At 33.5% G+C, this 72,089-nt stretch overlaps 1 protein-coding gene and 2 long non-coding RNA genes across 4 annotated transcripts; 1 reads left to right on the forward strand and 2 right to left on the reverse strand.

Moving 5' to 3' along the window:
* The first annotated feature begins 2,047 nt into the window (after nt 1–2,047).
* Nucleotides 2,048–4,564, forward strand: LOC121174892 (uncharacterized). The gene is made up of 3 exons (XR_005891483.1): nt 2,048–3,807; nt 3,940–4,159; nt 4,303–4,564. It is a non-coding gene; the product is annotated as an uncharacterized lncRNA (long non-coding RNA).
* Nucleotides 4,565–27,568: 23,004 nt separating this feature from the next.
* LOC100793775 (SAYSvFN domain-containing protein) lies at nt 27,569–31,497 on the reverse strand. Of its 2 annotated transcripts, none has more exons than NM_001255661.3 (7): nt 31,341–31,477; nt 30,571–30,703; nt 30,060–30,136; nt 29,886–29,964; nt 29,375–29,484; nt 28,593–28,657; nt 27,569–27,955 (listed from the first exon to the last, which is right to left on the reverse strand). In NM_001255661.3, exons 1-7 carry the CDS (start codon nt 31,455–31,457, stop codon nt 27,862–27,864), a joined length of 675 nt encoding a protein of 224 aa, NP_001242590.2. In that variant the 5' UTR covers nt 31,458–31,477; the 3' UTR covers nt 27,569–27,861. The 2 variants fall into 2 exon arrangements, with proteins under 2 accessions (NP_001242590.2, XP_006579419.1); XM_006579356.4 differs by having other exon boundaries at nt 27,899–27,955; nt 29,379–29,484; nt 31,341–31,497.
* Nucleotides 31,498–32,826: 1,329 nt separating this feature from the next.
* Nucleotides 32,827–36,178, reverse strand: LOC100500280 (uncharacterized). Its single transcript, XR_414368.4, has 2 exons — nt 35,569–36,178; nt 32,827–33,305 (listed from the first exon to the last, which is right to left on the reverse strand). It is a non-coding gene; the product is annotated as an uncharacterized lncRNA (long non-coding RNA).
* Nucleotides 36,179–72,089: the final 35,911 nt, after the last annotated feature.

The raw sequence follows: 72,089 nt of genomic DNA on the forward strand, positions 1-72,089 counted from the left end.
ATTTTGATGAAGTCGTATTCTACTTTATTTACTATAACACAATATCTTAGTTAGGACAATGGCATCTTTTCCTGAATCCGTTTCCAACAAACTTATTCAACTCGTCCAGTTACATTTAATTTCATCCTTGTATTTTGTTCTATTACTTTTTTGTATTGCTTCTTTTCTTCTCATTTTCTCTTTTCTCCATTTCTCCAAGCCTTATTTTAGTCTCTCATTTTTCATCTTTGAAGCTTCTCATTTCTGATTTCTATTTTGTAGTGGGTTTTCTAATCTAACTTGCGATGGTATGTGTAAGAAGTTGTTCCCAGTCCATTTGGTTCTTACCAATATAGATTTATCACTAATTTTATGTGAAAAAGAAAAGTAAAATTTATATATCCTGTTTTAATTTATTTTTTTCATTTTCTTTTTCTTCCTTCCTCAACACTGGTAGTTGCGTTAGTGTTATGTTTTTATCACATTTACTATTAGATAAAACAATATATGTTTGATTATCAAGTACCTAGGATCCAGGGGTGTAGTGTCATTGTCATGGAGGTTTTGGGCCGAATCAAACTCTGGGACTTGACATGGTCACTTCTTGTGCTTCAATTCAAGAAATTTTTTTCTATTATTAATGTTATTCTTAGCTGATCACAATAGGGTATTATTAACATTGTTTTGGCCAAGCATGAAAATTCTAGGCTAGTCATTGTCAATAGGGTAAGCACTCTAAATTGAGTGAAATTACCTGAATGTTATCTTTTCCAAACCAAGAAGACTTGAGTGTTATTTGTACAATACTATGTAGCAATCTACACTACAAGATTTAATTACCAATATCCTCCTTAGGTAATGGTGTCTTGGCACTTCCATTGATTTGCCATACCTAGAAATATCAAATAATATTAACTAAGATTAATTTAATTGAGCCAAGAATCTAATTAAAAAAATTACAAAGTCCCCTCCATTTGTCCACCTTAGTCATGCATAGGTACTTTTTGTCAAGCTTTCCTATCAGTAAAGCTGATAGTAAAAAAAAATACCACACTTTATCAACATGAATGATTAAACAAAAAAACCAAGTCAAATTACAAGTGACAAGAAATAATGTCCACCTACAACTTATTAATGAATGAATTTCATAATGGTTCCACTAATGAAGAATAGACCCAACTTATTAACTATTAATAGTAAAGTAGCTTCATTTGGTTGGTGTGATGACACGGCCGTGATTATATAATTTTTACCCTTAGGAAATTTTTTTTACGTGAGTCTTATCTATTTTCATTTTATTCTTTCACCTTTTTGTGTAATAATTGTTAATTAAATTTAATATTCAAGCAATATTTTCACATTTCATTCAATAGTAATTTATTCTACTATATCTTACAATATAAATGATCACAAATTGAATCTAGAAAAAATTAATTTTGAACATTTTTTTTACAATGACAACAATTGCAAGTATTATTAATTATATTTTATAAACATTAGATGTATATAAAAAGGATTAGTTTTTTAATATACTTTAATGTTTTTAATAAGACATTAATTTTTCTGTCAATATTTCTTTTAAGACATTCAATTTAGGGAGAAAAGTTAAGACCAATAATATCAAATTAATGCTCACAAAAACTTAAATTTAGTTCAAGATAAATATTTCTTTTTCAATTTACTTTCTTTTACAATTCGCAATTATTATAATTCAAATAAAAAGTACAAAGTAATTTTATATTTTACAATAAGAAAAATGTGTAATCTCACCACTCTCATTTTCATCAAAATATACATCATATTCTTTTTATAAAATTGAATCATTATATTCATTTAAATGTGATTTTTAAAAAATTTAAAGTAAATGGAAACTAATTTTTCTATAATTTTCAAATGAATTATAAACTTCTCAAATGATTTATAATATATCTATGTGTAATTAAAATTTTATAATTTTACTAACAAAATAATAATAAATAATACAATAAAATATATTACCTAATAATTTAAATTTAATTTATTTTTTTATAAATATATATAAAATTAAGAGCTTTGTGGGAGGCCTAAGGAAATGGCCTAATTGGCCTTACCATTGCCATGGCACTAAGTGATGTTGACTTGTTATTAACAATCTTTATGGTTCTGCAGGGGTGATCATACTAAGAATGTACCAAATAGTATTGTTGCAATGACATTTACCTCTTATCAATTCTGCATGTTAAAGTTTTGTTAATCATGCATCAAGAAAATTCTTTAATGTAGAATTATGAGTACTAAGAAAGAAAAAGCTTATTGGGACATTAAAGCAACTAAAGGCTTTATCATAACATGCTTGGAACAAGTGTACAAAGGAGAACGACTCAATACAAGTTTTACCAAGAATGAGTGGAATGGAATTGCATCAAGATTTAAGGAGTTGACTAGAAAAATTATGACAAACTAAAGTTTAAGAACAAGTTTGATAACCTCATAAGAGAATGACAAGTATGATATAAACTATTTGGTAAAGAAACTGGTTTTGGATGGGACAATGCCAAAAATATTGTTGATGTAAGTGATAAATGTGTTATGAGAAAATTTTGAATGTGCAGGAAAATCCTTTATATGAAAAATTCAGGATCAAAGGACTTCCATTTGCTCAAAAGTTGATTGAACTTTTTAAGGATGTAGTTGCTAATGGAGAGTTCCAATGGGTTCTCTTGTTTGGGATATTGCTTGCTGGTGTTGAGGTTGATTTGAAGATGGGTATCATTCAAGTCTTGAGGGTATTGGACTAGATTTAGAGGAAGGCTGAGGTGATAGTGAAGATGCAAGTGTTGGTGCAATAGATGCTTTTGAGGGAATTCATTTGAATGATTCACAAGGAACTATTAGCCAAGGAATTGGTAGCCAAAAGATTAGGGAAAAGAGAAAGAGAATCAATCACACGAAAAAGTTAAGCTAGAAGAAGGAAACTACCTCTTCAAGAATAGCTAAATGCAGCTAGTGTGATTGCAAAAGCATGTAAGTCACACAATAAAGGTTTGGCAAATGCATCTATTCAGGAAGTGATGAATGAGCTTAAGACACTACCTAAATTATAAAAGGATTTATTATTTCATACACAATGTTGCAACCGGATGATGTTAAAGCTATCAAGAGAAATGTTTATTGCCATGTGAGGTTTAGATAAGCAAAGGATGCATTGGCTTAGGGACACAATTAAAAACCCCTTACTATTCAAGGTTACTAACTAGATGTGTGTATTAGGGATGCAATTAAAAATCCGTAACTATTATGTACTAGTGCTTAGGTGTTTGCTTGTGGTGGTATGAGTCATGTTCTGTTGAACTCATTATGTTTTTTATTTGGCTTGTAAGGAACAATATTATGTTTGGTAATGAACTTATGTTTTATCATGTGTATCTTGATATATTATGTATTTTGTAATATTGTTTTTATATAGGTAAAAAATCAATGACGTGCTTGAATAATTAGAATCAAATATCGATGAAGATAATGAACTTATGGAGCAAGTATCTTATGTGGCTGTGTTTATTGGTGAATATGCAATAAAACATATATGTAAAGAGTCGTGTAGAACCAACAAACAGACATGCCATGCATGGGTGTAAGAAGTATTGTAAGGTCATCCTATTCATTGTTATGAGATGTTTCATATAGAAAAACATATTTTTTACAAGTTTTTGCTTTGAATTGGTTGATCATGGTTTAAAGCCCACTAATCTCATGTGAGTTGAAGAAATGGTTGCAATGTTTTGAAACATGGTTTCCCACGCGGAAGGAAATATGCACCTTTAAGAGAAGTTTCAACACTCTGGAGAAACTGTAAGTAGACATCTCCATAAGGCATTAATTGTTCTCCTTAAGATATTAGGCCACTAGATCCTTTGTTTTGTGATAGTCATGCCAAAATAGAAAATGATTCACGATATTGACCATTTTTTAAGAATGCCATAGGGACAATTGATGATTCACATGTTCCATGTGTGGTTACTCCTAGTGAGCAAGCTAGATTTATTGGAAGAAAGGGTATTCCAACACAAAATATAATGGCCACATGTGATTAAACATGCGCCTTACTTTTGTATTAACTGGATGAGAAGGTACTGTCCACGATGCTCGAATCTTCAATCATGCTCTCCATCTTCTAACATGAATTTTCTACATCCTCCTCAAGGTATTATTTTTTTTGTATCACTACAATTGAATTCTATTCTCATTTAAATTTTATTTATATAGATTTTTACCTTTCTCAGCAAGTAAATATTATTTGGTAGATGCTGACTATCCAACACTAATGGGATATGTTGGTCCTTACAGATGTTAATGCTACTATGTCATTGATTTTGTTATAGCATCAATATATCTGACAAAATCTGCACTCCATAGTCAGCATATACAAATCACACCCTTCCCCCTGGAAACAACATTTGGCTTCTACTCACTGTAATCAAATGGCACGTAATCTTCCTCCCTTGAGAATATTATCATGACCCATTTGCAATCACATTTCCCATACTAAATACCAACGTACACCTCCAGACCTCTTAGAGTTCCCCTTAGTCTGGTTACAAGACAGTGTTACCTCTATCTTTATTTATTTATATGACTTATTTATCCAATTTATAAGAATTAAAAAAATTGGAAGTTTAGTTCAAAAATTTTATAAGACTTATTTAACTAGTAAGTACTTTTCTCCATGGCATTTGACTACTTACTGCTCCCCCTTGCTTGTGTTGGTAATGTTCAGTTTGGAAAGATATGTGTTGTCCATAAGAATTTTTTTGTCGGATACATAAATACTTTGTTCCCTTCATCACCTAAAACTTCAGTGTTCTTTACCTATGTCTAAGAAGAAGTAAATAACTTTAGGCAAAATTGGAAATTTGGTCCCCCATTTTATCTCGAATTTTGGATTTTGTCTCCTAGTAAAATTATTCACGAATTTTGTCCTCGTATTTAATCAAATCACGCAATGTTGGTCCCCTAGCCCACAATGGACGATGACTGTTACAAAATAATGTTGATTGCCACGTGTCACGTTCTTATTGGATGATGACTATCACATGTTATGTTCTGATTGGTAAATGAAAACAACAATGCATTTCATTTTCCATGGGATTGACATCCAATCAGAACAAGACACGTGATAGTCATTATCCAATAAGAACGTGACACGTGGTAGTCAACATTATTTTGTAACAGTCAACGTCCATTGTGGACTGGGGGACCAACATTGCGTGATTTGATTAAATATGAGGACAAAATTCGTGAATAATTTTACCGGAGAACAAAATCTGAAATTAGAGACAAAATGGAAGACCAAAAATGCAATTTTGTCAAAACTTTATTGTTCTTTACCTATGTCGAAGAAGAAGGCATGACTGATAAGAATGGAAGAGGATGAAAGAAAGATTGAAGATAAAGAATTTTTATATAAAACATGGATGATATTAAAATTTATTGGAGAAAGAAAATTCTTATCCTTTAATATAGATAGTATACTAAACAAAAAAAGTGAAATTTCTCAATTATCTTTTGATATAAATTACAAAAATTATTCTAGGATTTTCTGAAATTACACATATATTTCCTACTTTTTTTTTTTATTCTTACACTATCCTTGATTAATTTTTAATGAATATACATTGATACCCCTAAATATATTTTACTATTTTGTTATCTATTTGAAAAAACATTATAAGGACTGTCCCAGAGGAGGTTATTGTAAATATTAAAAAAATAAGAAGTGTTTGTGTAATTTTACATATTCCAACAGTGGCTAGTGCAATTTATTCTATTTTTTAGTTATTTTCCCCTCAAAATAGGATATAACTTATTAGAATGAGACAAAATAAAACATGAAAGTCTATTTTATATTTGCTATATTATAAAAAAAATAAACTATAAGATTAAAAATATAATATAACTTAGTTTCATAGAAAAGATAAAAGCTGGAATTAGAGACAAAATGGAAGACCAAAATCTGAAATTAGAGACAAAATGGAAGACCAAAAATGCAATTTTGTCAAAACTTTATTGTTCTTTACCTATGTCGAAGAAGAAGGCATGACTGATAAGAATGGAAGAGGATGAAAGAAAGATTGAAGATAAAGAATTTTTATATAAAACATGGATGATATTAAAATTTATTGGAGAAAGAAAATTCTTATCCTTTAATATAGATAGTATACTAAACAAAAAAAGTGAAATTTCTCAATTATCTTTTGATATAAATTACAAAAATTATTCTAGGATTTTCTGAAATTACACATATATTTCCTACTTTTTTTTTTATTCTTACACTATCCTTGATTAATTTTTAATGAATATACATTGATACCCCTAAATATATTTTACTATTTTGTTATCTATTTGAAAAAACATTATAAGGGACTGTCCCAGAGGAGGTTATTGTAAATATTAAAAAAATAAGAAGTGTTTGTGTAATTTTACATATTCCAACAGTGGCTAGTGCAATTTATTCTATTTTTTTAGTTATTTTCCCCTCAAAATAGGATATAACTTATTAGAATGAGACAAAATAAAACATGAAAGTCTATTTTATATTTGCTATATTATAAAAAAAATAAACTATAAGATTAAAAATATAATATAACTTAGTTTCATAGAAAAGATAAAAGCTGGGAGAACAAGATTGTTTTTTTTTTTTTTATATTTATTTTGTTCCATTTTACGCACACATCAAAAACTATTTTTGGTGAAATATAATATAATATAAGGCAATATAAAATATAATTTTGAAATAAAATGCAATAGAAGATAATTTATTCATTTAAAATAATATAAAAATTTCAATTACTTTTTATAAATAACGTTGACTTAGTTATATATTTTTTACTCTTATTCTTGGTAAATCATCCATCCAATCATTGGTGACGTTGATTAAACTTTTAAAAAATAATTTTTTATATAAGTATTTTTTAAGAAATAAATAAGACTTATTTCTTAAAATAAATAAAAAAATATTTTTTAAGCAAAATCTATTTAAACAAACACACTGAAAAAAATAAAAATAAAAATTCTTATTTTATAAAAATAAATGTTTATTTTAATAAATAAGTTTAAATAAGCTTATGCATAATTTTACCTAAAAAAATACTTAATATAGATTGCCAAAAGTATGCTATTTTTTTTCAAACATTTTCACAATGAAAAAAATAATAAAATTTTATGATAAAACTAAAATAACAAAAAGTTGTTTCAATTTTTTTATGATATCATCACAGTTTTATGGAATAGAATTGATCCTGAGTATTTTTTTTTTTATCTGTATTCTGTGCATCATCTAAAGCTAAATACACAAGATGCCTCCATGGAACTTCGTAAAATACTGTAATAACAATATTTGATGTATTCAGAAAAAAAAAACATTCGATGCTATAAAAACAATAAAATGGAAAATACAAAATAGTGTGAAACAGTGAAGTGTATGGGGTGGGGTCCATGAGATAAGAATAGGACTTGACATAAAATATAGATACCTTGGTCAACGACATTAGACAGACTCACTAGGTCCACCGTTTCTCACCATGACCTCATCCCTGTCCCCTCCTTTTATTTTATTTGTTTATTGATATTTCCAATTCTCACCCTCCCACTGTCTTGTACATTTCTTTCGTCGTAGGTACATTTTTACAATAAAAAATTATGATATTTCCATAAAAATAATACCCTTCACATTATATAATCAGATTTTTTTTTATATATAAAAGTTAATTTATGAAAACTCATTCGAAAACAAGTATTACTAGCCCGCTTTAGCTTTTTCTTAACACAAATGGGCGAGAAAAATAGTAAAACAAACACATGGTACTCGAATCAAAGTGTTGTAATTTTAATATTTATTTTAAAAGATTTAATTATAATGAAGAAGACAAATTATGATATTTAAATTCAAGAATTTGAAATTTAAATCTTCTACAATTAAATAATCAATTGTATTTCTTATTAATGTCAATAAAAGTGAAAATCAAGAGGAGAAAAATGACAATTATAGGTTCATAATTGGTGAAAAAAAAGGTTGACTAATGATATTTGAACGTGATTTTAAAAGATGATGGACAAATTATTTTGTTCCTCCTCTTTGCTTTTATTAAGCTTTCTCCATCTTTATTCCTCAGTCAATTATTTTTTTTTTATAAGTTTTGTAACCTTAGATCTGTTAAGAGGTTCCTTTTGTATCTTGTGAGGTTTGCATAGAACACCACGGATAAATCTTTTAGGTTAGTGACTGCCATGCCTTAAGAAGTTCAACCACATTCGTGATTTTCGACTTCAGCAACAACAATCTAAAAGGTTTATATCATGGCTGAAGCAGCAAAACCTGTCAACAATGTCGACGCTTCCAACCCCACGCTACTGATTGCAACCTTTGCCAAGCCGCTGCCTGACGTCTCAAAAATTGAGGTGTTCATTGGCCAAAACTTCCGTCGTTGGCAAGAATGTGTTCATACCTTGCTGGACATGCATGGAGTTGTCTTCGCTCTTTCCACTCCCAAACCTGATGTCGTTGATGATGCTAGTCAACTTCAACAATGGATTCAAGCCAATAAGGTATGTTGTCACACTTTGTTAAGTGCCTTGTCTAATGATCTTTTCGATGTCTACTGCTTCTATAATGAATCCAAAGAGATATGAAACTCTTTCATACTCAAATACATTGTCGAGGACGTGGCTAGATAGAGATTCATCATCGCCAACTACTACCGTTGGACTATGAACGAGGAAAAAGACATCAAGATACAAATCACAAATACCACAAGCTGTTGGAAGATCTAAAGATTGAAAACATCTCTCTGCCTGACGAGTTCATTTCTGAACTCCTGATTGAGAAGCTGTCGGAGTCCTGGACAAATTATAAACAACAGTTAAAGCACTGACACAAATAGATGTCACTGTCAGACCTTATCACCCACATTATCATTGAAGATACAAATAGGAAGGAAAGTGTTGCAATAAGGACCAAAGCAATGTCTACCAAGGCAAACACGGTACAAGACAAACCATTTTATAAAAGGTATGCCAACAAAACTAATCACAATAACAAGAATAAGTACAAATATAATATCACACGTGCTGCTCCTTCTAATCCCATCCCATGTGCTTATGCTTCTAATCCTTCTTTCAAGAAAAAAGGAGCATATTTTGTTTGTGGGAAGCCAAGACATTTTGTTCCTCAGTGCAGGTACAAAGTTGCGAGAAATAACAATCATTCTAAGCCTAGGGCTAACCTGGTGGAAGGAGATGATATTATTGTTGTGATCATTTCTCAAGTGAATGTTGTCACCAATGTGAACAAATGGGTGGTAGACTTTGGGGCTACCAGGCATATTTGTGCTAATAAGAGTATGTTTACCTTCTATACTGTTGTGGGGGATGGAGAAGAACAAGTTTATCTTGGTGATTTGAGAACTACTCCGGTTCAAGGAAATGTGAAAGTTCTTCTCAAGCTCACATATGGGAAAACACTGGCTTTGAATGATGTGCTACATGTTCCCTTTATTAGAGTTAACCTTGTTTCTGTAGCATTGTTGGGAAATGTTGGGGTAAAGATATCCTTTGAGTCTGATAAGACAGTTATGACTAAGAATAATATATTTGTGGGGAAAGGTTATTGTGATCAGGGTCTCTTTGTACTCAATGTTTCTGAAGTGATTAATGAGAATGCATCTTCTTCTGCTTACTTGATTAATTCATATGATATATGGCCTGCTAGATTAGGACATGTTAATCCAACGTATGTTATGAAATTGCAACAACTAGATTTAATTAATATGCATGATAAACAAAGTAAGAAATGTGAAATATGTGTTGAATCAAAATTAACTAAGAAATCATGTCCTTTTGTACAATGTGAAATTGAACTGTTAGGCTTAATTCATTTTGATCTTGCTGATTTAAAACAAACTATGACAAGAAGAGGTAAAAGTTACTTTGTAACCTTTATAAATGATTACTCTAGATATACTAAAGTTTATCTAATTAGACACAAAGATGAAGCATTTGATATGTGCTTATCTTATAAAGCCGAAGTTGAAAATCAATTCAATAGAAAAATCAAGAGGCTAAGATATGATGGAGATAGTGAGACACTTTATTTAATGACTTTTGTGAAAATGAAGGTATAATTCATGAAATAACCCCATATTCACCTGAGTCAAATGGAGTAGCTGAAAGGAAAAATAGAACCCTTAAGGAAATGATGAATGCTTTACTTGTTAGTTCCTCTGCTCCTAACAACCTTTGGGGAGAAACCCTCTTGACTACTTGTTTTTTATAAAATAGAATTCCACATAAGAAAATATGTTTGAGCCGTTATGAGTTATGGAAAGGATATAAACCAAACCTCAAATATCTGAAAGTGTGGGGGTGCCTAGCCAAAGTGATGTTACAGAATCCAAAGAAAAGGAAAATAGGATCTAATACTTTTGATTGCCTATTTATTGGTTATGCTAAACATAGTGCTGTAGATTTCTAGTTCTTAAGAGTGATATGATTGAGTGCGACACCATCATGGAGACAAAGAATGCCAAATTCTTTGAGGATATTTTCCCTTTGATGTCTAGGGCTAGTTCCAGTACCATTTCTAGTCTTGAACAACTAGTTGAAACCTATAGTGAACCTATAAGTGAGGATTTGAGGAGAAGTAAAAGATATAGGATAGAGAAATCTTTTAGAGATGAATTTTATACATATCTTATTAAGGATGATACCTTAAGTTTTCAGAAGCTATTAGTTCTTCAGATGCAAACCTTTGGGAGCAGGCCATTAGTACTGAAATTGACTCTATTAAGAAGAATAATACATGGACTTTAGTAGATCCACCTGAGGGTGCAAATCCTATTGGTTGTAAATGGATCTTTAAAAGGAAGTAGAGCCCTGATGGATCTATAGATAAGTACAAGGCAAGGTTGGTTGCTAAAGGGTTTAATCAGAAATCTAACAGATTTTTTTGATACCTTTGCACCTATTACAAGGATTTCCTCCATTAGGATTTTGATAGCCTTAGCTGCAATTAATAAGTTAGTGATTCATCAGATGGATGTTAAGACAACTTTCTTGAATGGTGATTTAGAGGAAGAGATATATATGACTCAACCTGAGGGGTGTGTAGTGGATGGTCAAGAGAACAAAGTGTGCAAACTTTTGAAATCCCTATATGGTTTAAAACAAGCACCTAAACAATGACATGAAAAATTTAATGAGACTTTACTTGTTGATGGTTTTTCTAGGAGTGATGTTGATAGATGCGTGTATGCAAAGTCTGTGAATAATGATCATGTTATTATATGCTTGTATGTTGATGACATGTTTATTTTTGGTACATGCAGTGATATAGTTTTTAAAATCAAATCTTTTTTAGCATATAAATTTGATGTGAAAGACATGGGTGAAGCAAGTGTTATTTTGGGAGTTAAAATAATAAGGAAGGGAGATAGTATATTACTATCCCAAGAGCATTATGTTGAGAAACTTCTTAAGAAGTATAAATATTATGACTTTAAGTCAATAAGTACCCCTTATGATGCTAACTCTCAATTAAAGAAAAATAGAGGAAAACCAGTTGGTCAAACTCAATATGCGCAAATGATTGGGAACTTACTGCATTTGATGAACTTTTCTAGACCTGATATTGCATATGCAGCTGGAAGATTGAGTAGATATATCCATAATCCTAACCAGGACCATTGGGATGCACTTGCTAGACTCATGAGATATCTGAGAGGTACCATGGATTATGGTATTAAATATAGTGGATTTCCTGTAATACTTGAAGGGTATAGCGATGCTAACTGGATCTCTGATTCAGATGAGATAGAATCCACTAGTGGTTATGTGTTTACTCTTGGTGGTGGTGCGATAGCTTGGAGATTAGCCATAATAAGTATTATTGCTAGATCAACAATGGAGTCAGAGCTTGTTGCTCTAGAAATGGTTGATAGTGAGGATGAGTGGTTGAAAAAATTCTTAGCTAACATTCCTTTGGGAATGAAACTGACCCATCAATATCTATGCATTGTGATTTCTAGTCAGCGATAGCTGTGGCTAAGAATAAAACATTCAATGGGAAAAATAGACATATACAACTGAACATAATGTGGTTAAGCAGTTGCTAAAAGATGAACAATTTCCATAGATCATGTGAAGTTTGAAGGAAACTTAGCAGATTCTTTGACAAAACCCTTAGGGAGGAATATGATATTAGAAACATTAAGGGAAATGAGACTTAAGCCACTTGAAAACAATCAAGTGATGATAACCCAACCTTTGTGATTATTGTAACATCTCATTTTTCGTAAGCTAATTTAAAAAAAGAATTGTTATTTATAAATAAATAGAGTTTTAGAAAAATGATGAGATTTTATAAATAAATAAATAAAGAGATATAATTATTAATTAAAATAATGATTTGAGAAAAAATAAAAAGGGTATTTTATTTATTTGTTTGATAGAAAATAAAATAGAGTTTGTTTTTATAAAATAATAAATAAATAGATTAAACCTAACTATAAATAGCGTTAGGTCAGTTTTCACACTCATGGTGCCTCTTCTTTCTCTCATTTTCATTTTTTCCCTTTTCCTCTCAAAATCATTTCTTTTTCCCGCAGCCCACCAAACCTGTCTCAGAAAAACAACGATCTCGGACTCATTCACCGTTGGATCGTTGTAAAATTTGAGCACCAAGTTCAAAACCTAATTATGAAAATTTTCACCGTTGGGAATTGCAAAAACATGTCATAGATAAGAGAAATACCCTTTGCACCGTAGCTTTCTCTTTTCCCGCAGAAACCCAAAATGGTTTCAGTAAAACTACAATACCAGTTTTGTTAACCGTTGGATTTTCATGAAATTTTGATATGTGGTTCGCGATTCAATTAAGCACACCTTCATCATTGGGATTTGCAAGATAATATTCATGTAGATAGAAAAAGGAATCGCATGAAGACAGTACATATGGAGGCTTCAATCCCTTCTCTGTCTCGCTGATGTTTGGGAACTCTATCGGAGCAGTCGGAGGAAAAACTGGAGAAATCTCAGGAAACCACTAGAGATGCCATTATCGCTGTCGGAAGATACGTGAGTCTGTGAGTCCGCTTAGAGGTAAGGGATGAGTTATTCACAATTGGGGGTTAGTGAGAACATGTGTAGAGATCCTTAGAGGATTAAATTGAGGTTTTATTTTGGGATGTTTATTAAATTGCAATTTTTCCTTTTTGATTATAAATAAAATATTGATGTTCTGATTATAATTGCTTTATAAATTGTGCTCTTGATATTTGTATATTTTGACCTATGATTTTGATATAATTGTGTAATATTATTTGAGGGGTTTTAGTCCCCAGGTTATGATAGTCTTTTGTATAAATTGCTATATTGAGGATATGAAATGATGATTCAAATTGTGAGTATGTGGTGAATTGAACATGTGATGAATGACGGAATACATGTATATTGAGATGTGTATTGTGTTGTGAGCTATGAACTGTGCAATCACACAATTGTAAGACCCTTTAAGAATGACGAATATTATGATGAGATCCACTGTGGGAACCCGACGAGTTAAAATGATTTTTAAAATAATTGAGTAGTTGTGTGTATTGCATAATTCATAGGTAAAGTGAACATGATTCATGAGGTGTGATAACATGTTATTTTGAGAATATACCATTGTAATTGAGATCGAGTGTATATGATAAACTGAGTATGCACATGATTGAGATGTTGTGTGCATTGAGTTATAAACTATGGATTGTACAATCACACGACTATAAGACCTTTTAAGGGCGACATGTTAATGCTAAGTCCCTTTAAGGGCGAAGAGTTAATGCTAAGACCCTTTAAGGGCAACAAGTTAATGCTAAAACCCTTTAAGGACGACGAGTTAATGCTTAGACCCTTAAAGGGCGACGAGTTAAAAATATTTGAGAACAATTGATGAGTCGTGTGTTTTGTACAGTTCATAGATAGAGTCTGTGTGCTAAAATGTTTTTTGGGTTGGACCTGAATCAGGAGGGAGAGGCCCTGACGGACTCTTCGGAGTGTAGGCCTTGGGGATCACCCAGTTTGAGTGCTCCTTTAAGCCTATGTTGATCCCATATGGTTCGAGCATTCTCGCAAAACATTGTGACCCTGACTGGTCTCCCTATGATATTACCTAGTGAAAGTGACTTGGCTTGCTAGTGTGTGGTTTGTCTTGTCATGTACTCCTAGGCGCCCGACGAGGTTTTTCACTGACATGGTACCACATTGCATATAGGATTGAGTCTTAGTGTATCTGCTGCATAACGCTTGTGTATTGTTCTATATTGACTGATTTGATGATATTGTGTTTTGACTATTGAGTACGCGAATGTTGTGAAAATGAATGAGACGAGTGGTGAAATAACGTGAGTTATGCTCAAGTAAATTGTATTTTGTTATATAATATTTATACCTATATGTTGTCTTATTTTTCTCTGTTAGTTAGGAATGTGATAACTCACTCCCTTTGTTGTTTGTGTTTGGATCCTATGATGATCTTAAACTTTGTGTTCGGGGGAGCAGATGACTAGGTGAATTGCTTTAAGGAACCTTGTTCTGAAGGGCATCGGGACACAATGCTCTGATAGGATGTGACATTAGGGCATAAGTTGCTATATTAATTGTATGAGGTCTTGGACAACCTTGTTTTGAGCCGAAATAATTTATTAATTATTTGAACAAGTTTTATTTTGATGTTAGAATGGTGAATGTGAGTCTTCTACCCTCTTGAAAGGCTTGTATTTAAATGTGTTTTAAAAACTTTTAATTAAGTTTGACTTCTTATTTCTTTTATTATTAGTACATATATGTATGGGGTAGAGGGTGTCACAATTAGAGATCCCATGAAGAAGGTTCATATGGGTAAAAATAGTTCTACTAACACTCAAATTGATATATTTGATTTTAGTCCCTTCCTATGTTGTGAGAAAGTGTTAAAGTTGCATTAATGAGAGGATAAACTTTATAGTAAACTTTACATGTTTGAGAAATCTTTACATCTTATAAATTTTTTAATGATATTCATACCCCTTATGGGTGATGTATGATTTGCAACATGCACTTGATGAAATTACCTATATGAGTGTCAAGTGGGACCACTTGCATGAGATCTTAGCAATATCTTTAGAGCACTCATGAATACCGAGCACGCGCATGGCCTAGTAGCACAACACAATGATAACAACAAAGACTGTGGGGGTGTCTTGTGATTGGTAGACCATTGTCACACGCCAAGTGTTTTTGGTTCATATAGCTTGCTACACCAACTACACTGTGTGTTAAGTCCCATCAGCCTAGGTCTAGTTCATATAGTTTGCTATACCAGGTCCAATGCATTACACCTCATGTTGACCCAAGAATTTTCTTTTATTTATTAAATGTAATTTATTCTTTTGAAATATGTTGGGGATTGTTGTAATTTTAATATTTATTTCAAAAGAATTTTTTTAAAAGATTTAATTAAATGGACAAGGAAAGTTATAACATTTAAATTCAAGAATTTGAAATTCAAATCTCCTACAATTAAGCAATTAGTTACATTTCCTATTAATGCCAATAAAAGTTGGAATCAAGAAGGGGACAATGGCAATTATAGACTCATAATTGGTGGGAAAAAAAGGTTGGCTGATGGTATTTGAACATGATTGTAAAAGGTGATGGGCCAATTGTTTTGTTCCTTCTCTTTACTTTTATTAAGCTTTCTCCCTCTTTACTCCTAGGTCAATTATTTTTCTTTGCGAATTCTATAACCTAAGCTCTGCTAAGACATTCCTATTGTATCCTAGAATTGAGGTTTATGTGGGACACCGCGGATAAACATTTTAAGTCAGTAACTGCCATGCCTCAGGAAGTTCAATCGCGTTCGTAATTTTCGACTTCAGCAACAACAATCTAAAAGGTTTCATTTCCAAGGAAGTGGAATTGATGTTGATAAACCTTTTAAATGTTTTGGATTGTAAATTAGTATTTTATTTTAGATTGTAAAGTATGTTTACAACGAAAAAAAATTCAAGAATTTCTAAAACTAACAAAGTATAAGAAAATGTGTCAAAAAGTAAAAAAAAAAAAGGTGACAAAGTAAAATAACGTAGAAGTTGTACTTCAAACAAATTAAGAAAGTTCGTACACAAAACATGACTTTTATAAAATAAAAAAAATGTTAAAATCAGAGTCATGTTTTAAAACATGATTTGTCCATACTCCCTTAATATTTTTAAAAAATACCCATTTTTGTATTTTTTTTAAATTACCCACTAACAGTACAAAAAAAGTCATTTTTAAACCATATATATGAGAAATAATTGCAATTGATATGTGAAATAAATATATATTACTTTTTAGATATTTAACTTATGAATTATATGTATAATTTTTTGTGCACAAAATACCAATGTAATAAAACCATGGGATTGATACGGTGTAAAGTTTTGTTGCATTCATATGTGAATGAATAGTCTATTTAGTGGGATAATTCCATTTGATTTTCTTCATGTGTAAAATATCATTAGATTAACAACAGTCATACATTATAAGTGAGATTAATTTTTCATTCAATGAATTGAGAGATACTCTGTACTCACTTGAAAAATAAAACAGTGTAAGAAATACACTCGTTTATGTTATAAACTATATCCAACGAATCCAAGAACAAGATACTCACTCCAAGTGATAAGGAGATAAATTAATTTGTTTAGCATTACTAAAGGTAACACATCGTAAATTATTTACATGGTCGGAAAACGAAAAAATGTTTGCATAAAATAATCATTCACTGTATAAATAATGTAAAATATTTTTTTAATAGGCCACAATTATTATTTAGATACTTGAATCGAGTAACTATGTTATAAATGACGTTTTTTTTAAGTCAAGACTACGTAAGAATAATCTTATATTAAATGACCATAAAATGTTAACAATTTGATAATCCTTCCTCACCTTGGTAATGCCAACAAGATCAATTTATAAGCACCTCAAAACAACAAAACCAATAGAAAGATGGTGGCCGGTTTCCATTTCAAATTTAAAAGTAGTGATTACTATTGGAATTTGAAAGTCTTGAAAGCAACATCATTTTCTTAAAATAAAAAAAGTTGTATTGTGTTAACTATATTATTTATAAAAATAAAAAGCACTTCCCCAAACTAAAAATAATATTTGAAAAGCTCTGATAAATTGAACATGTGAACGTGCAAGGAATTGGTGACTGCTTTGGTCCCTGGTGTGTCTCATCAGCTGAGAAAAAGTGAAGAGTATATAGAGTATATGCACCTTGGTTCTTTAATTCTTAACTCTTAACTATAACATTCACATGGTTGACTTAGCTCCCCTATGTCAAGTTACGTGTCGTCAAGGATTGGGGCTACAAACTGATAATTATCTGCCATTGGTTTTGCTCCAAGCCTCGGAGATATTCTTTTAATTAAGAGTCATATTCATATTATTGACACGACTTTAATTTCATAAAGATACAAACGAAGATTTGTTTAGCTAGTTCTGCCTCAACCCCATTTGCGCCTCTCCATAAAGTGACTTTGAATCTGTGGTCGAAGGGAGTTTACTTGACAATTTATACAAATGACTATTAGGGTACTAGTATGAATAAGTGTTATTATTTCACTACTAATTTATACTAAAATCAATATTTTGCCCCCAAACCAACATGACGTTCCAAAGTAGAAAAGATGTGATTACCCCCAAAAATAAAGTAGACAAGATGAATCATGTTGTATGACATAGCTTTGAAAATAGACTTACAATGCACCAGATCCAATGACAACCATTAAAGAAAGAAAGAAAAAAATACTAGTATTGAAAATTGAAACTAATATTCCTTCCATATTATTTTTAAGGTATGTTTAAACTTTTATCCTTATATTTTAAGTTTTAGTTCATATAAAAAAAACTGTAAGTTTTAGTTTCTACACATATATAAAAGATACTTTTGATCTTCGATCCTAAGACCATACAGATTTTTTTTACAGCGTAAAATGGCTTCAAATATTTTTTTATGAGTGTTGATACAGGTACCGCTCTGTAGTAAAATCCACCCAATAACCACCTACCTATGTAGTATTTTTTAATCAATCAATTTCTTTTTTAAAAATTTAAAAAACATCATTTGTTGTTTTTTAAAAACATTAGAAAACATAAAATAGAGGAACAAGGTGGAAAATTCGTTAGGTTTTGAATTTGAAAAAGGAAGACCTTCTTTCTCCCCTAGTATCATTTTTTCCCAAGTCATTATCAACATTCTCCCAAATCATCATTGTCTTTCTTGAAAATCGTTGGAGGAGGTTTTCATCACCATCACATTTCCTCGATGGCATAGCAGGTAGTGATTACCTCTCCGACATGCCTGTTCATAATGAAGTTCGTCTCACTCGCACACTCACATTGATACGTTTCTCTTTATCACAGGAGTTGCAGTTCTTATACGTTTATGTCTATCACTGATTGAGGTTTATCTCTCTCAGGTTAGGTTTGTCTATCTCTCATATGTGCATTTCTTCTCTAATTTGATATAGGATTTCTCATATGAATTTGTGTTTTGATTTTATATAAGAACCTTAACAATTATGGTTTGTTCCTTTTGATTCTCATGGGATTTGTTCTTTCAGATGGGATTAAGTCACATATCAAATAAAACTATTAACCAATTAGTAAACAAAGTTAACCATTTTCACTACCAATATTAACTAGCTAACAATAATATTGTATTAAGTAAGAGAAAGAGAGAGAGAGAGAGAGGGACAAATATTTAAGAGAGAGAGAGAGATGGCGTACTAGCCTTGAGGGATTGCTTGAAACCTAGATAGAACAACATTTTGTACCTCCTTTATTCTTTGTTTTGCCTTTGACCATGTATGTAGTATACTAACACTTTTCCTTCTGATTTCTTGTACTAGGTGTTGGGGATAAATATGTATGTCTAAGATCCAATCCATCATGTTATCAATTTTAGTAAAGAATTGTTCTTTATTTTATTGTCATAATTATTGTTTTATTAAATTGTTTATTTGACAAGTCCTTGATTAAAATTAGATGTTTGTTATCATGATAGAAATTATGATAATGAGAAACAAGTCCTTTATAATTTTAATCTAAATTATTCTTGATCGTAAGATTATTGTGAGTAGGACATTGATAATCCGAATACATCAATATATATGTAATGATCTTTATTGGATAAAAATGAATAGATCTCATTAATTAAATTACAATATATAGATTATGTATATGTGAATGTCATAATTGAACTGATTTAATTGAGAATTCTTATTTGTTAATATTACCTTGATATGTCAATAGGAAGTTCTCAAGAAGAAATATAATAGTTTCCTTTGACCTGAGATGATCATAGTAATTAATAAGTTATTTGTTATATTTTAATTTCGGACACCTAATGTCTTAGGACACTAGTTGAATGAATATTGGATATAATTAAATACTTGTAGAATTAATGATTAATCAAGAAGGATTTCATCAATTCTAGGTAATGAGTTTGAGCTCTATGATAAAATTAAGACCTTGGTGAGGACAATTGAATGAAAGAAGAAAAGAATTTCTTAAGTCATTCATTGATTAAATGTATTAGCTTATTAGAGTTTGACAATAATGCTATCTGGATGTTAAGGAGTGTTGTTAGACACCTACCTTGATTAGTAAATTAATTATAATTAATTTACTACCGATTTAGTATTGAACCTCCGGGATCACACATAAACTAGTGTTTCAATCTTTGCAAAAGAAAATAATTTATTTGATAATTAAATTAGAGAATTTAATTTAATCAAACAAATATTTTAGTGGAATATTATTATATTTTTTGCTAGCACCAAGAATATAATTAATATAAAAAGAGGTGTATTATTTTATAAATGTGGAAGTTGTCAATAAAAATAAGAATAATATTTTATTATTACATATCAAGATTAAATCATGCGATTAATTATGGTAATTATGATTAATTGTGAATTTTCTTTGTCTTATATTAGGAAACTTCTTAGAATAAAAGATATGAGGTAATTTTATTTTTACAAAGATAAAGAGATATGAAATTATTTTAAATAAAATCTTTCCTTTTTTTCTTTGAAAAAAGACTCAAATTCATATCTCTTTAACATTATAAATAGAAGCATTTGCCTGAGGTAAAATGCACCCGACATAAACTAAAAAAGTTTAATCTAGTTTTAGACCTGAAAAGTAAAAAGAAGATTTGTTCTTTAAAGTTTCCCTCAATAAATAGATGAGAGATTGGTCTCGGTGTATCAGAGTTTTCACACTATTAAAGAAAAATTTTATTGTTTCAAGAACGCACATTTGGGTACACAAATCTATTTCTATTTCTCTCTGTTTATTATTAGTATATTTTTTTATATAAAATAGATCATAATTTCTCATTATAAGTGTTGGGACCACTTTTATGTAGCGATCACTAGTCATTTGTAAAAAAATATCAATGCATAAGTTGATGCTTCTTTTTGCTTGTAGTTATATTGTTTTCATTTCATGAAGGCTTGAGGTTTGATATGTTTGTTCCTAGGCACTCAATTTAGTTTTTTTTTTTTTGTAGAACTTTATTTCATTTTCGTAGAACACTTTAGCTTTCTTAATATGTTTGGAATTACATTAATATATTGACATTTGATTTATTAAATTTATTTTTTAAATTGAAATTAAAATTTTAAAATTTAAAGTGAAAATTATTTAATGATGTCATAATGTTTTAAATTTTTTTAAAAAAATTTAAATTTATTGAATGGTGTATTCTTGAAACTTAAAATTTAAATTAAGAAAAATAAAAAGAGATAAAAAAGTAAAGTTCCTAAAATCAAACTTTTATAAATGTGCCAAAAGGAGAATCTCTACATTATAAGGCATTTTTTTCTTAATAATAATTAAAAATGTAAAAGTAGATCATTTATGTTCAATTGATTGTTATCGGATGAGAACTATATGCATTTCCTAAATTTTATATTTAAATGCAGGGAATTGCTATATTGAAAGAGGCAGAATGATATGTTGCAAAATTTGATTTCTATGGACAGCTAATGAAGGTCAAGCACAACAGGTTTATTCCTAATTAAATTTTTGCTTTCTTGAGTGGTTAAAACGTCTCTATGTTATGGAGTTGTTACAAAATTTGTATCTTGTGTTTATTAGAATGTTTTTCTCTAGTTTTTTTTTTTGCTGAATTATACTTTGTTGTAATTTATCATAATATATAATTATATATAATTACTTCCCGAACTACATTTTCTTAAAGAGTTCAATAATTATCGTTAAATTTTCAGGTTTTTAATCATATTTTTCTACAAGTAAATGATAGGTTTTTATATAAAACAAACATTATGTAAAGTTTAGTTTTGCATGACATAAAAAATTCAGTTTCAAATTTTAGTGGTTAGTTGTTTGTTTTGAAATGGTTAAATTCTTATAAGAATGGGTTAATTATGTTATTTTCATAATTTTTTCATTATTAACTTAGTGTAAATATGTGGTCAATCATCAATTTAGTGTGGCTGATCACATTTTTTTTTCAAAGATAAAATTTATTAAATGTTGTTAAATTTTTTAGTTCTTGAAGCATGATTGTTCTATAACTAAATGATTTTTATATATATATAGAAAACATTCACCAAATAAAATTCGGTTTCAAAACTTAGTTCCAAATTTCATTGGTTAACGGATTATTGTGAAACGGTTAAATCCTTGTATAAATCGGTTAGGTGTTATTTTCAAAAATTTATCTCATGGTTAACTTGGTGTAAATATGTTGTCAATAATTAGTTTAGTGTGGTTAACCAAATGTTTTTGAAAGACTAAATTTATTAAATGTTGTTAAATTTTCATGTTTTTAAGGATAATTTTTTTGGCATGTTATCTAAGGAAATAATTCCACATGTATTAAGAAAATCACGTAAGCTGGAACAACTGATGAGTTATACATAAAGTTAAGGTTACATTAACATCTTAAGTGGTTATATTCTATTGGATTTCATTATACATTCATTGATGATCCTAACTAAATTTGTTAAGTATATAATACACATGTTAACTATAACTATTGTTTTAATTTTAGGCATATCATATAATAAAATTTTATATTCGTGCTATGAATTAAGGTGGTTAAGTCTATCATAATAATAGATAACCTTTTATCATTTTTGGTTAACTCTAACCCTTCTAATATTATTATTCAAAATTCTCATGTGAACAAGATTGTCTTTGGCTCATGCCTAAGAGACTATACTTGTGTGACCAAAATTTGTGTTATGTTATTTGAGTAAATAATTTTATCTATACTAAGGGAATCACACAAATTGTATTTATTGGTTAATTATTCGTAACATTAAGGTTACATTAGTAACTAAGTGGTTACATTTGATTAAATTTCATTATACATCCAAACTTTCATTAAAAATTAAAAACTACAAAAAATAATAATAACAAATGATTTGATAAGTGTATGATGCACATGTTAACTTTTACTATTGTTTTAAATTTAGACACACCATATAATAAAAATTTGTATTCATGCTATGAATAAGGTAGTTGAATCTATCATATATGTTAGTTAACCTCTTATCATTTGTGTTTAACTCTAACTCTTCTAATAATATTACTCAAAAGTTGCATGAGAATAGGATTTTCTTTGACTCGTGCCTAAAAGATTGAACATGTATGAACTAAGCTTGTGTCATGTCATCTAAGAAAATAATTCTACTTGTTACAAGGAAATCATGCAAAAGTTAAGGTTACATTAGTAACTTAAATGGTTACATTTGATAGGATTTCATTTCACATCTAAACTTTCATTAGAAACTATAAAAAATGATTATATTAAATTATTTAATAAGTGTATAGTGCACATGTTAACTCTTATTATTGTTTTAAATTTAGGCATACCATATGATAAAAAATTGTACTCATATTATAAATAAGGTGGTTAAATCTATCATAAATGTTGGTTAACCTTTTATCATTTGCGGTTAACTCTAACCTTATGATATTATTATTCAAAAATCACATGTTAACAAGATTTTCTTTGTCTCATGCTTGAAAGGCTAAACTTTTATGAGTAAAGCGTGTGTCATGTTTTTTGAGGGAATAATTCTACATGTACTAAGAGAATCACACAAGTTACATTTACTAGTTAATTATGCCCAAAGCTAAGGTTACGTTAATAACTTAATAGTTACATTCGATTGGATTTCATTTTACATCCAAGTTTTATTAGAAACTACCAAAAATGACGATCCTAAATGATTTTATAAGTTTATAATACACATGATAACTTTTACTTTTGTTTTAAATTTAGGCTAACCATATAAAGGAAATTTATATTCATGCTATGAATAAGGTGGTTAAGTCAATAATAAATTATTATTAACTTTGTTCATTAGTGGTTATATTTAGTCTTTTTTATCCTATTCCTCAAATGTCAGATGAGAAGAATGATTTTTTGTCCTAAGCCTTACAGATTGGACTTTTGTCTACAGATTGGACTCGTTTGACAAAAGTGTGTCAACATGTACATCACCAAAATACAATATCAATAATTGTACTAATGTTTATAGGTTTTTCTCCAAATAGTGATTTTGTGAATAAGATAATGTTGTGCTCTGCAAACATTGAGAATTCAAATAGCTTATACATTGAAAGAAACTAAGTTGTTTCTTGTTTTTAGTATGAGAAAGGAATAACTCCATACAAGCAAGCAATGCTACTCTAAGCTTTCTCATTTTCAAGAGCAAGTTAAGCACGAGTAAACACATTCAACTTTCTCTATGTATCTTTTGTCTGTAAAATTTTCCTAGTTAGCTTGTAACATTAAAGAAAGCAAATTTGAGAAATACAACACACAAAGATTTTCAAAGTGACAAAGATAAGAACCTCAACTGATGATCACTATAAGCAAAAAATGACAAAGATTTTCAAAACAACTCAGTAAGAGTTTGACACCTAACATATTTGCTAGCCTAATCATATTACCTTTGATAGCTACATTTCAATTTGATGCATTGAATATCCCAAAATCACCATCTCTAAAAATGGTTAAAAAGAAACTACTTATTTACACTACAAAAAAACACACCAAGTGCAAAGTGGATTTCTGGATGTTATAATCAGCAAAGGCCTTCCATCTTCAAGAACATCCTTGCAAACATAAGCCTTTGTTGTCAAGTGGGATACTCTCCTTGTACTTGTAGACATGCAAGAAAAAACTAAACAAAAAAAAAAAGAAGCAGAATCAAGGATAAAAGATATGTTTGTGTTTGTCTTCTAGACCTACAACAAGATAATTCACATCATATAAGTCAAGTGAGAAAAATGGAATAACATAAAACTTCACAAGAAGAAAACATTCATATGTAAAATCATAAACATATTAGAGAGGAAATAATCCAAAGTCCATCATGCACTACAAATCAGTTCCACCTCATCATCTCTGGCAATAATCCTCAAAACAATCTCATCTAAAAGTTAAATTTATACAATCATCCTAATTTAAAAGAAAAAAAAGAGAGTAAACAAAAACAAAACAACACATCAAACGACTAGTAAATCAAAAGGTACTAGTCCCAACAAGGACAAAGTTCTAATGTAACTTTAGAAAAAAAAAATGCATATGCATTATAATTGGAGGTGAAACAGAATTTTATATCTAATGCAGAGGAAAACCCCAATTATACATTTTAAAATCAATTAGTTTATATACTTGATGTTTTTACACATTTTCCAAACTAATTTTTGACTTCTTGACACTTTCATACTCCAAAGATGTCCCTAAACCCATATGCACCATAATTCCTTCCTAATTAACAACCAAGCTAACTCCCACATTTGAGGTTATAATTTCCTCTTTATATGAACTACCTATCATATAACTAAAGGATAACCCAAGTTGTATGTTACAAAAAGCTTAAATCCTCCCATAAAGTAAATCACAACTTGTACCCACCAAAGTGAACAATCCCAAATCTGCATAAATAGTTGAATTTCTTCAATTGTCCCCATAACAAACAATACCAAAAGTCATGATACCAAAAGTCATGAGTGATCCCCCTTCAACACTCTCATGCTTCACACATCGTCACCTAGAAAAAAACTAATAAACAATTAAATATCTCAAACTTTACAAGGGAAAGTGTTCAAGGTTAGACCAATGATATTTTCATATAAAAGAATAATAATACCTTCAGGTGAAGAGATTAACATAACTGCAACAACAACTCAAGCTGAACCACCTTTAGAAGTGGTGCATCAAAGCTTCACAACAGAAGCAATTGGGAACAACTTTCACAACAAATGCGTGGGAGCAACATCGGAAGGGGGTCGTATTGCGCAAGAGGGGTTTGTTGGTGCAAAGGTCGGGTTGGAGGAACAAAGGGAGAAAGGTGACCGTGCAAAGTTGAAGGGAGTTCCAATTTAGGTCTTTTTTTAACTACAAGCATTTTTTTTATTTCATTTTTTTTCTTTTAAGAGATAAAATATTATAAATTAATAACTTTTTAAGCCACCTCATGGGTGGCTCTGAAACCATTTGGTTTAGTTGACTCAACTTATTATATCTATCATCTTCGTATATCCGTTATACTTTCCCGAGTCACACCTTTGGGCATTAAGCATCTTTAAATAACTTTGACTCAAGATTTCTACAGACCATAGAGATAACTTCTCATTGATATCAATATTCAGCGTTCTAATACACAAGATCCTCAAAGAGGCGAGTGTAAAACATAGTAGCTAGTGAGAGTTTCAAATGATAAACATTATATAACTCAGAGTTTCATAGAAGGGGAAGTTTAGAGAAGAGACATTTTAGTAAAAATAGAGTGTTATTGAATTCAGTATGCCTAAACATACAAACTAGTCCTCTTTATATAGAAAGAGAACGAACACCAATATACAAGGTCTTATCCTGGAAGGATAAGATTATTACAAAAGAAGATAACAAAGAATTTACTTTCTAAAAGCAAGATAAGGCTAAGTCATAAAGCAGACTCAAGATAAACTTGAGACATAAAGCAGATTCTGACAGTAGACATGTGACACACGTTGAGAAGGATAGGATTTTGGCCATCCTTATCCTGAAGAAGTCACTCTCTTACTGCACACCTTTATACAAGATTTCTTTAGCAGATCATTAGTCTTATCTGGTGGATAATGACAAGTTGTAATGTTATACTTTTGATCAAGTGAGACTTCCATACACTGGATAATAATAAGGATATCACTTTTTGTGTAATAATTTCTCAATCAATTGAGCATTGTAATCCTCCAAGTGATTTGTGTAACATTTTCCAAAATTTAAAATGGAAATCACCTATAGGGACTAAGTGAATAGAGTAGGGTAATGAATACTTTTATAAATATAATATTAGTTACGTAAATAAAACATTTAAATATTTAAGTGAGATATTAATAAATAAAAGCGTTATTAAAAATAATTTTAATACAAACAAAACGTGTAAAATAATAACATATAACATGAAACAGTGAAAGTGAAAGTGCACGCCAACACGGTCCATATCGTCTTTCATAAAATGTGCTCTAATCTGGTGTTTGAGTTTGACTTTGCAGAGGAAAGGAAAGTAAAGCATAATCCACATCATTTGGGAACGGAACGGAAACAAATTTTTCTTTTACAAAAACATTCTAACATGTTTCTCAACGCAATCTTTTAATTATTTTTAATTTTCATCATTAAATAAATTTCATATAAATCCTACTGAACCCAAACTTCTTTTTTTTTTTTTATCCGTGAAAAAACAAATAGTATCAGATAATTTACAACAACTCATATACTATTATTCAACCAATTGAGTTAGACCTCTTTAGTACTGAACCTAAACTAATTTCAAATTCAATGAAACTAACATAAAATTTATCTAATAACAGCTGATGTAATAAAAAGAAATTGTCAAAGAGTGTTTGTAACATTCTTTCTCTCAAAAATCACTAATGTTATTCATTAAGGTTTATAGGAACTATCTAGCTAAGTGGCATACTCTCCTCGGTCATATTTGTAAGACTTAGTTTAAAAAAAATTTCCTTTTATAAAACTTTATTTCAATTGTCTATGCATTAATTATTTTGACTAAAATATCTTAATTCATCTCTTTATCTCCTATGGAGATTTAAGAAGATAAAAAGGTTTCCAATAAAATTAATGTTCAATTTGAAAAATATTATAATTATGAACAAATTAAATACTAATAACTAAATTAACTAATTTTCTTCATGACATAAATTAGTCAACTATATCTTATACTACCTACATTACTAAATATTTGTAGTAATTAGAGACAGGGAGTATTATATGTTTCTGGCTTTTAACATAAAATCAATCTATGACTTTTTCAAATCAGTAGCTTTTTTTTAAAAAAATTTATACTTTTTCAGTTAAAAATTATAATAAATAAAAGAAATTATAAATAATAATTTAACGAAAAAATTTACTACCTACATTACAATGGCTGTCAGGTTTTGATTCCTGACAAGTCACTGCATATATGGCCCAAAGCTTCCCGCTGCACCGAAAGTGTAAACTCTGAAATTCATAAACAGGAACCTCGGTACAAGAGACATAGACAGAGTAATCCACAATGAAATATGTTCATCTCAATCATGTCAATACATCTTAGTACAGAGATATATACACAGAAGGGGGCATAGCTTCTCATAGAAAACTTGTCATTTTCATTGACACTGTACTTGTTAACTCTTTGGCTAGTCAATTATCTCCTTGTGATTGTGCAGATATATAGCATGTGACTTGACATCAGTAGTGTTGGGATGATTGGAAAGAGTGCAGTGAAGTAGGGCTCAAAACTGTCCTGCTCTTATATCTCTATCAAGTCGATCTGCATTCAGCGTCCCTGGAAGCTCTCTGAAGTCTTCATTAAAGATGGAATATGCACTGCAAGATTTTGTTGTAGAGTAGAAAATATATCAAAATAGTTTCCAACTAAATTTGATAATCACGATCAGTAATAATTGGTAAAAAATGCATGCATTCAGAATGCTTCCCGTAAATATATTGTGAATACATGTAACCATGAAAAGTTGAGCATGTAAATGATGTCAGAGACGAGACATGAAATACATATCATTAGCCAAATTGTCAATAATCAATATACTCCTTTTTGTCTTTCTATTTGAGAATAAGCAGTAATACTTCCATGTTTCGAAATAGAAAACTGGATTACTAAGCCTATGACATCATTCTCATGGATTGAGCAATCTGAGAAGGTTAACACATGAAGCTGGTTGAGATATTACACATTATAGTAGGATTTTTCCTAAGGGACAAAAAAAAGGCTTTAACATCCTGATATACTTACTATTACTTAGATATGTTCAATTTTCAATCCAGGATTTTACCATATTTACAGTTCATTCTCAAACTTTTGTACTTCATTTTGTTTTGCTGCTTTTGATAATAATGAAGGTCACTAACATAAACAAGTCTTGCTTGAATTTTCAGATTTGGCTTTCACATTGTACAACATTTTGAACAATATAGTAGTATTACAACAAATAATGTCCAGTCATACCTTATGTCACCAGCTTGGCGCTTTCCAAGATTGAAAAGAATGAGACAAAAGCCAGTTGCAAGTATCTGCAGGAAAGTTGTGACAAACGATAAAGACACGCAAATTCTATCGTATACAATGACCAGAAAGTACCCTTGTAAGACATCTTAGTTTAATCTCTACAATGTCAAATCAAAATTATGGGTTTGGGGAGACCATGGATCAGGGACATTCGCAGCATAAACTAGCATACCACAGTGCCTGGAAGTTCCTTGATATGCGAAGGTATGGGGGAGGGTTATTGTACACAACCTTATCCTTACATATGCAAAGACGTTGTTTCCGGATTCTAACCCATGACCAACCAGTCACCAAGGCACAACTTTACCGCTATGCCAGGGTTCGCCCTTCAACATTTTCAGCATATCAGACGAATATCTAACCATACGATTTATAAAAGAAAGGAGTGAAATTTGCCAAAAAATATACGCTCATAATTGTTTTTTTCCAAAAAGACAGCATAGTTTGTTTTTTTTCCGAAAGTCGTTCCATGGGGGAAATTTCAAATTCAAGATAAGTTCAAATGACCAGGCCAGAGTGTTATTAGCTGAATTGACTTGTCGACCAAAAAAAGTCAGAAATAATTACAGTCATTTGTTAACTGAATTTTATAGTCCAGCATCCCAAGTCCCAGCTATACATGGGGAAGATAGATAGGAATAGGATAGTGGACTTGGACCCAAAAAAACAGATAGACTCGTGGACTAAAAGCCCAAAAAAAGAAAGGAAGAAAGGAGACATACATACAAAGGTCCGAGATCCCATCTATGGGCAACAGGAGCCAGGATAAACCACAAAATTATGAGAAGCCATGCCTTCAGACTCAGAGTGAAAATTACCATCAAAAGAATATCTGTCAATGGGGGATGAGCATATTTAGAAGATTGTTAATCTCAAAGGGAACTATGATCATCATCATCATCATCATTATTGCCCATAAAAGATCCACACATCTAAAGTGATTCCTGGAAGAATGCAACACTTACTGAATGATTCCAGTTTTTATTTTGTCCCCTTGCAAGCAGATTATGGTCATGCATATAATATTCCAAAAGAAACACTGAAGATGCTTTAAGGGCCAAATTGAAGTAACTAGAAGATTTTGAAAAAGGAATATTCAAATGATATCATCGAGAAAAAAAGTCAAACGGTGATTTGAACATTATGAATTCAACAGTTAACGAATACATATTTCAAGGATCAAAATAGTAATTTACTAGTGTCTAAACAAATACCATTTATGCAACTTATTACCTGGAAGCTTCAAATTATCATGTAGAAAAGAGTACAGCCTCTTCTTCCACCAACTTGATGAGTGAGGAAGCCGAAACTTCTGCAGAAGCAGAAATCAAGGAGATAGCATTGAGTCAAATGAGTACCAAATTGACATTAAGGCCACTTTGCTAGACATTAATGAATTGATTTTACCAGATCTTCATCCTCATCATCATTGTCATATCCATCTTTCACTGGTGGCATTGGTTTGACAGCAACAATCAAGCAATCTAGTAAATAAATAGCAATTAATCACATCTTTGTAAGAAAAGTTAACATCCCATGCATAAAAAATTGTAAAATACTATTGCCCCAAACAGAAAAAAAAAGTAATCAATATGATCAACAAGTAATCAAGTATGTTAATTTTTTAAAAGGCCAAGAATAAATTTATGGAGAGAATGATCTAAACTGATGGTTATACAATTATACTTATGCTGAACAAGGAAGAAAAGTGTTTATGAAAGGTAAACTCATTAAGACCAATATCCAAGTTGAAAGAATGAATACTAATAATGTGCCATAGTATAGACTATAGAAGGACACACCAGAGGCAGCTGCAACTTTGAGGTGGAAATGACATAGGTGATTCTTCTTTCTTTGTTTAAAAAAAATGATAATATAGTGCATTGGTCAAATAAAAAAATCAAGACTATAACTATACCTCCATCATTGAGTTGTATGTATACATCATCTCCATTTTTCGTGTCATACAGTGCACTTCCGCGTAAAATAAGACTCAAGTTGTAAATTTGCAAATTTTCATTCCTAGCAATTAATCTCCTCAAATCACACACCTATATGCGGATTTAGAAGAAACAAAAGTGACAAAAAAGATGTAATACAGTATTAACAAGATGGATCATCAAACTAACTAATTTAAAATAAATCAAAATGAACCATCACCATTCTTGCCAAAAGAAAATTAAGGCCAAAATAAACATGGCTTGGTACTTGGTAGCTTCAATTTCCCCCTTCCCAAATAACATAGTTTTCAGAAAAACATAACACTAACGAATTTAAAGTAAAATTGTTGGCAATTTGAGCTATGAAGGCACACTTTGGCTGAGGCTTTCTAGTTTGTGAAGCTTTAATTAAACACACTGATGCAGAAACAAATTCCAATGGCATGATTCATGTTGTCACATGCACAAATATAGATATCATAAAACCCACAATCAATGATCCAATTGCAACTAACCCTAACTAAGTATCATTGTCAAGTGAAAATTTTGTCATCTGTGAAATGGTATTCATTCTCTCACTAACTTGGGATGCTTTTTTAATTTTTCATTTGCCAAAGCCCCAGAAAAGAGGGGAGAAAAATTGTCAATTGAAATCGTGTGTATTGGGATGCTGGAATCGAAAATTAAAAATTAAAAAAGAAGAAGAAAAAACCCCTAGAAATTGGGAATTGAAGGGAAAAGGAGAAACCTTGATAGAAGAAGGAACGAGGAGGCGAGAGGGTCGTGCAGGACCAATGGTTTTGAGGACGATCTCCACCTTCTCCGAGTCGTGTTCCTCCATGACCATCCCCGACTCAAACGACATACGACTCAGACACGATCAATACCAATTAATTAAAAATGAAGTATTTTTAAATCTAATTCAATTAATTCCATTAAAAGTAATTAAGACCTATTTTTTTAAAAATAGATTAAAAGGGGTAAATAAATCTTATTTGATCATTTTTTTTAAAATGACCAATTTAATTTATGAAATTATGAACCGTTGCCAATTTACTTCTTAGATTTAATAAAATTTATAAAAAAAATACTTGGATTATAAATATATTTTTTAAAAAAAAGCATTAAATGTTATTTTAGACTTTAAAATATACATTACTATTATTACTTAAGTCATATTTTTCATATAGGCAAATATTAGTAATTAATAAAATCTTGTTGAATTCATTGTGTGGGTTTCATAATAAATTAAAAGTTGCTCTTCCTACTTGGTCTAGAACCTTGAAAATTATAAGAGGGCGTGCCGTAAGAGTAACACATTAAATTCTAGGTGAAATTGTCAGATGCAATTCTTCTTAACAATAATTATTACAATTGGGTAAAAGTTAGGAGGATTTAAAAATCATTATGTCATTAAGATTTTGCAAGGTTTAGACAAGACTTAGCTTGGGAAAATTCAAAATTATACTTCTTTATTACTCTAACACTTAAGTCAAACATTACATGCATTTTTTGGAAGTGATGACTATAATGTGTGTTTGCGTTTAATTGAGAGACTTTTTTTAGTTTTGTTAATTCTATAATTAAAGTAACATCAAAATATAATTTCAAACGATAAATTTGATGATTTATTTTTATGAATAAATTTTTAGTATTTCTATAAACATGTTTTCTTCTCATTTTCTTTTACAATAATTACAGTGAGAATCAAATTTAATTTTTTTTGTATATGTGTCAACCTTATTATTAGGCAGAAGTTAGTGGATAAACAATTTTTTTTCTTGTTAACTTTCTTTCTTCGTTTTACAGTAAAAAACATCTTGTAAATTTCAATGCACACTAATGAATTCTAATATATCATGTATGTTTAGATGCCACCAAAATCATAGTGGATCCAAAAATTCACAAAAAAAAAACATGATTTTTTAGAAGCAACAAAGAATTACTCCAAGACATTGTGATTTTAACCTCGATTTTGTGTGACCGCACCGTCATTCCAAACAAACCATAAATGAAGGAAAAACAATATTGCTTCCAAACTAAAATTACTTTTGGACTTTCTCAACTTTAATCCAAATAACATGCACATAATCTGCAGTAGAAAAAAAGTTATTCATAGGGGTAGGGCATAAAAAAATGGAGCTTCTTCGCTTGAAAAGGAGGATGACAAATTTAATAACAGTAAAGAGGAGGCCAAAACACTGCGTTATTTAACATATGAAAATGTACTACGCTTTGAACTTTCAAGTATCTCACATGAATTAACATAGTACTTAGACAACACACTTGTCAGTTGTCACGGTCGTTACAACATATGACCCAAGCATGTAGCCGGTGAAAGTATTTACATAGAGTTGCACGATAGCTGAGACAGTATATAAACAGTCAAGTCACAACATTGACATAGAGAAAGATCAACCAAACGATAATCCAGGAGTTACACATGAACTAGTTTACCATTGAAACTGATCAAATTTTTTCATCAGGGGATTCAGCATAAGAAATTGAAATCAGTTCAGACCTAAACTTGTCATCTTGATCACGGTTTTGCATCGCAACCCCATCTGATTTCTTGCTCTCCAAGGCAGACTTTGATTCCAGAGTTTTATCAGGTAAAGAGTTAGAGATAGCGATAAGCGACTCACGTGTCTCCTCCTTGGACTCCTTGCTTGGTGATTTGTTATCCATATAACTAAATGCCTTTTCTTTTTTCCTACAATTCAAAACCAAAATTCTCTGAGATCATCCAAATCCAAGGGATCAGATATTTTAAATTTATGTTGTGAAAAAAGGTGAACTGGATCCTTGACTGGGCTGGTTAGACATGCTGATCAGTTTTCAGTCAAACTCGATCAACCCATTCAACCTGGTTGGTTAGTTGACCTCAAACCAGCCGCCAGACCAGGTCTACTGTCCAGATTTTACAATTACATTTAAAATACAAACACCTATTAGCATGTAGTTAACTTCTTCCACAGCATTACTACTACCATGCATAGGTCTGTAAATGCCTTCACATAGTAAAGGAGTTTCATTAGCTTAGCAAAGTAAAACATCAATGAGCACTGAAGAGAACTGAAGCTGTCAAACATGATCAGTATCACAAGCAGGCTCAAAGGTGTGAGGTCACTAAGTGATATCACAATAAAATTAACAAAAATTCAAAAATATTAAAAATGTTGAATAGCATATGGCTGGCTACTTCCATATGTGCCTTTACTTTAAAATATTTTCAGAAGACCAAAAGAGTCAAAAGCAACTAGCTGTGCAGGAAAAATTAAGAGAGAAACATGTTTTATAAATCCAGCATTTCAAAAGTAGTTGTAATGATTTCACCAGTAAGAGATTAACCCCTTCACCTTCAGTAATGAACATCGTATCGGCCCTTTCTTTTTCCTAATCTAATTAATCTATTGAATGCTACAGACAGTACTCGGATCATGACTTTCAACCAGGCACAAAAATGCATGTATTCTTATCTAACTGTCAACAACATCTCAGATCAAACATGGTTCAGTAAAAAATGTCCTGTTCCTTCTATTTCTCATTTTTAGAAATCTCATAACAGTAAAGTATGCATCTCCAAACCAAATTAGAATATCTTATCCCACTACACAGATTCACTAAGGCACTAACATTTTGCTTCTACTATTCTTCAATCAGGTCTTTTTCACTTTTTGCCTAGTCCCAATTCATGACATAAAGATGAATCTCCTTTTTACTTCTATTCCTTCAATCAGGTCTTTTTCACCTTTTGCCTAGCCTCAATCCATGACATAAAGATGAATTTCCTTTTTACTAGAGTATATTTATTTCTCTATTTAAGGGTAACCTTTCTTGCCACCAGTCTTCTTGAATCAAATAGGCTCTAAAATCCAAGAGTCAAACACTACCCAATTATGTTTTACTACCAAAAAAGAGAGACAGAAAAAGAAGCTAAAGAAATAAGATATTCTTCCAATTACAACCATATCTAACAGCTCTCAGCTTCTTCTTCAAATTCACCCGTGCAAGAACAGATTCCAACATGTATTGTAATACTACCTTAATATTTAGAATTATTGCAAGTTTCCTTTGGTACCTTTGTTTTTGTGAGGCCACAGATACCACTGACAATTAGTAAATAGTGATCAATATTTAATCATGTATCCCATTTAATTTCCTTAAATTAATATATATATATATATATATATATATATATATATATATACACAAAAATAAGTCGGGTTGATGTATTTATACGAGGTTATTTTTAGAGGCACATGATTTTTTATATTTTCATTTACATTGAAATCGTTGACATATAAGTTTTTCTTAACCAAAAAACCATTTGAGGTGAAAGAATGATTCAATCACATCACAAATCAAGAAGATATTTCCTGTCAGATTGACAGCTTGTGATGTGAAACAATGAAACATGCAAAAACAAAACAACATGAACAATAAATCCTTTTTACTCTTCATACACCTAGCACCATATATCTATTTTTGTTAATAAAAAGGCTGGGAAGTAATATCCACATCATCAAATTAAACTTTGATTATCAAATTATTCTTATCAAAGCAAATCTCGAAATAACATAAGTTATACTTTCAAATTGTCAAGACAAATCATCAAAAACAATTTTCAGCTCTTAAATTGAACCATCATCACCCTGAAACCGAACCAACCAGACAGGTTGCATTCGATTTCTGCAACGGTTCATAAACCCCCGAATTCAAAGTAAGAAATCAACAACAAATGTTCATTTCGCATCCATGCAAATGGTTTTTCCAATTCGTTCATCGCCAATCACAAAAAAAAATGTTTTTTATATAAAAAAATCCCCAATTGCAGAGGAAGCGTGATGAAGAAAACGAGAAGAAAAGAATCTATGAGCAACCAACAACAAAGGAATCCATAACAACAACAATTTGGAGTGCGAAGAGAGTTTGAAAGACGAATTTATCAGGTGGGGACATAAACGTATTCGTACCTTTGAGGTTGAGAGTTTTACGAGAAATACGAAGAAGAAACCTTCCAAGTAGGAAAGAAAAAGACCCTTTCCAACTAAACTACGGCTTTGTTTGTAAGAATGGATCGCATGCGATTAGGATTCGGGATATGCAATTTAAGGGACAATTACGCGTTTTTCGGGTTTTGTCACAAACTTGAATGTCTTAATTTATCCCAAAATCACCATTTCAGTTTTTACTATAAAATGAAAAAAGGGCATTTTATTTAGAAGCTATCTATCTAGATAGTTAAGTATAACTTGTTTTGAAAGATATAACTATTGTTAGAAGTTAAAATAAAATGTTGTAGTGATTTATAATAATTGAAGGTAAAAAAGTATTAAAAAAAGATATAACACAATATGAGATTATTTCCTTTATAATAATTATAAATAATCATTAACAAATGACAAATCCATTATCTAAGGATGTTAAACAAACCCCTCCCCCCGGCTTTCGGTTTTGCAATCTAGCTCGGAAACATGCCACATAAAGCCCGTACCACAAGTTGGACGTTTAGCGATTCTGATGTCAATCTGATGATATAAGAAAGGATAACTTCTTTACTATGAAGATAGTCCCTTTTAGAGAGATTTGTATACCACAAGGATGCGAGTTTGAATGTCAATGTCATGTAAGAATGGTTAGTGAACGTATACACACACATAGGCCAAATAACCTATTTGATTATTTATCTTTGAAAAAGCAGAATTATTCCTTTATTTTTTTTTTTTTAGTTCGATTTAGTCTTTCGATCCATTTAAAATTGACGTCGTTAATTATTTAATAATGAATTTTTTTAAAAAATGAAGTGGGAGGGAAAGGGAAAAAAGTGAACAAAATGTTCATTTTTAAATGATTAATAAAATCAATTTTAAATAGATTAAAGAAACAAAATGAACAAAAAAATAAGATAAAAAACTCAATAAGTCATTTAGTCATATATATATATATATATATATATATGATGAATCAAATTATATCAGGGCGTAACTTTGACAACAACTACTACACCATTTTTATAACTTGATATAGAGTTTGATTTTTATTGATCCAACTGTTGAATTATATCTACATATTTAACAAGATCATTTTGTCAAATTATGTCTCAAAATTAAACAAGAACAAGAAAATAATCAAAAGATTCATATTTTAGTATATTTTGAAATATTTATATTACGTTGGTTTTAATCTGTACGAACAAAGTAGCAAATGATTTTGGATTAATATGAAATTTTGCATATGTGATCTATGTGAAAGGAACTTTCAATCAAACTGTGAGTTTTGTAATCGTTGTCAAAATTATACCAGTGTAATTTGATTTCTCTTCATATATATATATATATATATATATATATATATATATATATATATATATATATATATATATATATATATTTATAACCCTTGAGGTTCGCACTTGCGCATTTGAGAAGAAAACTCATTTGACCAGGAGCTCGTGGAAGATGCCCAAAGACAATTGTGATAGTAGGGTATATCTGATGTTAGTCTCTCATGCAAACTCTTTGGGATTCCTTTCGAATCCAAGGATAGCTTCGTTATATAAATTCTTTCGTGATTAGCCCATGTTATATAAATTCTTTTGTGAGAGACCCTTGACATCACTCTATGACCTTAAATTAGGAAATTTTCACTTGGTCACATACCAAAGTGTGACAATCCATTGCCATCCTTCAATGGGGCGCACGATCGATCCCAAAGCCTTATGTGATGCAATCCTATTCCCCAAGGGTATTGGATAGAAGACTCCAAGAGGATTGGACTAGAGCTGTTAAAGAAGGCCCTAAGGTTCTCATGAACCTAAGGGTAGATTTTTTGAGCACATGGGCCAAGGTTAGATCCACTCTTCTTTGTAAATATTAGAATAGGTTTTTCCTTTTTTTTGGGCTTGTATTTTGGCCATTCTAGTAATATAGGATTTTAGCCTTGTATTTCAGGGCATTTTGAGTAGTCTTTGTAGTAGGGACATTTTTGTATTTTCATGTATTTTGGCATGGGGTGAGCTTAGCTATTATAAGAGGTGTGTAGCTAAGCTCTAGCTTCTCATCTTAAAGAGGTAAGCTTAGTTATTAGAGAGGTGCGTGTAGCTAAGCTCTAGCTTCTTTAGGAATCTTCTCAAGGAGATGAGCTTAGTTATTAGAGGGGTGTGTGTAGCTAAGCTCTAGCTTCTCAAGGAAGTTTTCTCAAAGAAGCTTCTCAAGGAAGTTTTCTCAAGAAAAATTCTCAAGGAAGCTACCTAGTCTATAAATAGAAGCATGTGTAACACTTGTTGTAACTTTGATGAATGAGAGTTTTATGAGACAAACTTCAAAGTTCAACTTCTCTTCCTCTTTTCTTCCTTCAATTTCGTGCTCCCCCCTCTCTTTTTCTTTTCCTCCATTAAAGCATCCTCTTCAAGCTTCTTATCCAAGGCACATTCTTGGTGGTGAAGCTCCTTCTTCCATGGCTTATTCCCTAGTGGATGGTACCTCCCCTCTTCTCTTCTCCTTTGCCTTCCGTTGCATCTCCATGGTGAAAAATCACCGTTGAAGGACCTCATTGAAACTCAAAGATCCATCCTCCATAGAAGCTCCACAAGCAAGCTTCCATCAAGTGGTATCAGAGCACAAGAGCTTCAAGTAGGTGCTCCTTAAACCTCCATTAATTTTTTGCTTTACCTTCTCTTCCATTGTTGTTTCTTCATTTTTCTCCATGTATCTCCTCACATGTCTTGTGCTAAATGTTTTTAACATGATTCTTTAGAGTTTCCACTGATTAAGCTTGCTATAGAAACTAGATTTGATTTTCTATGGTTCAAATTTCTTGTTCTTGTTCTTGAACCATGAATTGTGTTGAGTTTAGGTTCCTTTGAGTTGTCTTGTTATTTTTTGTGGCTAAAACCTAAACCATAAAATTCTTACAAAAACATTAAAGTATAATAAAACCTCAAAAATCTAGAGTGACTTGTTCACGTATTGTAGTTTTGTCATAGAAGTCATGTCTAGTCATGAAACTTGTCACATAAGATTTCTTATGTTGCACTGAATTTTATTTTTCTTGTTTCTTTGTCTAACTCATTTGTTCATGAGTGTATGAAATTATTTTAGCCTATTATTTGATTTGAGTCAAATCTTTGCTGTTAATTAGTCCTTAACATGCTCATGCAAAATTCTTAGAGAGTTTTTGATTGTGATCCTTTTCTTGAACTTTTAGGTTTCCTTATGATTGTGTCTATTGTGAATTTGAGTTTTGGTGAATGAATTGCTGGCTGAAATTTTGATTCTAAGTGAATATTGAACTCCTAAAACTGTGGTAAACAAGCCTATTGAGTTAAACATACATAGGAAGGTTGAAAGTAAGCCCAAGGCAATCAATATTCCATGCTAAAAAAATAATTCGAAGTCTGAAATTGCTGGTGCTGGCAGTTTGGACATACAAACTTGTAAAAATTACTAAGAATTGGTTACTTAGAATTTTGAGCTGAAAGTTTTACTGAATTTTCTACACATATGGAAAAAATTATAAAAAAAGAACCAAGTGATTTGGATAAAAGTAAAAAATAATAAAAATCACACAAGTTTGCAGAAAAATCAGTATCCAGGAAAAAAAGTGAAAGGGAAGTGTGCTTGTTGTTTTGGCTCAAAATTTATTCTATAATTGGTGCCTATTTTATACCAATCTTAGTTACTAAATTTCTATTGAAAATTAGTGTGAAAAAAAGTGCCAAAGCTAGAGGTTTGTTGAGTCTTTTTTTTCCAGTTTTTTTTTACTCTACTCTAGAGCCATTCTAAGTTTCTCTTTGAGTCCTAGCTTGCTTCTATGTCCTTTTCATTGCTTTAATTGTTGAATAATCCTTGAAAAATTATCTTGTTAAAACTCCATTGGTTTAGCTTTCATTTCATTTTTTTTGTCTTTGGTTATTGCTTGCCTCTTTGTTTCCTTGTTTGTGAGTTGCCATATAGGGAATTGGAAAGGAGGATTGGTACCATCCCTTGAAGAATTTGAGTCAAGAAGCAAGGGGCCAACCACCTTAAGAGCTATTGGACTAAGAAGCACTCTAATTTGAGTGAATCACCAAATAGAGAACAACCACCAAAACTTGAGGACCTTTTTGTAATTTTAAAATTGACAATTTACTTACTTTCATTGCTTTCAAATTTTGTAACAAAAAGGCCTTTCATTGGAAGTAAGTTGGGAGCCTCCAATAGGTCACCCTACTTCCATTTGTGTGTAACAATTTTAGGCAATTTTCCCTTAGGATTGTGAGTGTTTTGTTGGGAACCTTAAATGTGGTCATCCAAACACTTTTAGGATTCGCCTAGTTTACATTTCTTGCTTACTTTCATAGCTTATTTCCTTTACCTTCCATTGTCAAACCGCCTAGATAGTTTACCTTTTACCAATTAGTTTTTGCCTTATCTTTCACACCTCTTTTAGTGTTTATTTTGGCTAGTTTCAACCATAGTTTCTTTTACCTTTTGTTTTCAAACCCCCAACAAGAAAGAACCACAACTTAGAAACCAACATGAGTCTTCATTCTTCATCTAGTGTTAATGGTGAGGGTTCTACTCCTAAGGACCCCTTGTATAAGATATTAGATGAGTTGAGATCCCTTAAGTTGTGGAAAGAAAAACAAGAGAGAAAAGAAAAAGGAAAAAAAGAGTGGATGAAATAAGTCAAGATGAAAAAGAGAAAATAAGGGAAGGAGAAAGAAGGAAAATACTAAAAAAGTTAAGAAAATAAAAACATGTCTCTTATAGTAGTCATAACTCTTGCAAGAGCCTAAGTAAAGAACTTCGTGACTATTATGAAGGAAGGCATAGGGCACATCTTAGACCTCACTCCTATTGGAGAGAAAAGGAAAAAAAGCCTTAAGAGGCTAACATTAACCTCCCATACTTCCATGGGAAGGACAATGTAGAGGCTAACTTAGATTGGGAAATAAGGATAGAGTAACAACTTAAAAGGAAGTCTACTTCAAAATCTTATGGCTCTCACTCTTATCCAAAGAAAGAACAAGGTCAAGGCATCTTAGGGGTGACACCTTCTAAGCCCAAAGATGATAAGGGGAAGACAATAGAAAAGTAACCCCTTAAGGCTAGTATGCAAGAGAAGACTAGCTCCATAAAGTGCTTTAAATGTCTTGAAAGAGGGCATATTACTTCTCAATGCCCCACCAAGAAAACCATGATTATGAGGGGCCAAGACATTTATAGTAGTCAAGATGAGGCTACTACTTCACCTTCCTCTAGTGAAAGTGAAGAAGCAAAAAGGGAAGAATCTAGTGAAGAAATTTACCCCCAAGAAGGACAACCTTTAATGGTTAAGGAGAAATGTGTTGGATCATGTGGCCTCGGAATAATTAAGAAAGAGGGGTTGAATTAATTATGAACGTGTTTTGACTAATTAAAATTCTATCCTTCTTAATGTTACAAGGTTCAATTAGGCTTTTACTACAAAGTTAAGAAAGTAAAGAACAGAAATAGAAACTTAACCAAAAGTAAAAGCGATAATTAAAAGTACACAGCGGAAATTAAAGAGTGTAGGGAAGAAGAAGACAAACACAAGATTTATACTGGTTCGGCCACAAACCGTGCCTACATCTAGTCCCCAAAAAACTTACGGTTCTTGAGATTTCTTTCAACCTTGTAAAATCCTTTACAAGCCAAAGATCCACAAGGGATGTACCCTCCCTTGTTCTCTTTGAAAAACCAAGTGGATGTACCCTCCACTTGAACTGATCCACAAGAGATGTACTCTCTCTTGTTCTAAGTATAACAATCCCCAAGTAGATGTACCCTCTACTTCTACCACAAAGGATGTACCCTCCAATGTGTTGGGACAAAGAATTCTCAGGCGGTTAGTCCTTTGAATCTTTGTAAAGGGGAAACAAAAGATATCTCAGGCGATTAGTCCTTTGAAATCTTTTGCTTAAGGGGAAGGGAAGAGTCAAAAGAATTCTCAGGCGGTTAGTCCTTTGAATCTTTTGTAAGGGAGAAGAGAGACACAAAAGAATTCAGGCGGTTAGTCCTTCTGTTCTTTTGGCAAAGGGAGAAGAGAATGAAAAATATGAATATCACAAGCTTTTGATCAAAAAACTTTTCTTGGAAGAGAAAGTGTTGAACAAAAACTTTTTTAAAAGATGAAGAGAAATGAATCAGAAAAATTCTTTAGAAAGATATTGAAAGATTGATTGAAAGATGTTGAGAGATGATGATGAAAAACGATTGAAAGATAGATTATAGATGATTGATGATTATAAAGATGTTGAAGGATGATTCAAAGAATCATTGCCATGGTCACATATTTATAATCTTTTGATGACTCAAGTCAAAGTTTGTGACTCTTGGAAATTTCTTTAAAACTAGTCACTTAAAAAAGTTGTGACTTTTGAAAAAATCTTCAGAAACAAGTCACTTGAAGAATTGTGACTTTTGGAAATATATTTTTCGAAATTAGTCATTGGTAATCGATTACACATCAACAGATGTGACTCTTCATTTTGAATTTTGAAAATTAAAACATTTAGAAGCTCTGGTAATTGATTACAAGTATTGTGTAATCGATTACACAAGTTTAAAATGATTTAAAACTGTTTAAACATAAGTTATAACTCCTGAAATTTGAAATCTTAACGTTTTAAAACACTGGTAATCGATTACTACCTTCTGTTAATCGATTACCAGAGAGTAAAACTCTTTGGTAATGATTTTATGAAAACTTCTTGTGTTACTCAATGCTTTGGAAATTTTTTTTTTAATACTTATCTTAATTGAGTCTTCTCTTGATTCTTGAATCTTGAGTCTTGAATCTTGATCTTGATTGTTCTTGAATCTTGATTCTTGAAACTTGATTCTTGAAACTTGATTCTTGAATCTTTGGAATTTTCTTAACTCTTGATTCTTTGGCATCATCAAAATAACCTTGGAAGACATTGCTTCCATAGAGTGTAAGGAGGTAAGTGTCTCCTCCAAGAGGTTAGTTAAGAAAGAAAGTCATTTTGAAATAAAGACAAATATTAAAGAAACTTCCCCTCTTAGACAACCTCCACATCTTCTCCTTTGTAAAAAGACACTTGTTAGCACTGCCACACCTCTTGGGCTTGAGGTTATTCCTCAAGTAAAGGAGTTATTGGATGAGGGTTTAGTTTGTAAGAGCTTAAATCTTTGTGCTTTGTTGGTGCCCAAAATAGGTATTAATAGGCATCAAATCCCTAAAATAAGTGATATGATGAATGTTTTGAGTGTTGCAACCCTTTTTTGAAAAATTAGTCATGCACCCAACATCTTCATGGTTCATGTACATAGGAACTTATTAGGTAGGTTTGTTCTTATTTTTGGTTTTAATACAAACCTAGGTGCTGATATGAGACACCTTAGGTTTGTCGTATTTTTTTGTAGGAATAATCAACATGAAAATACAGAAAAAGTCTTGGACCTTGTGGCCTCAATAATCTTAAGAGGGATAGGCTTAGAATGCAGAAGAAGCAACAACAATCAATTTAATAATGTTCTATAAACATGCAAGGCAAAATTGATTGCAATAACATAAACAAGATAAGGGAAGAGAGAATGCAAACACAGTTTTATACTGGTTCGGCCACAACCCGTGCCTACATCCAGTACTCAAGCAACCCACTTGAGATTTCCACTATCTTTGTAAAATCCATTACAAAGTCTGAACCACACAGGGACAACCCATCCCTTGTGTTCAGGAATCCTTTACAACAAGAGACTCACAGTCTCTTAACCAATCTCATTGAATAAGAAGAATGGAAGAAGAATTCTCTCTTCAAGAGAAGAATATTACAATAAAGATCATGTAGGAATCCTTATAGATTTTGCAAGTGTTTGGCCAAGGATTTCTTTTGAGAGAGCATTTGATAATGAAGTTCTTTTGGAATCTCTCTCATTGTCTTTTGAGAGGATAAGACACTTTTGCCAAGCAAAACTCTATTTCTAAAATTCGTGCCCAAGTCACCTATTTATAGGCCTTTGATGACCATTCACAAATCTAATGAAAAGATGTGACTGTTGGCAGATTTTCTGAAAACTTTCCACTGGTAATCGATTACAATGTTTGTGTAATCGATTACACAGTTATAATTTGAAGGGTTATGACTTTTGAATTTGAATTTCCAAAGTTTCGTTGCTGGTAATCGATTACAGACATATGGTAATCGATTACATGTTGAAAATTCAAATTCAAAACCTTTTTCAACAGCTATTTCTCAACCCTGTCTTCTGGTAATCGATTACACTTCCTGGTAATCGATTACCAGAGCCTTGCATGTCTTGAAAGCACTTTGTTTTAAGGCAAGGCTTGGTCTTTAGTGAATCTTGAAACAAGGCTTTGTTTGTTGAAGCAATCTTGAATTATTCTTGAAGCAAATGCTTATCATTTGAAGTAGCCTTGTTAGATTCTTCTTTGACATCATCAAAATCATGTATACATACATTCACATTCTCCCCCTTTTTGATGATGACAAACATGTGATTTCTTCTCGACACCATCAAAGCTTGCATGATTTACATCTCCCTCTTTCTCAAGCAAATTCTTCTTGATATCATCAAAATCTTCATGATTTACAAAAAGGTACGTTTTATTGCATTACTTTCCTTAATTTTTTAAATAGTGATCAAGGGGTTCCCATGGACCCTAAGAGAATAAAGGACATTCCTGATTGGCCCACTCCACCAAGTATAAGGGAAATCTGGGGCTGCCATGACTTAACAAACTTTTGCAAAAGGTTTGTCCCATATTTTTCTATACTTGTAGCACCACTCATTGAGTTGGTGAGGAACCATGTTCCCTCATGGGAAGATGTCCATGAAAAGGGTTTTCAGACCTTACCCTACTCTAACATATCCAACACCACTAATACATATGTTTTTATTCTTTTTATAGGTGTCGAGGGAAGGAGCCCAAAGTATGAAGAACCTCGGGATTTGAGGTCAAATCCTTTCCAAGGTGGAAGGGATAATGCAATCATACCCCCCAAAGGTATTGGATAGAAGACTCCAAGAGGATTGGGCTAGAGCTGCTAAAGAAGGCCCTAGGGTTCACAAGAACCTAAGGGTAGATTTTTTGAGCCCATGGGCCAAGGTTGGGTCCACTCTTCTTTGTAAATATTAGAATAGTTTTTTCCTTCTTTTTGGGCTTGTATTTTGGCCATTCTAGTAATATAGGATTTTAGCCTTGTATTTCAGGGTATTTTGAGTAGTCTTTGTAGTAGGGACTTTTTTTGTATTTTCATGCATTTTGGCATGGGGGTGAGCTTAGCTATTATAAGGGGTGTGTAGCTAAGCTCTAGCTTCTTATCTTAAAGAGGTGAGTTTAGTTATTAGAGAGGTGTGTGTTGCTAAGCTCTAGCTTCTTTAAGAATCTTCTCAAGGAAGCTTCTCAAGGAGGTGAGCTTAGTTATTAGAGGGGTGCGTGTAGCTAAGCTCTAGCTTCTCAAGGAAGTTTTCTCAAAGAAGCTTCTCAAGGAAGTTTTCTCAAAGAAGCTTCTCAAGGAAGTTTTCTCAAGAAAGCTTCTCAAGGAAGCTACCTAGTCTATAAATAGAAGCATGTGTAACACTTGTTGTAACTTTGATGAATGAGAGTCTTATGAGACAAACTTCAAAGTTCAACTTCTCTTCCTCTTTTCTTCCTTTAATTTCATGCTCTCCCTCTCTCTTTCTCTCTTTCTTTCTTTTCCTCCATTAAAGCATCCTCTTCAAGCTTCTTATCCAAGGCACATTCTTGGTGGTGAAACTCCTTCTTCCATGGTTTATTCCCTAGTGGATGGTGCCTCCCCTCTCCTCTTCTCCTTTGCCTTCCGCTGCATCTCCATGGTGGAAAATCACCATTGAAGGACCTCATTGAAGCTCAAAGATCCATCCTCCATAGAAGCTCCACAAGCAAGCTTCCATCAAGCCACTGGAGAAGCTAGAGCTTAGCTACACACACCCCTCTAATAACTAAGCTCAACTCCTTGAGAAGATTCTTAAAGAAGCTAGAGCTTAGCTACACACACCTCTCTAATAACTAAACTCACCTCTTTAAGATGAGAAGCTAGATCTTAGCTACACACCCCCTATAATAGCTAAGCTCAACCCCATGCCAAAATACATGAAAATACAAAAAAATCCCTACTACAAAGACTACTCAAAATGCCTTGAAATACAAGGCTAAAATCTTATATTACTAGAATGGCCAAAATACAAGCCCAAAAAGAAGGAAAAACCTATTCTAATATTTATAAAGAAGAGTGGACCCAACCTTGGCCCATGGGCTCAAAAAATCTACCCTTAGGTTCATGAGAACCCCAGGGCCTTCTTTAGCAGCTCTAGCCTAATCCTCTTGGAGTCTTCTATCCAATACCCTTGGAGGGTAGGATTGCATCATTATGTTTCCTTGATGTGCAGAATAATAGAAGGTTTTAAACAAAAAAAAGAAAGGGACAAACCCTAGGATCAATATTTCGGTTGATTAATTAAATGTCAAACGACTCCATTGCCGTCACTCCAAAATTGTCAAGTGACTAAATCAAACAAAACATACACTCAGAGGGAGTCCCCGAAGAGATTTCCAAGAAGATAGGATGAGGTCTCATGAGTTATCACGTCTTTCAGAAAAAGACAGTCAATTTGTGTTTTCCACAAAAAGAAAAAAAAAGCAAAAAAATCAAATCAAAATCACAAAAATAGGAAATAATGTCATGAGCATTACACAATTTTCATGATTTAAAACCTTTTACATTTTGCTATATTTTAAGATGAAGGTTGCATGCATCTGCATCCCAAAAATCATGTTAGGTTATAAGTGCATAGATTTCTCTTTATATACCCAATTCCCAAATCTAATGTCCTATCTTTTGAGTTTGGGATGTGAGACCCTCTTAAAGAGGCAACCTCTTGCTTTCTCATAAGGTTAAGCCTTTTGGTAGTAGTACCTATTGGCTTGTTTCGTAGGACTCAACGTCCTTTCCTTTATCTTTTATTGGACCCAGTCCTTGCTTTTATCTTTCTTAGGACTCAAAGTCCTTGCTTTATCTTTCATAGGACTCAAAGTCCTCTCTTTATCTTTCATAGAACTCAAAGTCCTCACTTTTATCTTTCATAGGACTCAAAGTTCTTGCTTTTATCTTTCACAGGACTCAAAGTCCTCGCCTTTATCTTTCACAGGACTCAAAGTCCTCATATTTATCTTTCATAGGACTCAAAGTCCTCATATTTATCTTTCATAGGACTTAAACTCTTCGCTTTTATCTTTCATAGGACTCAAAGTCCTAGCCTTTATCTTTCATAGGACTCAAAGTCCTCACTTTTATCTTTCATAGGACTCAAAGTCCTCGCCTTTATCTTTCATGGGACTCAAAGTCCTCTATCTTTATGCTTTCATAGGACTCAAAGTACTCTGTCATTTACATTTCAAAGACTTCAATGTCTTCGGTCATTTATGCTTTCAAAGACTACAATGCCTTCATTTACATTTCAAAGACTTCAATGTCTTCTGTCTTTTACATTTACAAGACTTCAATGTCTTCTGTCTTTTACACTTTATAAGACTTCAGCATCTTCTGTCTTTTATAAGACTCAATGTCCTTGTCTTTGTACTTCTTAGGACTCAACATCCTCTATTTCTATGCTTTGGAAAAAATAATAATAATAAAAAAGAACTTCAAATGTCTTCGGCTTTATAGGATTTCAATGCCCTCCATTTTACGTTTGATAAAACTTCAATGTCGTCATGCTTTTTCGGTTTCACTTCCTTGGATTTCGCCAATTACCCGGTCGAATAGCAAGATCGCTCGAACGAAATTAGTGTCCTTATCATGACTTCCCCTTTATTTCCAATAAAAGGTAAGTAAAGAGGGGCAACTATCATACCCTAATTTCATCTAGGGACTATCATTCGTTGATATTTTGATCCTTGCTAGTCGACTTACGGTGTTGAACGTCAGTTACAGTGCAAAGCAAGGAACCATTTAGTGTTTTGACCAAGAGTGCAAAAAATACCAAAAATGGAGGGGCAAAAAGGTCTTTTCATTGACTTTCCTAGACCCTAGCTCGCCCAGGCTAGCCTCTGGCTCGCCTTGGCCCCCAAATTACTTTAGGATGAAGGAACCAGCTCGCCTAGGCGAGCCAATTACTTTAGGAGTAAGCATCAGCTTGCTTGGGCGAGCTGCCGTTGCCCAACTACCCAATTACTTTAAGAGATTCATTTTTTAAGATTGAATGTGATCTATGTACCCTTAGGGCCCCCCCTTGTTGTTTTGTGCACATTCATCTTCTCCATCTATCATTGTCAATCTCTTTGTCTTTGTAAAGTTCAATCTTAACCGATCACTAAGTGTTGTTGTCGCAACCTACCCTTCGGCGGGAGGGCGACGCGAGGCTCACGGGTGCGTCTTCCAAGAAAGGAAAATGCACGGAGTCGCCACCAAAGTTTATTTGAGGAAAACGTCGGAAAAACCGGAAAGGTGTAGTCTACGAACTTTAATTTGTGAAAGGTCTGGGAGTTGTTTTTATGCACGGGGAAGGTATTAGCACCCCATGCATCCATCACAAGGGACGACAGCCTTTAACCAAGTGTGCGATATCATGTCTTCGATTTGTTTTATTTTCCCTTTTTTACGTTTTAATGTCTTTTTATGCCTTTTGTATTTTTTATCTTTTTGTGATCGACAAGGGTATTACCCTTGCTCCTACATATTCCTCAATTGCAATGAGGAAATCAAACCTACGTAGTTTTTTTAGAACTAAACGTTGGTTAAGTTGTTTTGATCTTTCTTCGCAAGATCGATTTTAACCGCACAAAAGTCGTTTAAGGCATTGGACCATCAAACGATCTTTTGATTCTTTTGAAAGGAGAGAAATGTTAAGGCGTTGGACCATTAACGATCTCTTGGTTATGAAAGGAGAGAAATGTTAAGGCGTTGGACCATTAACAATTTCTTGATTTTTGAAAGGAGATGAACGTTAAGGCATTGGACCATTAACGATCTCTTAGGGTGGTCGACAAAAGCGGAGCTTTTGCTCCTACGTATTCTCAATTGCGATGAGGAAATCAGACCTACATAGTTCTTGCAAAAGCAGTAAAGTTACGTCTTGATTTTATGCTTTTGAACGGTCCATGTTAACCGATAAAAGCAAAGAAGATCGTTTAAGGTGTTGGACCTTAAAACAGTTTTTAGTGATTTTTGCGGACAAAGCTTGATTTATGAGTTGATTTTAGCCTTAACTTCACTTTGGTTATTAGTCAATTCATTCAAGGAAACTTTCAAAGAAAAATGTCCGATTGATTTTTTTGATTTATTTTATTATTATTTTTTCCAAGATATTTTGATTGTTTTATTATTATTTTGATTTTTTTGGTTTAACCGAGGTTAGAGTGTGAACAGATCGGTTATATTTTGCTTAAACAATGATTAAATGAGATTACAACGCAAATGATCGATTGAAATTCATATTATCATTTATTAGGCGAGATAATGGTTTAAATAAACGGTTAAAGCACGTTAAAAACGGAAGAAAAGAAAATCAAAAGTGAACGAGATGAAGATGAAAGCAAACAAAACAAGAAATGAATTGAAAGTCTCGGATTCGAACACTTACCGGTTGAAGAACGAAAAACGAATGAAGAACGATAAAAAACGAAGGAAAATCTTCACAAATTTACTCACGGAAACGTCTCGGAAGCGTTACGAAAGCACTTTGACTCGATTTTTCTTCGCTGAAACGTGTTTTTTTTTCCAAAATAGCCGAAATGCATAGCCTAGGGGTCATGAACATTTTGAAACAACCCCCCTCCCCTATTTATAGGGAAAAAGGGAGGTGCTTGCCGCCCAGAGGCTTCTTGAGGAAGATTTCTAAGCGCACCCCAATTACTAAGTTCACCCCCATTTTCGTACTTTACATAAAAGTTACGGAAGCCTTATGAAAGTGTTTTGGATTTGATTTTCATCATTTTTTCTCTTCCCTTTCACCAATGTTAAGTGAAATATTGTTATCCAAGGTTTTCGGAAATTTTACGGAAGCATTATGGAAGCCACAGAAGCCCCAAAAACCATTTTTCAACAACGTGGAAGAGCTTGCCGCCCAGTTTCTTCCTCCTTAAGCAACCCAACTTCCAAAATGTTTCAGAAGGGCCTAGATTCGAATTTCTATTTACACCCCTATCTTGATAAGTTCACCCCCTGTTTTTGTGTTTTTGACTGTTTTCTTTCTGAAGTCTCACGAAACTTTATGGATTCCACCGCGATGAGTGTTAAGCCTTCCGAAGCGATCATCAATGGTCCTCAGATGAAATTAGAGTGTAACAGTTTATTTACACACACCCCACTTTGCTAAATACACTCTCGTTTTCGTGTTTTTGACCGGTTTCTTCCCGAAACATCTCGGAACTTTACGGATTCCACAATGATGGGTGTTAAACATTTTGAGGTGGTCAAACGAAGGTTGCATGCTGACAAACAATGGTACCCGGACGAAATTAGGGTATGACAGTTGTAAAGTTGTCTTTAAAGAGATTGAAAGTTAATAAACAAAACCAAGATAAAACCAACTCATGACTAACTTATTTTTATCAAATATCACTTGAGATCGTTTTGAGGTCCAAAGCCTTAATGATTCTCTTCGATTTTCAAAATTTAAAAAATCGTTTCAAGGTTCAATGCCTTAACGATTTTCTCCGCTTTTCAAAATTTAAAACATTGTTTCAAGGTCCAACGCCTTAAACGACTTTTTGTTCGGAATTAAAATGAATCTTTCAAAAACATAAAAAATCAATTTAACACATAAACATTCAGACTTAAAGAACTACATAGGTTTGAATTTCTCATCGCACTTGAGGATACGTAGCAGCAAGGGCAACACCCTTGTCGACCCCAAAAAAATAAAAGGGAAAATAAATAATATTGAAGTCACGTTTTTGCACACTCAATTAAAGGCTGTCATCCTTTGTGACGGGCGCGCGGGGTGCTAATACCTTCCCTATGTGTAAACAACTCTCGAATCATTCTTTAAAAATTCGCAGACCTCTTTTTGGTTTTTCTAACGTTTTCCCTTAAATGAACATTGATGGTGACTCTGCTCGTTTTCTCCCTAGGAGACGAATGCACTTTGGCTTATTTATCTTGCTTTTGTCGTCCCGTCGTGAGGTAGGTTGCGACAGATGTCGACTCCATTGGGGACTTGTTGGAGAGTTAAGTCATTCGATCAGTGTGCAATTTTTTATCGTGACTTCTTTGTTATTTATGTTCCCTTTTCTCTTTCATTTTGTCCATATTTGTATATAACCTTTGCTATGTTATTGTGTTTGGTGTGTGTCTTCTTATCTATTACATTCGTAGTTAGAAATATTTTTTCTCTATGCACACATGGCACTTACACTTTTGGCACACACGTTGAGATGTTAGGCCCTATACCCGGGTGTGTGTGGGCCATAGGGAGTGGAGGTTGATCTATGGTCATGCTGGGTCTCTGACTCGCTTGATAACAGTGAAGCCTCATTTAGAGTTTTCCTCTATTGGTGATGCGTTGTCGCTGATAGTCCCTATCGCCATAATGTATTATCTAAAGAGGATGATATCTCTAGAAGCCAGTGAAGTTATGTGTAACCACCCTTAGGAGTTGTCACTAGAAGTGGACTTTTGGATCCTTTCCATTAGGTTCCTGAATTAGGGGGCACATAGAAAACTCACTCTGGCTTGTTCTATGCATCTCTTCATGGCATCGTAATGAACATATCATTCCTGCATTTGTCATTTATCATATTCATGCATTGCATTTGCATAAATCATTGCATTATCGTACATCTTCATTTAGCATGCTTTTGTTTTGCCAAATGCATACATTCTATTTTCATCGTTCGCATGTTATGTTCACTCGTGCATGATCCTTGCATTTTCCTCTACAAAAAAAAAAACAAAAAGAACAAAAAGAAAGTCACAATGAGGCATGAAAGTTTGCATCACATTCTTAGTTACATGTGTTGGGTACCATGATGATAGTATAAACAAACCATGTTGGGATTATACACTCATTTCTCTTGAAAAATGATTGAAAATCACATGAACACGGTACCTAATGCCTTGTTAACTAGGAAAAGGATGGTTCTTTGGGCGTCTCATGTCGATCTCATAATTATATTTGTCATGCATAACATAAGTGTGCCATAATCATTCATCTCTATGACAGGTTGTTGAAGTATTGGCAATCAAAATTTCTATTCTTGCGAACATAGGGTCGAACCAAGTACATGCTTTAAAGAAAAGGTTTTCATCAAGTCAAGGTCAAGTATAGAAGCAACCAACTTGCAAAAGTTGGGGCAGAAGATGGATTGAGTTTACATAGCTTCTTTGGCTACTGCTAACACATGAGGATACGTAGGAGCAAGGGCAACACCCTTGTCGACCCCAAAAAAATAAAAAAATATAAAAAGGGAAAATAAATAATATTGAAGTCACATGTTTTCTCCCTTGAGACGAACACGCTTTGGCTTATTTATCTTGCTTTCACTGTCCCATCGTGAGGTAGGTTGCAACAATCACATGTTTACGTGTATCTCATAAATTAACACATGTTCAACTTTGCACTTATACTCAATCTCAATAACAATGTTATGATCTCAAAGCAACATGTTATGTCACAATTCACCACATATTCAATTTATCACTTACACATGATTTCATGATCCCAAAATAACAATCTCGCAATTATAATCATACATGAAGAATTACAATACAATAAACATCTCAAAATAAACTCCAATTTGATCCCTTAAGGATCCCTACACATGTTCATTGTGATAAACTCATCCCTTACCTTTAAACGGGCTCTCATGTGTAGGTTGACAACAATAGCGGCATCTCTAGCAGTTGTCTAAGATTCCTCAAGATTTTCCTCTGGTTGCTCTACTAGGGTTTCCAAGCGTTAGAGAGAAAGAGAAGGGATTGAAGTCTGCATTCCACTATCCACGTGCAAGGGGAATTGTTCTCACCATAAATATTATTTCGCAAATCCCAATGGTGTGGATGTGCAGAAATACGTTCTTAACCTGGTGTTCAAATTTCACGATGATCCAATGGTTAACAAGTCTCAGATCATAGTTTTACCAGGAGAGATTTGGGTGTATGTGGGAAAAACAAAGAGTTACACGCGAGGGACCTTTCCCTTATCACAAACATTATTTCATAAATCCCAACGGTAGGTATGTGTTAAATGAGTTCCAAACTTAGTGTTCCAATTTCACGATGATCCAATGGTTAACGTGTCCAGGATCGTCATTTTACCAAGACAGGTTTTGGGAGAGGAAAAAGGAAAAATGAAATTGAGAGAAAGAATGTATCCTAAATGTAAAAACTGACCTAATATGTCTATTTATAGCTAGAGTACTCTGAGCCTATTATCTACTTTATTTTTCTTTATTTTCATTATTTTATAAACATGAACTCTATTTTATTCCCTATCAAACGAATAAATAGAATATCATTTTTATTTTCCTTCAAACCATTATTTTAATTAATAAAGTTATTTCTCCTTATTTATTTAATTATAAAAATCTCATCATTATTTCTAAAACTATTTATTTTTAAATAAAATCATTTTTAATTTATTTTACAAAAAATGAGGTGTTACATATAGCTTTGAGTATATGTATAGAAAAAAGAACATGAGGGATAATGGAATAGGAAAACATTAGAGTGGAAACAAATTGTGCAAGGAACTTACTAATTTTCAACACCTGTTATTCTCAAGAGCATAATTCAGTATCATACAGATTACTAGGAAAAAAACTCTAAAGAAATTTACATCTAAGTTAAAGAAAAAATAGACAATTCAAAATCAAGAGCAAGAAGTTTAAAGTACCAGTAGTTTTTTGAATGATTTGATAGCCAAAATTTCAGCTGAATACCTTGCAACTAGAGCTTTCCTGTAGCCATGGTTAAGCGGATAAATATCAACTTACTTATAAGGATATAGCAATGGAAGAAACAAATTATTCTACTAGATCACTTTATATTAGTTCATACGATGATAAAAAAGTCTTTTGCTAACCACTTGTTCAGATGTGTTCTAACTTGCATAGCTAAAGATAATTGTACTATACAAGGTCCACAAAATAAACATGGCACCCTACATGGCACTCCGAGACACATGTCAACCCTCCATGTCGGCCCTAGCATAGGAGCACGAACATCCGGCCCTTAGTAGCGGAGCTCCCTAACTGACTGGTTATTTCTAACCACTTAATATTTGAATATATTTGAATCTCCTTATCTCTTGGTAGGTATTCAGTTTTCTACAAACTACACATTATCTGTAAGGTACAATTATCTACTAGCTTTTATCTTTACGCTACATATCTCTAACGTTGTCCATAAGCTATCAGCTCTTATCTATATGCCGAGAATTATCTGCAAAGGCTATAATAGCCCCTACAAACAAGGACTCGTGTTAGTCGTTTTACATGACTAACTCTTGTAAAGAAAACATTCTCCAAAACTTGTATAGTTTCCCAAATTTATAGTTATTTTGTAGGGATTTGTAAATAAATCTTGTTTTCTTGTTATAGATGTCTCTAGAATATTTTCCATTGGATTTAATGATGAAATCTGTTCAATTTCAGGTTAAATGAGGCTAAGTCTTGAAGTGCTAAAAAGAGCAGTTACACTCAGCTCACCATTTGGGTCAGTGTGCATCCAACGCTAAGCACAGCTTCAGCGCACTTAGCACGGTAGAGGAATCTGGCAGAGCATCAATATCAAGGTTGCACGCTAAGTGCGACGTTTGTCTCTTGCCAGGCTCAGCGCACGACTGGCGCCAAGCCCAAATCCACTAAGTCGCGCTAAGCGTGAGGGTGGCGCTAAGCGTGACGTCGCGAATTCAAAGCATATTTAAGGCCTGCCTTGTGCAAAATTAGGGTACACAATTTTTGAGAATTCCAGAGCAAGGACACCATAGTGTTAATTTTGAGATAGAGGCTCTGGAGGCGGCAAGAGGAGCATCTTTGCAGAGAAGCCTAGGGTTCTTAAATTAGAGAGAGATTAGTGAGCTGCAAAGTGATTGTGAGGTGCTGAGAAAAGGAGGAGGGATCCCCCTTCTTGTGTAAGGAACAATTATTCTGTACTCTCAATCTCATTTGTGTTAGGGTTTTTCTGTAATGGCTGGCTAAACACCCTTGTTGGGGATTTTTAAGGAACAACTAATATAAATACTTTAATATCTAATTAATTGTGTTTTATGTGTTCAATGCTTCTTTCAATGCTTAATTTCTGCATGCTCTTGGTCTGATCACCCATTTGTGTGTACAGTTAGGTGACTTTAGCATTGGAAAATGTACAGTTGCCTTAGAACTTGATAAAAGCAGGACTGAATAACCACATTACCAAGGATGGATTGTTGGGGTTTTGGTTTTCTGAATATGTTGTTACGATAATGCTGTTTAAGTTAAGCCTAGTCTTACAAGAGGGATCTGCGGACGAAGCTTAGGTTAAATTAGTATAAACTTACGAGGGACCGAGGTTTAGTATTTTAGACTACAACATAGGACACAAAAGCATGATTGATTAGAGAAATATCTTCATATGCATAAGCTTGTTTGTTAGAAAGACCCAATGTTTTTTACTTATTGCAGTCAACTTTACTTGCACTTACTGTTTTTACCATAGAAGTAGTTTATTTCTGTTTTAACCATCCATTATCAATGTTATTCCAACAATGCCTTATTTCTGAATAAAACTCTATCTAATAAGCAAGTTCCCTGAGTTCGATACTCGGATCATTCCGTTTTAATTTTAAATACTTGACGACCCGACGAATCGGATTTTCCTTGAAAATATTTGTATAAAGGAAAATAGGACCAAAAAGTAACTGCAGGGGAAATTCAACAAAGTATTTATGGCGCCGTTGCCGGGGAATTTAATGCCTTATATTTTTCTCTTTGATTCATTGATTCTTTTTGTTCATATTTTAGTTATTGCACATTTTATTATTCTTTTGAAATGGATAATTGTTGTTTTGTTTCTCTTGTATGCAAAGAAGATCTACTGCAAGTGATTTGATCCCCATCGATTTGGAGATTAACGCTACTTGCAAAAGGCGCAATGCAGAGAGAATTAGAAATTTTTTGCAGGACTTAGAAGCAGTAACAACTCCAGAAGAAGAACCTCGATCTTCCGAGGCATCTTCTAGCTTTCCTATTCCAGGGCAATCTCATATAGATTTGATTGAAGAAGTTATCATGGCTGAAGAGCCAAGGAGAGTGACCTTAGAAGATTACTCAAGTTCAAGTGTGCTGCAATTTTTCACCAGCATTGCACAACCAGAGGTTCAGGCACAAACAATCACATATCTTCCTTCTTTGATACAACTGATTCAAAATAATCTGTTTCATGGTCTACCAAATAAGACCCATACGCACACCTGGCCACTTACATTGAAATATGCAATACTATTCGATTGGCTGGTGTGCCTGAAGATGCAATTCGATTGAGCTTGTTTTCATTCTCATTGTCTGGAGAAGCTAAGAGGTGGCTTCACTCGTTCAAAGGCAACAGTCTTAAGACTTGGGATGAAGTGGTTGAGAAATTTCTGAAGAAGTATTTTTTAGAGTCTAAGACTGCAGAAGGAAAAACAACCAACTCTTCTTTTCACCAATTTCCAGATGAATCCCTGAGTGAGGCCTTAGAAAGATTTTGTGGTCTATTGAGAAAGACACTTATTCACAGATTCTCAGAACCAATTCAGCTCAATATTTTTATTGATGGGTTAAGGCCACAGTCCAAGCAGCTATTAGACGCTTCTGATGGGGGAAAGATAAAGTTGAAAACCCCTGAAGAAGCCATGGATCTTATTGAAAATATGGCTGCAAGTGACATTGCTATTCTCAGAGATAGAGCCCACATACCAACAAAGAAAAGTCTTCTGGAACTTACATGACAAGATGCGTTGTTGGCACAGAACAAGTTGTTGTCCAAGCAATTGGAAGCATTGATCGAAACACTAAGTAAGTTGCCAACTCAAATACATTCTGCGCAATCTTTACTATCTATTATTTTATAGGTTGCAGGGTGTGCCATCTGTGGTGGAGCTCATAATTCCGGCTGCTGTATTCCCAATGAAGAACCAGCTCATGAAGTCAACTATATGGGGAACTAGCCAAGACAAAATTTCAATGTAGGTGGATATTCCGGATTTCAGCATGGCCAACCATATAATTCACAGCAGAGACAATGGCAAAATCACCCTGGTAACCACTTCAACAAAGACTAGGGTGGTCCATTTACAAGGCCACAACAGCAAGGGCCTAGTCTCTATGATCGAACAACGAAGCTGGAAGAGACTCTAGCTCAATTTATGCAGGTATCTATGTCAAACCAGAAGAGCACGGAGTCTGCCATAAAGAATTTGGAAGTCCAAGTGGGACAGTTGTCAAAATAGTTGGCGGATAGGCTGTCAAGCAGCTTTAGTGCTAACACTGAGAAAAATCCAAAGGAAGAATGTAAAACTGTAATGACAAGGAGCAGAATGGCAATTCAGGATGATGAAAGTAGAGCTGATGAGAAGGTAGAGGGATATAAATAACAGCTGGCAGCTGAGCCGGTACTGGAACCAGTTTCTGATTCTGTTGAACTTGAGGAAGTTGTGGAAGATGAAGATGACCAACAAGAGAGAGAGACACCAATAAAAGAAAGTGAAATAGGAATAAAGAGGAAGGAAGAAAAAGAAAAAGAAAAAGAAAAAGAAGAAATAGAAAAAGAAAAAAATTAGAAAAATAGAAAAGAAAAAGAGAAGGTTGATGAGGAGAAAAAGAAGAGCAAGAGTGAGGTTTCAAGAGAGAAAAAGAGAGAGATTACTCCTACTGAAGGCAAGAAGTTACCTTATCCATTGGTACCCTCTCGGAAAGACAAAGAGAGACATTTGGCCAGATTTCTTGATATTTTCAAGAAACTGGAAATTACTTTGCCTTTTGGAGAAGCTCTCCAGAAAATGCCCCTCTATGCCAAGTTCATGAAAAATATGCTAACCAAGTAGAACCGATACATTCATAATGACACAATTGTTGTGGAGGGAAACTGTAGCACGGTCATTCAACGCATCCTTCCACTCAAGCATAAGGATTCCGAAAGTGTCATGATCCTGTGTTCTATTGGCGAGATTATTGTGGGTAAAGCTCTCATTGATTTAGGAGCTAGTATCAATTTAATGCCTCTCTCCATATGCCGGCGACTTGGAGAGTTAGAGATAATGCCCACACGCATGACCCACCAATTGGCTGATCGCTTCATCACAAAGCCATATGGAGTGATTGAAGATGTCTTGGTGAAGGTTAAGCATCTAATTTTTCCTGCTGATTTCATTGTGATGGATATAGAAGAGGACTCTGTCATTCCTCTTATTCTTGGACGCCCATTCATGTCCACTGCAAGCTGCATGGTAGACATGGGAAAGAAGATGCTACAAATGGGCATAGAAGATCTGAAAATTAGCTTTGATTTATTCCATGAGGATAAAGATCCGCCTGACCGAAATTTCTGTTTGAAGGTTCATGTGATGGAGGAAAAGAGACAAGAGAAAAAGGTTCTGGAAATTGGAACCTTGTTGGAACCAAGATAATAGGATGATGCGCCAAGCTAGTGACGTTAAAAGAGTGCTTACTGGGAGGCAACCCAACTTTTCTTTCCCTTTTCTCTTTTTCATTCTTGTCTTTTGCATTTAGTTTAGGATAATTGCTTGTGATTTTATGTGATTTAAGCTTGTTTAGTATTGAAAAAAAAGGGGTTTTTAAGCTCATGTGAAGAGATGGACATAAAAAACTTAGAAATTTTTTTTCAGTTGTCCATCCGCTAAGTGCAACCCTTGCACTAAGTGCCCTGTCTTCATGCGCTAAGCCTGAGCTTGCTCACGCTAAGCGCTTAGAACCCTGACTAGTTGGCTGAATAGTTTAGCTAAGTGCACATAACTGCGCTAAGCCCAACATCTTCACTGGAAGTAAACTTCAAGCAGCAAGCTTAGCGAAGATGATGCGCTAAGCGCCACTTCTTCTCTAGAAAAATTTATTGTAGCTGCACTAAGCGAGCTGTCCTGAGCTAAGCCCTAGATCCATTCTGTAATTGAACTTCATGACTTGGGCTTAGTGGGGCAGGATGCACTAAGCGCCAATCTCTTACTGTTTTTGAATTCTTGGAAGTGCGCTTTGCGCTCTTGTTGCGCTAAGCCTGAGCTACACTCTGTAAGTTGAAGCTTGGTTGCGTGCTAAGCCTCACCTCTAAGGCTAAGCGCATTTTGCAGAAAAATTTTGTGTTGCAGAAAGCGCTAAGCGCCACCTACTGTGCTAAACCCTAGATGCTCATTGGAATTTGAAACTTCAAGTTAGGCTTAGCGCGAGGTTAGGCTAAGCGCTTGGACTTTAAACTCAAACGTCACGTGGGAACGCTAAGTGCAGCTACGCCTTAAGTGCGCCAATCGAAAATGCCAAAATAAAATAGAATTGCCTTAGGCAGTTCCCTCCTCACAAAAACTCTTGCTTCCTTCTTATTGTGCTTACCTTCTGCGTGTGTGATTTTCTTATGTGCTTCAAATCCTCCCTGCATCATTCTTGCTTTCATCTTACATTCTTCACTACAATCCAAGTAAGTAGTGCTTCATTTTCACTTTCATTTTCATGCTTTGAACCTTAGGATATACGATTTCTTGCTTTGTTAGCTTGCATTGCTGTTTAGTTTAGGGTTTCTAGCTTTAGGGTTAGTCATTTTAGGATTTTAGGTAACATAGAAGCCCATTAGGGGCAATGTGGATGAAAGGGGTGAAGACCCCTGTGTTTTTGTTTGGAAATCCCGATGAACGCGCTAAGCATGACTGCTGCGCTTAGCCTATTCATCGCAACTGTTAAAATTTTGGATTTCCAGATGATCGCGCTAAGCGGACCATGTCGCGCTAAGCGCATTCATCCCTACTGATGAACGAAAGTGATGAATCTACTAAGTGTGTCTGTGGGCTAAGTAGGACTAATGTTTCAGACATTAGGATTTTTGAAATTTTTGTTCAGCGCTAAGCCTAACTTGTTAGGCTAAGTGCCAATATGCTTCTATTAGTCAATCCTTTGAATAAGGCTAAGCGCAACTGCTGTGCTAAGCTCTTGTTGTGTGTTGAGGAGGTTGAGCTAAGCGCGCCCTGTTGCGCTAAGCTAAACTCTCTCATTGTTTTTGAGTTTTTGTAGTTATGCTAAGTGTGCACTGTGCACTAAGCCTAAGTGTCATTCTGGTGAGGCTGAGCTAAGCACGCTATGCTGCGCTAAGCCTAAACCCTCTTTTTTTTTGAAAATTGTAGACTTAGGCTAAGCCTAGCATGCTACGCTAAGCCTAATCTACAGAAAAATATTTTGTGTCTTTAGGCTAAGCGCGAGTCTGCTGCGCTTAGCCCATGAGTAAAATTTTATAAGGCGCGCTAAGCCCAGCCTTCTGCGCTAAGTGCTCAGTTCAATTTTTAGTTTTATTTTTCTATTTTGTTGAAAAATAACCATGATTAATCTTCTTGTTTGATCTTATATTTTTAGATGGCATCAAAGAAGAGAAATGTGGTAATCTAGGTTCACTTCTCCTGAGGCCTGGGAAAAGTACAAGGACATTATTGTTCCTAGGAAGCTGCTGCCATAGTGAAATGTGGTAATCTACCACATTGAATTTGATGAATTTAAGGAAGAATTGGAGAGAAGAAGATGGGATGAAGAATTGACCAACTTTGAGGAAGGCAAAATTGATGTTGCCATAGTAAAAGAATTCTATGCTAACCTCTATGATCCAGAGGACAAATCACCAAAGCAGGTGAGGGTCAAAGGTCATTTGATAAAATTTGATGAAGACGCCCTCAACACATTTCTGAAGATCCCTGTGATCATTGAGGAGGGGGAGACATTATAAGCTTATTCTAGGTTTTCACTCTTGAGGCCTGATCCTCAAGAGTTAGTTGCTAAGCTCTGCATCCCAAGGAGGGGATTTGAGCTGAATGCTGATGGTCAGCCTCTGAAGATCTTAAGGAAGAACATGACCACACTCGCTCAGACATAAAGTGTTCTTTCTTACTCCAACTTGATCCCCACCTCCCACACTTCTGACATCACACTATATCGGACCAAGTTGATCTACGACATTATTTAGAAGATGGACATGAACATGGGACATATCATCTCGAGTCAGATTTTTGTGATAGCTCAGCATGACTCCTCGAGGCTGGGTTTCCCTGCCCTCATCACTTCTTTATGTAAAGCCCGAGGAGTCACTTCTAATTCACTTACTTTCGAGAGCCCCAGTCCAGCCATTAATGTGGCATATGTGAAGAAAAACTGCTGGAACCTCGACGACCCCTCAGTTACTTTCAGAGGGCCACGTAAGGCAAATAGGAAGAGGTCTGAGGCTCCTCCATCTTCTGACATTCCTCCTTCTACAAATCCTTCCACTACTGTTCCATCTTCTTCTACTATAGCTCCATCTGTTCCAGCTCCAATTCCTACTCCAGCTCCTCCTACAGGACCATCTTCTTTTACTTGAAAGACTTTATTTGCCATGTTGCAGAGTCTCCACAAAGGGTAGGTCATTATCATGCAGAGTCTCCAAAGCTCAGGCCTACCATCTATTATGAGCACATATGAGTTCCTGACTCAGGTGGCTTGGCCAGGAGTCCAACCTTCTCCTTCTGGAGGGGGTGGGACCTCCGCAGCCCAAGAGCCTGAGCAGGCAATAGAGGAGCTAGTTTTAGCAGAGGATGAGCTCACTCCTCTTGAGCCCTTTTTAGTTGCTGTGGATACATCTATAGCTCAAGAGGGGGTATCTTCACCAGATTCCATGCCAGAGCCATCCCCTACACCTATATCTGAGGACACTATGCCATCAGTACCAGCCATGGAGCCAGAGCAACCCATTCTTCAGGATGCACCAGCTGCTCCAGTTTTGGATTTAAATGAAGATCAACCACAGGATGAGCAGGATGTTTAAATTTTGTTTTGTTTTAATTTCTGTAAATCATGAACAATTTAGTTATTAGTTATTTAGTCTGCTTTATGTTTCAGTTATTTAAATTTCAGTCATTTAAATTCCTGTTATTTTAGTGTTGATTGCTTGTACAAAAAGCTTGTTTGAACAGTGAACTGATTGATTTGATATTCAGTGGTGTGTTTTGTATGAAATGAATGGTTGTGTTTGAAATGAATGAGAGTTGTATGAATTGAGTGGATTGGAATGTATAGACTTTGTTTTGATCAAGTTTGCATCCACTAGAAGAGAAAAAACATGTGATTAGAACTTTGACTGAAAATTTTAGTCAGTTTGTCAGATTGATTGTGAAGGAATGCATAGACCGTATCTCGGTGAGAGTGTGATCCTTAAATTTTGAGAGAAATGACTATCATTTAGTACTAATTTTTGCATGAATCTCTGAAGTATGGACTGAATGCATGAATTGAGGATGATGAAGGCCATGTTTGATTGTGATAGACACTTAGCCAAAAAGCTGACCATGTGCTTGATTGATTTATCCTTTGCACCCAGTTTGAGCTGAATTAATTATTGATTGATTGAACCTTGAGCCTATACAGTGCTATCTCCTGCTACCTTGTCTTAGGTTGTAGGAGAGCATCATCCATAGAAAGCTTGGTTCAAAACAAATTTATCCCAAATTTGGGGGAGTTAGGGGGAGACATTGGGTAAAGAAATAAAATGGTCAAAGAAGAGCAACATATACACACTGTTAAAAAAAACTGTAAGTATAAATGAATTTAATAAGTGTGTATGTTGCAAAGTAATGAAATGAAGCTAAGTGCTTAAATAAAAGGAAAGTATGGGGTAGGAATGAATGAAAAAGTAAAGGTTTATCTATGAATGAATGCTCTCCTAGAACCTAAGCTTTTGAATCCTAGAAAAACCATGATTTGTTGGCCACCTAACCTCATTACAAGCCTAGAAAGTCCTTCGGATTCATTTTGTGTGTTTATTTTTGCATGGTATGAGATAAAATGCAAAGGTTAGAACTTGTGTTAGTTGTTTATAATAGAATGAGCCTAAACACTTGAGCTTGAGTGAAACAATGACTGTGAGGCTTTGGTTGATGATCCTTCCTTGATATCTGTCATCCTCACTAGCTTATTTCAGTTGTGACTCTAATGCATATGTTCCTATCTTTGAAAAGTTGCATGTTTGTGAAAAGCAATTGATTGAAGCATTCCATGATATTCATTTCATATGATTGAATTTTTCTGTGAAACAAACACCATTTTGATTTACCACTGTATTCTGTCAGTTGAGGACAAGTGAACTATTCTTTCTTTGCTTGAGGACAAGCAAAACTATAAATTTGGGAGAGTTTGTTAGTCGTCTTACACAACTAACTCTCTTATAGAAAACATTCTCCAAAACTTGTATAGTTTCCCCAATTTATAGTTATTATGTAGGGATTTGTAAATAAATCTTGTTTTCTTGTTATAGCTGTCTCTAGAATATTTTCCATTGGATTTAATGATGAAATCTGTTTAATTTCAGGTTAAATGAGGGTAAGTCTTGAAGTGCTAAAAGGAGTAGTTGCGCTCAGTTCACCATTTGGACTCAGTGCGCATGCAATGCTAAGCGCAACTTCAGCGCGCTTAGCACGACAGAAGAATCTGGCAGAGCATCAATATTAAGGCCGCGCGCTAAGCGCGACGTTTGTCTCTTGCCAAGCTCAGCACACGAATGACACCAAGCCCAAATCCACTAACTCGTGCTAAGCGCGAGGGTGACGCTAAGCGCGACATCACGGATTCAGAGCCTATTTAAAGCCTGTTGATCGAGGTCGTACCCGAATCAAATAAATATTAAAATGTAGTAACTAGGAAGTGATCCTAGGTCGTTTCCCGACGAGCAATGATACACCAAATGCTCATAACAGATAGTAGGAAATAGTAACAAATTGGGGAAGGGTTGTTTGCTTTTGTAAATTAAACAGTGAGTAAAATTGAATTAGAAATTATCAGAATTAAAATACGTTGCTTCCCCTTGATTCACAAGCAAGTCTCTTATCCTAGGTTGCGAGAATTTATCCTTTATCAGTTCAACCACTTAATCCAACCCTAAATTAAATTACTAAGCGAAATTTAACATAAAGCATTCACACACACCAATTACTCATAAACGATCATTAAGCATGAACGTAAATTAAGCGCAGAGACAATTAATCAAGCACTAAGCATGCATGAATTAATAACAACAAATTCAGAGTAATTAGTGAAGAGGAAAAACTGAACAGAATTTAACAGTAATAATAGAACCTCAAAGAGAACTGTGCTTGATCCTCAAGAGAAAACAACACTGCGAACTTAGCCTTCCATTAATCAAATAGAGAACAAAATTTTATTGATAAAACTTAAAGTCTGAACTGGAATTGTAAAAAACGAAAATAAAAGAGAAAGAGAAGAGAGACTAAAACTAAAAACGAAAAATAGAAGAGAGAGAGAGAGAGAGAGAAGAGAGGGCCTAAACTAGAACCTTGGTGCTGTTATATAGTTTTCCAACCCCAAAGCTTACAAATCTGTTTTAAATCCAAGCCCATAAATAAAATAAAATCAAATCTAGATAAGATAAGATAAGATCTAGATGAAATAATATCTAGATGAGATCAAATCTAAATAATATCTAGATAAGATAAAGTCTAGATAAGATAAAATTTTGTAGAATAAAATAGTCTGCCCTCTTCAAGTCCAAGCCCAATTCTGGATTCAAGCCCAATGCTTCATTAATTCCTGAAATTAGATTAAAAACATCAAATTAGCTTAATGGGCCCAAATACTAAAACTGCCTAATTAATTTGACAATTAAGATTAATCAGTACTTAAAATGGTGCATAAAAGGGTTAAGAAATAGGGGAAAATAATGGCACATCAAAACCCCCCATACTTAGCCTTTTGCACTCCTGGGCAAAATGAAATAAAGAACAAAATCCAAGGATATCAAAGAGAGACAAACAAAAACATTTACATATTTCTCAATGAACATCAAGGAATGAAAGGAATGGGTAACATCTATCATGAAGAGATCCAAAGAGTCAAGACATTCGTGAAAATCATCCAAGCAACCCAATCATGGCAAAATAGTTAATCAGCTCAAGAATGAAAAATGATTAAGCCTCACAAGATATACACTCTATCTCTCAAGTGTCTAGGCTACTATTTACTCTCGAAGCACCCATGAAAACAAACACCACATAGACTTGGCAAAATTCTAAAATTGACAAACAACTTGACAAACACATGCACATGAGGATCAAAAGGTCTTTAAAGGTTGTAATGGGGCCAAGGACAAGGTAGGGGAAAAAATATGGAATAAGTAGCTAAATCCCAAAGGAATAGAGGAGCAATGAGGAGTAAGTGGAAATTAAGCACAAGTAGTAAACCCAAACCCTCTGATATCAAAAAAATCAACCAAGGCTCCCAAATCAAGTCCTCATAACAAGACCTCATTTATTCAACTTCACTTCTTTTCTTCTTCTCTTTTTTTCTCTTTTTTTTTGAACAGTATGAATTTGCAGAATTTGCAGCAATTGATTTTTTTTTTTTCATTTTTTTCATCATTTTTTTAACAGTACAAATTTGAAGATTAAAGCAAGAACTAGGCAATATATATATACATCAAGCATGGCCAAAATAAAACATTAAGCATGGCCAAAAGTTATATCTTCCAATGAAACATACCCCTCCACACTTATTCCCAGCTTATTCCCAAAACAATTCCAAAGCTCCAAAATTCCTTAAGGGTAAGGTGATATCATGGTTTTTCACTTAAGACTTGTAATGAACTTCAAAACAAAGAAAGGGGAACATAGGCTCAAAGGGGCTATCAAATGAATTAATTCAAGGTAAGTCCATTTGGCTAGAAGCTTATAAGAACAAAATTGCCTAAATCATTTCCAAATATGCATGTGAATTAGGAAGCATCAACAAGAATCAAGCTAAGGCTATTGTGCAAGCAATCGATGGGGCAAAACACACCAAAAGATTATGATGATGGATGGCTCAAATTCTCACAAAGGTAAACTTATCACTTTCAAATTGAGCTTTCAAAATTATCATGACATGTAGAGGAAAAACAAGGATTTCAAATCACCAAATGTCAAGAGACTTTTATTTTCAGAACAATTACCCATTTCTTGAACATATCCTATAATTCAAAGAAAAATATGCAAAGTTGTACATGCAAACAGAATTGACCTAAAATATTAAACTAGAAACCCAACAAAACTAACAAATTTAACACAAACAAAACTAGCAAAACCAAAACCAAAGAACACTCCCCCCATACTTAAACAACACATTGTCCTCAATGTAGCACATTTAAAAGATTAAAGGCAATTAAACCATCAAATAGAATCGGACAAATGTAATAAAAGTAAAGGAGGAGATAGGAAAAGAAAAACTCCCTAAGTCATGGTGGAAAAGAAGTAAGCTGAAGTAAGGAGATCTTTTGAGCAAGGACAACCCCCAATGTGTAATTGGATGCATCGCACATTAGCTCAAATGGGGCTGTCCAATCAGGTGCCTGAATGATAGGGGTGGTAGCCAGTGCTCTTTTGAGGCAATGAAAGGCCACTTTGCATTTATCATTAAAGTCAAACTCCACTTCCTTTTGCAACAAGTTGGATAGTGGAAGGGCTACCTTGCTAAAATCTCTTATAAAGCGCCTGTAGAATCTTGCATGACCAAGAAAAGATCGCACCTCTTGCACGCAAGAGGGGTAAGGCAATTGTGAAATAACAAATTTTTTTGCAGGATCTACTTCAATGCCCTTATTGAAAATAATGTGGCCTAAAACTATACCTTGCTCAACCATAAAATGACATTTTTCAAAATTTAGAACAAGGTTAGTTTCAGTGCATCTATTCAAAACCTTTTCCAGACTATCCAAACAAACATCAAAAGAGGATCCATATACAGTGAAATCATCCATAAACACCTCTATGCAATTTTCTAAAAAATCACTGAAAATACTAATCATGCACCGCTGGAAGGTACCAGGGGCATTGCACAGGCCAAAAGGCATCCTCCTATAGGAAAAAGTGCCGAAGGGGCAGGTGAATGTGGTCTTTTCTTGATCCTCAGGAGCAATAGTGATTTGCATATAACCAGAAAAACCATCAAGGAAACAGTAGTGAGATTTACCTGCCAGGCGTTCAAGCATCTGGTCAATGAATGGCAGTGGAAAATGGTCCTTTTTGGTAACCTGGTTCAGCCTCCTATAGTCGATGCATACTCTCCAACTGTTCTGCACCCGAGTAGGAATCAACTCCTCCTTCTCATTTTTTATCACGATGAGGCCGGTTTAATTTGGAACTACCTGGATGGGACTCACCCATTGGCCGTCGGAGATAGGATAAATGATTCCAGCTTGCAAAGGCTTGGTTACCTTATTCTTTACTACATCAAGAATCACCGGGTTGAGTCTTCTCTGTGGCTGTCTTACTGGTTTAGCCCCATCCTCTAAATTTATCCGATGCATACATATGGATGAGCTAATACTAGGAATGTCCGCCGGGGTCCAGCCTATAGCCTTCTTATGCTTCTTGAGAACTGATAACAACTTTTCCTCTTGCTCATCAACAAGGGAGGCAGATATAATTACTGGAAAACTTCTGGTGTGGATGGCTGGATAGTGGTAGAAAGAGATGGTTTCTCAGCCTGTACCTCATAAAGAAAGTCAGAGGTATGTGTACTTCCTGAAACATGGTTAGTTTTATCTGACTCTATAAAATCAATCTCAAGGGGTAAAACATCAACAGACATGTAATTAATATCAAATTCAGATTCACTCTCAACATCAAATTCAGACATATGATTAAGTACAAATTCAGATTCAATGCATGAAGAGTGACAGGCATGCAGATTAGAATGAAGATCAATCATGTATTCATCAATAATATGATCAATTATTTCAACACGAAATACAGAAAGATCTTCAGATGGATGTTTCATAGCATCAAGAATATTAAAATGAACAGTTATATCACCAAACTCCATAGATAGTGTGCCTGCATATACATCTATCTTAGTTCTAGCAGTTTTCATAAAAGGTCTGCCTAGAATGATGGGAACTGATCCTTTAGAAAATCCCTCCTCCATATTTAAAATATAAAAATCAACAGGGAAAATCAGCTCACCAACTCTAACTAAGACATCCTCTATAAAACCAGCAGGATAGGCAACACTTCTATTAACTAAATGAATTACCACATCAGTTGACTACAAGGGACCAAGAGATAGAGAATTAAAAAAAACAGAGGCATAACACTAACAAAAGCTCATAAATCTAGCATGGCATTGTCAAACTTACTGTTCCCTATAATACTACCATTGATACTTTTATTCATTAATATAAATTATCTTTGTAGTTCAAAAAAAAAAAACTAGTCCTAGTAATGCTAATGCATTAGCTGCTGCTGCTCTAGAAAATAAGGATCTAGCATTCCTAGTCGCTCAACTTGGTTCAGATTCACACCAAAGCAACAACAACAACAATAGTGATGGTCATGGTAGACAAAAGTTGGACAATAAAGAAAATGAATACAAAAATGGGTGCAGCTGTGTCAACAATGCATATATGAGACAATAGTCAGATTTCATTCAGGAAAGTAGCAAAAAATTTGTCGCAGCCTTCATGTGCTTATATTGCAAGCAGGCTAGGAAAAGGTGATTAGTGAATTGGAATATACAATATGGAAAGGAAAAAAAAGCTGCCTAAAGTTCTCTAATGAAAAGGGGCTTATAAATAGTGCTTGCTTGCTTGATAGCTAGCTTACACCATTCTTTCCCGGGGAAGGATAGGACTATAGATGTAATGTAATTTAGTTCTCAAGATAGTAATAAAAGCCCCATAAATTTCTATTTCTATTTTTTACACGTTTAAAACTCAAACATATAAAATATATAAGAAACTAACAAAGATAAAGACAAAAAAAAGGAAATATAAACTCTCCTCACTTTTTCACTAGAAGGAACAGATTGTACGAAGGCTAAAGGATTCAATCTTACTTCTGACGCTGATAGAGGTTGAGATATTCCAGTGGTTGTAACCTATGAACAAAGAAGCTATCAGTAAAGCAATAAATAATTATACCCATGCTACATAGCCTAACTGCTTTTTTTAAAAAAAATTATAGCCATGCTACACAGCCTAACCCACTATCAAAAAGTTGATGGGTTGACCTTCAAATAAGTTTAAAAAAAGGGCAGTTGACCCACCATCCCACCATTGGCCTAGGTTGACTTGTTTTTCCATCTAGAAATCATGCATCATATATAAATGGAAAAGCTGCTTCCCACAAACTAACTACCACTGCTCTTTTTGGCCAAGCAAAGACAAAAGCAAAAGTTAAAGCTAGTTTCATATGTTTTACCAACAAAATTCAACCCTGAATTCCAGACTCAACTTTTATTGTCTTTGTAATGTCATTCTATAAGAATCCAATTACTTTTAAAAGGTTTGGACAAAGAGATTCTCATGGAAAGACAATACAAAGGCAATACAAGTTCATTTGATAGCTTTAGATGCAACTATAAAGTAGTTCCATGAATAAGATGGAGCTACTAGTTCAAAAATTGAGAGTTCAAAAATTGATGTATTAAGATTTTGAGTTGAATGTCATGTTTACTTTATTTATTTATATTAATGGCTTTGCATTTTGGTGTCTCATTGAAATGAAAAAAACTTGGTGCATTGAAGAGTCATCAACTTCTCCCTCTCAATCCATTGATCTGGCCATTGTCTCTCTCAAGACTTGAGTCCCACGATAAAAGTATGAAACTTAAGACCTTGGAGTACTTTTCAATTACATCAGTAACTTATGTGATGAGATTCTCTCAAAATTCTTAATAAGAAGCTCTCCCAAGGTTCTCCCAAACTCTTACAGTTTAAGAGCTTTTCACCATGTCTCTTATGTTATAATTTAAGCTATGATAATAATTTCATCTCTATCCAAAGAGAAAACCATATATAAAAGGTTGAATTATAAGACAGCCAGGTTTTGAGAAGACAACCATATAATGTGAACCAATATTCAATAGGAATGTCCAAAACTGAACCAAATCAATAACTGAAAAAAAGAATTGTATTTTCATTTGAGTTCAGTTTAATTTTTTATGACAATATTGAATTGATCCTAACATAAGTTATTCTGGATTGTGCTTCCTCACATTGCTACAAATGCTCAGACTCTTTTTATGACAATATTCCATGGTGATAGTAACCCGAGGAAAGCAAATGGAAAATACTAATGAACATTAAACTGGCTCATACCAACATATAAATTCATTTGTTAGAGTAAAAATGGTAGGCTAATTATACAGGAAAAGCTAATACTTTATTGTCAGTTCAGTCTTGATAATATACTAGCAGCATTTAGTGTAACAGTCTTTTTTCTTGTGTACAATGATCGTCTTAAGTTAGAACCTATGATCTCAAGTATACTATCTAAATTCTTCACCACTTAGCTGACTCTAGTTTGTTTAGTGTAATAGTATCTGATCGATATAGAGATGGCGCGTCTAATTTTAGAAGTATTATCATAACAATGGTTGGAAGATACTTGAAACCTAACCTTTTAGACCAAAGCCAAAATCAAACAACTAAAACAAAAACTAAGTGTCTAATAGATAGGACCAATGAATGACTATATTTTTGAAACATAATCATAGTAACACAAATGGGTAAGAAAAACTAATTGGTTTTGAAACAAAATTAACTATAATGACTTAGTATCGTCTTAGTCTAATTTAAATCTCCAAATTCACAGTAACATGAACGGGTAACAAAACCTATTGTTTGGAAAAAAAATCATATTGCCTAGTCTCAGCTTAGTCAAATATCAATCATATTAGTTAGTCTAACTAAGGTTTCAAAACATCACAACAGAGACAGACCACTGAACAATGGATTTTCATCATTAACATAGAACAGAGACATACCTTCGATGGCTTCCATGGGAGTCTTAAAGCCAAGCACAATGGACTTCCAAAATCGATTCCCACCCTTTCCGGGACTCTTTCCTTTCCTAGTTTTCTTCGACCTGCGAAAGTGAGCAAATGTTAAAACGAGGAACGCCTAATGTTAAAATGAAAGGACGTACCTCAATCGATAAGTGGCAGAGACGAACTCCACAAAGACGAACTCCACAATGTGGTTGCAGTCATGGAAGCGCAGGTCAGTTTGCGACAAAGACGAACTCAGGCAGAAGGAGAAAGAAGAAGAACGATAGGGTTCAAGCGCGCGGGTTGTGCAATTTCAGATTTTTAATATATAATGATAACAACATCAGTTTTTTTAAAAATAACCGATGTTAACATCAACTAGGTAACATCGGTTTTCTTAAAATCGATGTTAACATCAACTCGATAACATCGGTTTTTCCCAAACCGATGTTAACAACGAGATACTAACATAGGTTTATCCAAAACCGATGTTAACTACTCCATAGTAACATCAGTTATTAAAATAACCGATGTTAATATCGAGTAGTTAACATCGGTTTCGGAAAAACCGATGTTAACTAAGTCTACTTATTTACAAAAATGTCACCACGCTTTTGTTAACATCGGTTTTTGAGAATAACCGATGTTAACCGTCTAATGTTAAATCTAAAAATTGTAGTAGTGTGAGGTAACCAATGATGATAGGAACCCAGACCCCAACCCCTTACACACATTCCAGATGCCAATATCACAGTTGATTCAGCCCCCTCCAATATACTGGGGTTAATAATGACAACAAACCTCATCAAATGACCACAACACTTAAAACACATTACAAGTTAATAATAAATAACAAAATCAAAACACACAAACCTTATCTTCTCCTCCAGAAGCACAGTCGTTGGGTTTTCATAGCGCTTGTATTCATAACTCACTTGACGATTCTCCTGCCAAATGATGTAAAAATTTAGCCACACCAATAACTGACATTTATCCACTCATTATGTCATGAGGAAAATAAATCTTTTAACAATCCAAAGAACAGTACCTTGAAATCAATGAGATCAACGGTTTTCTTAAAAAAGTAGGCAGAAGTGTTCAGCACAAGGGTGGTAATTCCATCGGTCTCAATACCCGTACCCAGTCTTTCAGCTGCATTGCCAAAATTCTGAATTGGAAATCAATCAGCTTCGTAAACAGCATTACCATCAACAATAACATCCAAGGATATTAAAACTAACTGAATTAAAATCCATACAAATTAACCACGAAACCTACTTTAAATCCTAAATCAAATGTCATATAAACAAATAAATATAAATAAACCAAGACAGACAGGAAAAAATGATTAATTATGTACAGTACATATAAAAAGCAAAAGAAAATCTCTTTCTCAACCAAATCACATCCAAATGTAATGAATAATGAAAAATCTAAAAAAACATAAAAGAATTGAAAAAGTACAACTAAAGAAACATTATCCGAGAAAATCACATCCAATTTAGTTCAAAAGTAAACGAATCTTGGAAAGTAAAAC

This window comes from Glycine max, chromosome 5, assembly GCF_000004515.6.
Source record: "Glycine max cultivar Williams 82 chromosome 5, Glycine_max_v4.0, whole genome shotgun sequence".
NCBI classification, from domain to species: domain Eukaryota; kingdom Viridiplantae; phylum Streptophyta; class Magnoliopsida; order Fabales; family Fabaceae; genus Glycine; species Glycine max.

Bases quoted from the DNA above. Each gene is read 5' to 3' on its own strand.
- LOC100793775 (NM_001255661.3), bottom strand. From the start codon at position 31,457: ATGTCGTTTGAGTCGGGGATGGTCATGGAGGAACACGACTCGGAGAAG. The intron at 30,704-31,340 runs GTTTCTCCTTTT...ATCCGCATATAG, and splicing joins TCGTTCCTTCTTCTATCAAG to GTGTGTGATTTGAGGAGATT. The intron at 30,137-30,570 runs GTATAGTTATAG...TTTATTTACTAG, and splicing joins CATACAACTCAATGATGGAG to ATTGCTTGATTGTTGCTGTC.